The sequence below is a fragment of the Salvia miltiorrhiza genome, chromosome 2 (assembly GCF_028751815.1).
Source record: "Salvia miltiorrhiza cultivar Shanhuang (shh) chromosome 2, IMPLAD_Smil_shh, whole genome shotgun sequence".
Taxonomy (NCBI): domain Eukaryota; kingdom Viridiplantae; phylum Streptophyta; class Magnoliopsida; order Lamiales; family Lamiaceae; genus Salvia; species Salvia miltiorrhiza.
This window is the reverse complement of record NC_080388.1, coordinates 63,183,521-63,244,468: the sequence shown is the minus strand read 5'-3', so window position 1 is coordinate 63,244,468 and position 60,948 is coordinate 63,183,521. Positions and strand designations below refer to the sequence as shown.

Genomic DNA, 60,948 nt, shown 5'->3' with positions numbered 1-60,948 from the left:
ATTTGACCGTAATCTGGTCTCATATCTACGAGAGTTAAAAAAAAGTAGTATATCTTAATATTTTAGATATTGTATCAACTAATTGCTTTTTTCTTTTCTATATTTTACCTAACAATGTTATTTTTGTATTTTGAACAACAACAAAAAACTACAGGGTAAGCCTATTGGGTCCAACACATTGACCTACTTATCTAAGCCTGTTTTGATTAATGGTTTTTAAATTTCATAAGGAATTATATGAGTAAGGTTTTCTTGAAAGAATAATGAATGTTTGTTATTAATTAAGTTAATTGTTTATTGAATCACTTATTTTTATTGATTATATTGTAGGATTTATAATGCATCTGGAGTCTAGAATGAAGATTCATGTGCTTTAAGAGAGCATGTTGAAGTTTAGGCTTACTCTTATTTAGCTTTATCAGTATTGATCATTATATAATCTCATATTACATTGCATTATGGTGATGCATAACTCTAAAAGAATCTATGCAAAAAAAAAAAGTCCACATAATAGACATTTATATTTTGTTCTTTTTTATTAAGTTCTAGGATCTTTTTGTTGTTAAACTCAGTTATGTGGATCTATGCCCTATTCAATGGTCTATTTGAGGGATGAAGTATATTTTCAATAATAATATTTTCTATTTTAGAGATGATATTTATGTGATACCTTCTTCTACCGAATAAGTAATGATCTTTTTGTTGTTGAACTCAGTTATGTGGATCTATGTCCTATTCAATGAAAGCTTCTAAGGAACTTCGTAATGCTTCATATTAAGAAAAATGCTATCAAATATTCATTATGCATCTTGTAGTGGGTTCTCAACTCACAAAATACATGTAGCATTTCAAATCGTAGTGTATAAAGCAAATTATAAGGATTTTCAGAACTGGAGATCGAACAACTTTATTACTATTTCGTGATCTAATTCTTGAATTATGTGATTGCTTGAATATATGCACTTGCCTCTTGTGAATCTCTAAAATATTTCAAGTGAAAGTAGAGTCTACTGAACTTCAAAGCACAATTTGGAGAGGATGAGAGAAATGTGAGTGTTGCATAATAACTAAACCTGGAACCCACCAATCAGATCGATGAAAAGATATAGCAATTATATAATTCATGAATTAAAATATGAAACAGTAAGAAAGTTGCTCAATTCTTCAGTTCTGCAATGTTAGCATTCATAAGAGCGGCAATCACAACTATTCCTAGACTTATGCATCTCACCTTAGTGTAATGTAATATGAGACCATATAATGGTCAATAACCTGCTCTCTTAAAATACATGAATCTTCCCACTTCTCTGTTGACACAAGCCAACCTCTTTTGCAAAAATTCAATAAGCTAAGCATATACGACTATGCGAGGTTTGGTTTTGCTAGGTAAATTGGGTAGAATTTCGCCATAAACATTCAAACAACATTATGCGATAAGTTGAACGCCAGTTCAATATAACAAGTACATTTCAAATGGGTAAATACATAACACACACAAAAATAGTAATTAAAAAAAACATTAATAAAATGGAAAGCAACGAAAAGACATAGACTAACAATCATAAAATCATTCCAACGGGATCAAATTAACCACGACAAACAATTATGTTCATATAAAGAATTAAACTTTCATTCAAAGCGGGGAAAGAAACTTGTGAGTGATGCTTCCATTTCACCTTTCTGAAAGTCTCATCGTATACTCACTCCATCATGCTTCCAATTCACGAGTAATTAAAAACTAACAAAAATGTATCGGACATAATTTTTGTCATAGAAGAGCTGACATGGCTTTGCTCGATCGGCGTCAGCATGGATTTTAAATAAATAAATCACGGGGTGGCAACGAAATAGTGTTGTTTTAATTTGATTCCAAAATAGCAAAAGAGGTGACTCAATTTAGCTTTTCCTCTCCCGAAATTGACATTCCTTATTAATTTATAACTAGCATTTGTATCACGTGCAATGTACAGAAAAATATATATTTTTTATTTATATAAAAATTAATACTAATTTAATTATCATACTCATAAATATAATAAAAATTAGTCTTAACTAAATATATTTGAATTGAATATTAAAAAAAATAAAAAATAAAAAGAATTTATAATTATAAAATTTGATATTAAGAAAAGCAAAAAAAAATTAAAAAATAAAAAAGAATTAAAAATATATTTTTTTTCAAAAAGATGAGAGAGGAGAGAGAAATTTATAAAATTTTAATATTTAAACAAATTTAATTTGTACATTTTAAATCAAATAATTACATAAAATATATCAAATCAAAGCTCTTATCATGATCTTTAATTTTATATGCATATTAAATATTTTATAAATAATCGAATTTCACAATTATGGAAAGAAATAAAACAACAAATAAGAAGTTAAAGAAATGAAAAATAAAAAGAAAAATATAGTTTAAACATAAACCTTCAATTTTATTATAACTACAAAATTGCTACTCAATTTTGAAATTCATTTCGAATTGGAATCTACCTTTTTAATGTAGTATGGATTCTGTGATAATTTGTATATTTAATTATAACTATCAATAATTCAAAATAAATATATTATTGATTACATAAATATAAAGTGCAATTTACCCTTTAATAAAATATCAGATATTGAGCGAGCCATGTGTGAGCCAAGTAGACTTTTGGGTATCAGGCCCATATATATTATTAAATTGAGGTTTATTATAAAGTGAAAAAGAAAAAACATCCCTTGAAAGCACAAGATGCAGACTAAGGGCACAGAACTTAAAAAGCGAAGGATAACAACTCAAAAAGGAAAGTCAGGATCATTATCCAAATCATCCGACCAACGCCTATGGACGACATTATTCATTGCAATCATACTAGGCCTATTGGTGACATCAACCACAAACTCCCTCGGCTTGTTACCCATTTCTTCCGCATTCCTGAGACGACGTTTAATACAACCTTCCGAAATTGCATGTATATGCTCTCGTCCCTTTACCGAACCCTTTGGACGACCACGTCCGCGCTTCTGCTCCGAGAGCAACTGCATCCCCTGATTAACTTGCTCCTCTAACCTAATAATACGACTCGCCATGTCATCCGGAGAAGAAATTGATTTATTTTCAAAATCAACTTCCTTAATCGGCGAATTAACCCGCTGGCTCGCTGAATCTTCTGCCCCAACTACCGCTTGTTGCTCTACCACAGCTCCACTATTCGTTTCAGAATCCAACTCCAAAGTTCCCTCTACATTCGAGCCCTCCTTATTACTAGTCTTGTCCGTGTGAGGCGACCCATCATTTTCTTCCTCATGTAAAGGCTCTGCTTCATAATTGGAGTCCGCAATGATAGTCTCCTCCACTTCCTCCTCCTCATCCTCATCTAGCGCTTGATATCGGTTAGCATCCCCCGCCAGAGGGAGATCATTTTTCTTAAAAGGTACTGTAGCCGCGTCTAGAAGATCAGGACCTGATAGAGGTTTAAGAATATCAACTTTGGGCTGCCATGCAGGAGTCGGACCCTCTCCCTTATCAAGATTCTTCACAACCACAGCAGGAGGCTCAGTGATCTTTTGCTTGCTCGTGGCCCTATCAGCTCTCCGGCATTTATCCGTTGAATGACCTGTAAGTTTACAACGCGAGCAAAAAAAGGGCATAGATTCAAAACCAAACTCAATGTAGAATGATCTATCGCCGTCATCAATGTACATCGAGTTGAGAATAGGCAAAGCCATGTCAAGTTCCACCAAAACCCGCGCAAAGTGTCCCACATGACCAGTTGCGGAGGCATTATCAATTCGCATAGGATGACCAAGCACACGACCTATACCAGCAATAATCACCGGAGTCCATAACTCCACAGGGAGATAATATATCCGAACCCATACCTGAGCCAGAGACGACACTTCCTTATACGGATCGAAATACCTAGTCCATTCACGGAAGCGTACGTGGCCGAGTGACAGTTGGAGAAAAGAACTCCCCTTAGCTTTCTTTTTCGCTTCCATCGTCAAAAATTTAACAACGAAGAATCCCTTAGCCATGGGCACCAGTTGACAGTCGGCGCAATGCCATATGGTTCGAAGTTCATGAGAGAGGTCGGCGAACGTGCGTGGCTTATCCCCTTTACGTTGGATAAGTCTACCGATTAGTGCAAATTGAAACTCTTCCAACTTTGTTTGATATTCCGATTTGGGCACTGAGAGGGTGACAACCTCTCCTTCTCGCTGTATTTGAAGGCCTCGGAGGCCATACGCTGCAACATCCGGCTTCTTAAGGGATTTGGGTTGGACTTTATCAGCTACTTTGGCAGCGAAAGAAACAGCCGGAGCAGTACCCGTCACCTGCGCTACTGAAGTAACAACAGACGGCAGCGGCTGTATCAAACCAGGGATGGCCTGGTTAGGATCACCGATCAAACTCTGCGCCGGTGAAAAACTCGACGAGCGCTGCCCAACAGCCACTGCGCCGGAAGAATAACCCGGCTTTACGAGAGGCGGGTGCTGAGACGGAACATTGGCAGGGGACTTAGATCGAGACCTGTCAAAATTGGAAGAGACCAGGGGAAGATTCAGGCCCCCCTTGTCACGATGGATTTCCGGCGAACTCGAATCCATCACCGGTAGGAGAACGGCAGGTCGCGGCCGGCCGGAGAAGAGTCCTCGCGGTGGGGAGTCTGGATCGGCAGTCGCGGCGTGCTTTCAGCACACAATCAGCGCCGCCGACCGGTTCGAGGTCAGACCGTCAAAAACTCGTGTAAGCAGCAGAACCTTGAGCGCCGGTGGATCGGCAACTGGACGCCTGGAGTCGCGGCTTGCTCTCGGCGTCTGGTCGGGTGCCTGTGAACGGGGAGAGGCGCGACGGCAAGCGGCGTGGTGGCGCAGCTGAAATCTCAGAGGGAGAATGCTCACAGAGCACGTCGGCGGAGGCGCTGAGGCCCGAGAGGAGTGCAGCTGGCGGAGGCTGCTGCCGACGTGCCGTGGTGTGATGCCGGAGGAGGAGGGGCGGGGCGCCTCGGGCGGCGGCTAGCGCGGCTGCGTGCAGATCCCCTTTTTGGCTCCTCCGTATGGGCGCGGCGAAGATGGCTGCAAAGTCACTCACGCCTCCTTTCTTTCTCAAAAGTCACGCACGCATGGAGAGAGAAAAAGCAAAGCAGGTCCCATCGTGTCTACCAAAATCATATTCAAGTCATCTTCACGCCCATATATATATATTCGAAAAGGGTAATTTTATATAGCCCACATTTTACTCACTATAGCCTGTTATTTAAAAAAATAATAAAAATAATAATATTTTTACTATTTTACCCTTTATAACCCCTAAATTAATTATTAATAAAATAAATATCCAACATTTCGTAATCCTCTTCTACCTTCAATATTCCTTAATCCTTAATCAAACGAAAAAATATATATCCATCACTCCGTCGCCCCCCATTAGTCCTTAATCTTCTTCTAATTTCAATGTTTGCAGCTCAGCAATTGACAAATCCCTTTCATCCATCTCCTCCGCTACTGATTTGGCATCTGCTATTCTTTTCATATATTTTAACCATAGCAGCAGATACCCATAAGCTTCAGCAAGTAACTTAATTTCCTTAATTCCAAAATTTTGAGAAAATAAACACGTTAAAAAATATAGCCCACGACATGAAGTATAGCAACAAAAACTCTGAAACCGATGCTCATCACAAGAACGACGTTGGGAGAAATCTTAAGCCCCGGTGCATCATCTATATAAAATTGGAGCGTGGTTCCACCTCCATATGTTCTTCTCCTACGAAGATTAACCGCAGCAGCAGCAATTCCTCGTTTGGACGCAGCTCCACCTGCAATTTCTTTTGCAAGTTGAAGACGAAGAAATAGTCGAATTGGGGTTTCTCTATAGGGCTTGCAATTAAATTGTATGCATATATTCTCATGAAACAAAATCAAAAATTTAATTAGTTGATTGCCAGAGTAATCAATCTTTACAGAATCAATTTTGTTAAATTTATCAAAATAATGCATTGCAAAATTTGTTTCCACGCCATGGCTCCCATTGAAATCCATAAACATTTTAAACTTAGCGTAAACTCTACAATTTGGGGGCTATGCATATAATTTATTATTAGAAAATTATTTTGAGAGCTATAGGGGTAAATATGAATATTTATAATTATTTTAATTAAATTTTTAAATAAGAGGCTATAAAGAGTAAAATGGGGATGTGTTTAAAATTACCCATTTAAAAATATTGGGCCTATAGAGGAGAACTGTTTTTGAAGCCCAATCAAATATTTGCCGACATCAAATGCATAAAATTTTACGATTTTTATGCCTTTCCAAATTATACGGGTAACCTTTTCTTCTCACAAAATAACGATAATAAGCTTTTTGCCGACATCTAATGCTTCAATTTTTAGTGATTAACGAAGTATTTTCCTTTTATTCAAAACAAACCAACTCTTGATTCTACAACGAAAGTCAATAGAACAATAAAAAAAAATCTAATGATTTGCACAATTTTCGGCAATTTTGATTTCTCGAAATACGTCTCAACTACACATAGTCTCGATAGTAATTTATCATTTAATTAATTATATATATATATATATATATATTTTAAAACCATATACAAAATTATCACTTATAATTGTATATGTAATCGTACATTTACAATTTTGGGGAATAAATGCCTTGAAGCGATCGGTAAGTTCGTCCATTTCATCAAGTAGAACATTTAAAAATATTAAGAAAAAAATAATTATTATTTTGTCGTGCAACATCAATGGTTTTGATCAAACTGCCTAATGAAAACCTATAAATGGTGAATTCAGGTGGTCCGAAAATATTAAGAAACAATATATGTAATAATTGGGTCAACGTTCCATACTTAAATAGTTAAATTATTCTTTTAAAAAAATAAAGTTAAATTATTAAAAGAATTTTTTAATTTTAAAAAAATAGAAAGACATCCCAACTGTCTCGCAAGCACTTTATCTATGGTGCTAAGAAAACTCCAGAACCTCCAACTGTCCAACTGATGCAAATTTGTGTCTATAAATTAGGTGTCAAACAAACTTCGTTTTTGGTCACACACTCTATCATTTTGTTATTACTCATTTTTTTCCCAATCTCGCTTGCTTTAGCGGCTTCTAGAAATTTAATTAATTTCAATGAATGTTCTGGAATTACTTTTTACTGTCTATACTGTCGTCACTATTTTTATTTTATTTATTTATTTATTTTAATTATCAAATGAGAATGTGAATCCGTAACGTTAAATTTTAAATTATATGATTCACATTTATTTAAATTTTTAAAAAAGAAAAGTATGGTGCTTGGTATATTTTGTCGAGCGTTGTAAAACTAAAGGAGGATTAATAATACTAAACATATCGATATAATAAAATATTTTAATAATGATATAATTTCTGGAATTAACTTGATTGTTTGGAGTTCGATGAGCAATTCAAAGGCACTGTTGGAAATTTCTTGATGATAGTTCTCTAATGATACACATCCTGGTGGATTTTGGTCACCAAAAGTGATAGAAAAAAATAAGTTTCATGACATCAGTTTTCATGCAATTTTCGACCATTGTTATTTACCAAAATCCAACATTATAAGTATCATTAGAAATATAATTTCAATGGCTTTCTAATAGTACTTTCAGATTGTCCATCGAATTTCAAACAATCAAGTGATTATTAATCAACGGATTTTGGGTTCAAGTCAAATTCTTAAAAAAAAGTAAAAATTAATAATAATTTTTTATTAGAAAAATAAATTTAATTAACAATTAAAATTTAAATATAATTCATGTATTCATAGCAGTTAACCCAAAATAAATCATGTTAGCATCACTCTTTTCTAAACCCCTCATGCAACGGACATCGTATAATGTGTATGGAGTCGAAATTCACGTAAACTGCGTGAAGAAAAATATAGTATGCTTTCAATTACACATGTTTATACACAATTATTGCATTTTTTCCATAAATAGGTAACATGATTTGGAAAATGATGATCAGGTACATTAAATAAAATAAATATTTTTGTGTACTTATTAATTGGGACCACATTATTATGAAATGAGATATGTCTATATTTTTATACTTGTTCGAAACTGTATTTTCGTGAAATTGGACCACGAATCTACCTACCTAAGGCCAGTTTCATAGAGATTATTAGGGTATATATTTATGATTACAATATCTTTTTTTTTTTGACGAATGATATTATAATATCTTATTTGCTTTAAAATTTAAAATCGTTATAAAGCAGGGGTATTATTGATTACTATTTTACTAATAATAAAAACCGAACTTGCAACGTGTGTTAGTTTAGCGGTAGATGATTAAAGCCCAAAGCTTGAGATTTTGGGTTCGAATCCACTATTGCACGATCTTTAATTTTTTTATTTATTTATGTAATTTGTACAAAAAAAAAAATTGCAACTAATTTTCAATATTGAATTTCAGTCAATCCTCAAGTTAAAAACTTAAGTCTTTATATGCTTTCAATATACTTTTTTAATTAATGAAATACGAACAACTATTTAATATAGAATGTGATTGAATCTAATCTTAAATTCATTAAAATTCTATTACAAAATTAATACTTCCAAGTAATTTTAAATCTATTTAGTTTTAAATAATCTTAGATTAACGGTATAAATTTATTTTTTAGGGTGTTTTTTTTAAAAATAAATTTATCATGATTTCTCCTTTTCACTTGAAACTTAAAAGATGAATAATATTATCACATAAGAAATGGAGCGATATTATATTAATAATATACTTTTTTTAGAGTGAAAAGAAGGAATGAGAAAGAGAGGAAAATTAGAGTAAAGAAAGGATGAAATTTAAAGAGAATTTTTTTTTAATACCCTTTTATTTTTAAGAGTTAAGGTACAAATCCACCCCTGAAGTGGACACCCCTAAAGCGTATCACTCCTCATTCTCGACGTTGGTCCAAATAAATCCCCCTAAAGCCCATGAAAATGGTACATTTAAACCTAGTCACTGAACGGAGGATTAACGTTGTTTACTTAAATTTTATTTTTTTGTAATTTTCGACTGGCGCACACCACATTCTTCCTTGTCGAAGCCACCCCCTTTCTCCGAGGGATAAACCTTCGCTCTCGTCGGTAACTGCAACGCAAGAGTGAAAAGAACTAGTGTTTTACCCGTGCGATGCACGGGATTATACATATGTTGTTAAAGTTTTATTATAACATTCTCGAAGATATTTTTGTATAATCTCTAAAATAAATGAGTTTTAAAAATATTTTATTATACAATTGTTATACCAATTATATTACTACTAAAATATATTTAAGACTATCATTTTTAATTACATAAAAATCAATGTAAAAATAATAATACATGAAAATACAATTGGAAACTTCTCATCTTATTATTATAAATTTTGGAAAACTTCTTTATATACAACATTTGTAGTAGGCGAACATTCTACTTTGTCTTCATTACATATCAAGATTTCAGACCCCATCAACTTGTCTTCCATCATTGCAAAGTACAGTTTTGACTACTTTGTGATAAACCACACCAATTACATCTACATATATAAATGCATACCAATAATGTAGATATATCAAAATGTTGAGTTTATAAAAATAAGAATTTTGAGATTATCAATTGAATATGCATGTATAAGGAAATAATGAAATAAACACATTACCAAATAGCACATTGTCATTGATAATATCAATGGAGGCAACTTCTTCAAAACTTTTAAAGTTAAATAGTTGGCGTGGAAAACCTTCTTCATAAATTTCAACTATATGATTACTATTAATAAATTTAATATAGTAGACATTTTTCGTTGTTTTATACTTTTTGTTGGAATCATGCATCACCAAAAATTTTTTTATGGCATGAACACTGTCTTCTTTCAAGATATGTTTGAACTTGGGGATCAACGTGTGATCAAGTGTAGCATGGATGCGGTCACCCTATATTAAAAAAATAACTAAATTAGAAAAACATAATAATGTTGCAAAAATGCTTAAATACATAATAGTTTAGTGAATAGAGAATTTTTACCTCACGATCATGAAAAATACACTCATAGCTGATAACATTGTTGGTGCTTTGAGATGAGCGGTTGTATGCACGCACAAGTCTCATTTTAATTGTAGATCTGACATTATTTGGTTGCAAGTTTTTTACTAAAGACCACATGGTCGGTATGCTTGTGATTAGAGAAATGATGAATATCAAAATGAGAAGGGAGTGTAAGTAAAAGTTTAACACGAAAAGTTAGTTTTTATAGGCCATGGGGATGCACATTTCATGGGAGATATATATGAAACTTATATATTTAATATATTATATTAAATGAGATGCTTTGACAATGGAGTTGATTTCGGTTTGATATAATAAAAAGTTGCTACATTTTTGGAGATATATAAGGAATGTTGTCAAATTACACATTTCACTCTATCACCCTTTCTATCTCTCTCTCTCTCTCCCACAAATTTGACGTCATGCATACCTTGAGATAAGGCTTCTTCATCGTCTATTTAGCTGTGAAGATCATACAAAAAATCCCATTGTAATTGTTTATCAGATGCAAAATTCATACTTGTAATTGTTTATCAGTTGCATCAATTTTAGTGGTGTATACTTATAATTGTTTTAAGGTATCTATGCACGTCAATTGTTTAAACGAATCAAAATAACTATACGAGACATACACGGTAGGGGACACAATAACTTACACAGTTGACTACACAGTACCATACACGATTGCACACACAATTATATTTGCACTAATCTTACTTCGATTTCATAATCCCCAATTGATTTCCCACTAATCTTACTTCGATTTCAAAACCCCCAATTGATCTCCAACTAATCTTTACTATAATTTAGTAATCTTCAATTGATTTCCCAATAATCGAACTTTGATTTCATAAACTCCAATTGCATTTGCACTAATCTTATTTCGGTTTCAAAATCCCACTTGCATTCCCACTAATCTTATTTTAAAGTATGATTCTCATATTATATAACTTAGAATTAAGATGAATTAACTTTGTAGATGTCACATGACCGTGTAACTAACTGTGTAGATGTCACATGACCGTGTAACTAACTGTGTAGATGTCACATGACCGTGTAGTCAACTGTGTAACTGCTGCTGAAATAGAAATTTTATTAAAAGGAATAAAAAATAAAGACAAGGTTCAAAACAAAAGCAGGCGTAAGCACCTGCGAGAAACCACGGGTAAACGAAAAACAAACAAACCAAACTATGAGAAAATATTTAGAGATTCGTCCTCATCCAAAGAGTCGTCGTCGTCCAACATATCTCCCCATCTTTTAGAAACCACCGCCGACATAGCTCGAGCAGCGTCGGAAGAAGAATGAATCACAAAGTTTTGCAGCGTCGCACCTCCATCCTGAGCATGCTGTACTTTATTCAAGAACTCCACCGGCGGCGAAGGGATAATAACTGCTCCTGCGCCCTGCAAAACGGCGCCATCCGCACGACTCTTACTCATCTCCATACCATTCTTGATTATACGCCGGAGCCGGTGCTTTATAGAGGAATCGGAAACCCTCCCCTTCTTGGTAGTACCCTTTGGACGGCCACGGCCGCGAGGTATGGGAGAATCCTCCATCATCGCCGTTCCTGGCTGGCCCGTCAAAGCTAGATCAACCGCCGGAAGCGTCCCATCCGAGGGCTCATGCTGATCAGGAGAAGACCCAGGTTGGGCCTCGGGGAGGACCTGATGGAGAATCACCGCAGAAGAGGGAGATGGTTGCCAAGGTGAAAGGGACTCCGAGGGGTGAGCATGATCCTCAAACGGCAACTTCGGCAAAGGCTGCGTGTCATGTCGCTCTGGAACAATATTCGGGTCATTTACCAGTGAATCAGCAATATTCAAATCATCCAAAATCGCAAAAGGATTTGAGTGGGTGTCCCTCTGCGGAAGAGAAACACGAGCATCCTTATCATTAGGGGCGTGAGTGCCCCCTTCCTTCTGCTTATGTTGCCCAACCTGTCTCCAATCTGATTTTTCCACTGGGTCCGGCCCCGCGTTGTCTTTGTTAGATTCAGACGACCTGCAATTGTTAGTAGCATGTCCAACCACATTGCAAGTATGACAGAAGTATGGAAGATCCTCGTAACCAAATTCAAGCTCAAAAACACGGTCACCACATCTCACATCCATAAAATCAGGAATGGCACCAGAAACATCCATCTCAACCAAAACTCTAGCAAAATGACCAACGGATGCATGCGCAGATAAACCATCAACAATAATAGGAGCACCAACTTGCCTAGCAATGCCGGAGAGCACTTCCGGGTGCCAATATTTAGATGAAACTAAGAACACCAACCTTTAGAGTTCTTTATAAAAAAGAATTTTAGATGAAATATTCAATACACACCTTAGACCATGTTAATCAATATGTTGGAAGTTGTAATTTTACCACTTAATTATATTTCATGTTCTAACAAATCAATAATTAACGATTATTTGAAGTTGTAAGTATCTGAAAGAATTATATTGTTTCAAGAAATATCTTCAATATATTAGTGGAGACATAGGTAATAGCCTAATTATTAATAGGTGATGCAAAATTCATACTTGTAATTGTTTATCAGAATAATCAAATTTACTGATGTATACTTATTATTGTTTTAGTGTATCCATATGCACGTCAATTGTATAAACGAATCAAACAGCTATACGAGACATACACAGTAGGGGACACAGTAATTTACATAGTTGACTATACAGTACCATACACAATTGACTGCACAGTAAGATCATACAAAAAATCCCATTGATCATGCATACCAATCCCTTTGTTTAGCGTGTAAATCCGTAAGAATTAATACGAGATATTGCCAGAGTTCGTAAATAATTTTTTATTCTCTTGAATTGAAAAACAATCTATAGTAAAAAATTGCGTGTAAATGAAAAATAATATTCACTTTTGCAAATGACTACAAGATCCCATGCAATTTATATGTATTTATATTATGAATTTAAATATTGGATGTTTTTCACCAAAGATTTAATTGAAATTGATAATTTTTCACAAAGCTATAAATTTATATTGGATATTTCAATATAAATTTATCTAAAAATATATAAATTCACAAGAAAAGGATATTTTTCAAAAAAATATAAATTCATAAATTTACTACTGGTGATTTTAAATTTTAAATATTGGATATTTAAATTCACAATATATATATATATATATGTCAAAATTTATATAAATTCACACTGAAAAATATTGGCGACTTTAAATTTAAATATTGGATATATATATATATAGGGAGAGGTTCAAGAAAGAACCATAAATAAAAAAAGAACGGAGAACCATTTTCAGCCATTCGATCATCAAGATTTACGGTGGATGCATCATCTTGTTGGATGAATATAGAACATGGGTTCGAATCCTGAAGGGAGCATTTTTTTTAAATTTTTTTAGTGCATTAATTTTAACAGCGAATGCATTAATTTTTACAGTGGATGCATTAGATTTACGTTCTCACAGATAATATAGTTCTCTCTAGAACCACACCCTATATATATATATATATAGAGCATATAGATCGATAGAGAGATTTTTAATAATTTTTTATTTGTTATAAGATTTAGCAAATATATTAGTTATTGATTCATCTTCGTCTTCTTTTTAATAAAATTGATTCATCTCCTTTAATATTTTAGCACATATAATATATATTAGAATAAAGTAGTAATTTATTATTAAAATAATTAAGAAATTAGATTTAAATAAATATTTAGGAATTTCAATAATACGACTAAATTTCAATGAGGTAGTTAACAAATTATCGAACTTAAAGTTAGTGGTGCTCAACTTAATTTGACTCGAGCTCTAATTTTATACTAACTATTTTGTAGTATATAAATTAATTAATATTGAAACTTTAACAATTTATTGTAGTAAAACATTGACATAATGATATTCTGCTATACATGTCTATATATATACATATATGTATATATATGTGTGTGTTTTATAAGTTTATTATAAAATATAAGCTCTATTTTAATTATAAGTTTATTAGAAAATATAATATTATGATACACAACATACTATAATATGTAATACAATAATGAAATAATTATATTGTGAAACCATTTCATATTATCAAAATAGGGTGAACCGTGCAGCCGTGAAGCGTGCATCCGTGTATACTGTTACAATTGAATGTCGGGTGAAGCGTGCGGCGATTGTGGGGTGAATCGGAGGTCGCCGGGAATTGAAGAGAGAACCGAGGAAGGTTGAAGACTTCTTCGTAGATCTAGTCCAGGCGGCGCGGCCGCCAATAATTCTGAGCAACAGTGACCGGAGCTGAGAATCCAGACGGAGACGCCAACAACGTCGTCGCCACGTGTGTAGCGGCGGCGTTTGGCCATGGTTGCGGCGGGTTGCCTCTGCGGCGTCGTCTGGCCGTGGTTCCTCCTTCTCTATTTGAATTCGAATATTAGCTTCCAATTTCAAAGATTGATGAAATCGAAAATTGGCTTCCAATTTCAAAGATAGGTGAATTCGATTGTTGATTTTGCTGGTAGTTGGTGGGATTTGAAGGTTTCTGGAATTGGGGAAGGAAGACCGGCGGTCATGAAGGGAAAAAAAAACCGACGACTGTTGTTGGTGGAGGAAGACCGGCGACGACGATTGTAGGAGAAGGAGGATCGACGAAGGAGGGTTCTCTGGTCGTGGTAGAGATTGGTGGTGGTGGGGGGGAGAGATAGAGGTAGACGATGGGTTTTCTGGTTCTGGTGGTGGTAGGGATGGGAGAGGGAGGGGACGGGCTTGGGGTTTAATTTTTATTTTTTTTCAGATTTAATTACTTTAAATTTTATATTAAAAAATAATGTAATTAAAAATCATGTAAATAAAAAACACAAAATTAAACACAAAAAATATGAAAATGAGAACAAAGAAATAAAATAAAAAATGTGGATGTGGGGATAATGGAAATCAGTTTTTTTTAATTATTATTATAGTATCAATTTAAATACTATAACATTTAAAAAAATATATTTGTTATGATTTATTCATCAAATTAAATATCATGTTATGATTTTTAATTTAAGATGCATATTAAATATTTTCTATGAATTAAATTTATTATCTTTTTAATAGTCTTAAATTAGAATAAATGAGATGAGACAGAATTTTAGCACCAAAAAAATTGTTTTAAAAATTGTGTTATAATGAAACACGCCAAAATATAATATTAAAAATTGTTTTAAAAATTGTGTTATATTGAACTCAATATACCTTATGCATACGTTAAAAATTTAGATGAGCATTAAAAGATATAAACAAATGACTATAATTTGAATTGAAATTCTCAATTTCGAATTATACACGGTCACACGGCTACACGCTTCGCGCTATTTTCATATACACGATATTATAATTCTTTACAAGTTATAATAGACCGTGCACGATTTCTATATAACCGTGATAGATATCTAACCGTGTGCCCTAAACCCTAACCGTGACTTGTTAGGGAATGACCATTGATTTAATATTTTGACAATTTTATAGCATTTGCGTAATGGATTTTGACTAAAATATGTGATAACTTTATTGTAATGAAGGATTTTTAACTAATAGTCATTTGTTATTCATCACATAACTTGATTACTCTTTATTAGGTTGAACTATTAAGTAGTGCTTACTACTAAGTACAACTGTGTTTTTCAATCAATTGGTGCAATTTGATCCATAGATGACACTGTAGCAATCATTCATACCGAATATTGAGTCAATATGTATTTAGGGAAACTAATAAAACATAATAGTGATGATATATTTCAAATCTAATTAAACAAATATTTAAAAAAAACTAATATTTTAATTTACAATACACGATTACACGACTGCACGACACACGTTATGCTCATCCAACCACAGGTACACGGCCAGGTTGCTTAATTTTTGGAATCAAAACCATTGTACTCAATATTAGGTTGCTTAATTAAAATATTAACACAATCCGTTATAGCAGCTTAATTAAAATATGCATACACGTTATATTAAACTCAATATTAGATTGCTTAATTAAAATATCAACACAATCCGCTACACGCTGCACGACTGCTTATATTGGGTTGCCTAATATTAGGTTGCTTTTAATATTAGGTTGCCTAATATTAAAATATTAGGTCGCTTATATTGAACAAAAAATTAAAATACTAATTAAATTTAATATAAACCACAATATAACATTTACGGCTGCACGCTACACGGCTGCACGCTTCACTCTATTTTGATAATATGAAATGGTTTCACAATATAATTATTTCATTATTGTATTACATATTATAGTATGTTGTGTATCATAATATTAAATAGAACCAAAATGTAAATAAATGCAAAATATATTTCAATAAATAAATAAAAATTTCATATACTTAACATAAACAAAAAGTTGTAAAAAAACTAGAGAGAAAACATAATATATTTTAAATTTTGAAATTTATTTGTTTTAATTTCATTTTTGATGATTTTTTTATACCATATTAAAGATCTTTTCACACGAACTTAAATTTAAGATGAGTATTAGATATTTTATCGTGAATAAAATCTAAGGATATTTAGTAAAAAATTAATAAAAGAGCAGCGAGAAAATTTATAGAGAACGGAGAAAAAATTGGTGGAAGAAAAGAGAGAGAAAAAAAGAAAAAAGAAAGAAATAGAGGGAAAACTCCTCTCTTTCATATATATATATATATATATATATATATATATATATTCATATATTATATATAGATTAAACAAACAAAAAAAATAAAACCAATGCATTTAATGCACAACCACGGTACACCGCCGCATATAGCGTGTACCGTGCACGATTTCTTTTTCAGCGTGGCCGATGAACTCCCCATCGTGTGCCCTAAACCCTAAGCGTGAGCCCTAACCGTGACTTGTTAGGGAATTGACATTTATTTAGTGATTTTATAATTTTGTTTGATATGCCTAATGCAGTATGACGAAAAAATGTGATAAGCTTATTGTTATGAATGTTTTTTAGCTAATAATGGTTCGTTAGTAATCACATATGTTGATGGTTCCTTATTAGCTTCCACTATTAAGTCTAGGTTTCCACCTAATTTTGACTAAGATTTTCAATCAATGGCTGCAATTAGATGCCAAGATGTCACCATAGTAATCGTTCCACCGCATAGACGAGTCAATCTGTACCTTGGGAAACTAGTAAACTACATCAATGATGATAAATTTAAAATCTAATTAATCAAAACTTAAAAGGAAGCTATGCATTTAATGTGAACACGGTTACACGATTGCACGGCACTCTTCACGTTCATCCGCACACGGCCCACGATCGCCTGTAGCGTGTACCGTGCTTGAATTACGTACTTAGCCAAATTATATATATGAAATTCCATATGAGAATAGATAGTAGATTTTTTTGCATATGAATAATAAATTAATAGTAATTCTTATTAGGTTGCTTAATTAAAATATTAACACAATCCGTGTGACCGTGTATAATTCGAAATTGAGAATTTCAATTCAAATTATAGTCATTTGTTTATATCTTTTAATGCTCATCTAAATTTCACTATTTTTTTACTAATTAAATTTAATATAAACCACAATATAACATTCACGGCTGCACGCTACACGCTACACGGCTGCACGCTTCACGGCTGCACGCTTCACTCTATTTTGATAATATGAAATGGTTTCACAATATAATTATTTCATTATTGTATTACATATTATAGTATGTTGTGTATCATAATATTATATTTTCTAATAAACTTATAATTAAAATAGAGCTTATATTTTATAATAAACTTATAAAACACACACATATATATACATATATATATATATATAGGGTGTGGTTCTAGAGAGAACTACATTATTTGTGAGAACGTGAGAACCATCAAATCTAATGCATTCATTGTAAAAAATTAATGCATTCGCTGTTAAAATTAATGCACTCAAACAAATAAAAAAAATTGCTCCCTTCAGGATTCGAACCCAGGATCTGCATTCATCCAACAAGATGATGCATCCACCGTAGATCTTGATGATCGAATGGCTGAAAATGGTTCTCCGGTCTTCTTTTATTTATCTGCAATCATAAACAGTATTATTATTTCAAGGGCATTACTTATTTTTGTTACAAAAAAGATAGCTACGGAAACACTTTTTATTAGGGGGTTTTGGCCGGATAAGATCACAAACTATTTTTAAATTGTAATTTTAATGTGACTTTTACAATGTAGTGACTCTATCTTTTTAATTTTTGTAATTTCATCCTTCTAATTTTTTTCAAGTGAGGGCCGATCCAAATTAATGTGAGTATGCTGAAGAATAACATGTCAAAACTGTCAATGAAAAGGTCACAACAAAATATATGTAAAATTGCATGTCCTTGACAAGACTCCGGCAGCCAAAAAAATATTGAGGGGACATAATTGCAAAAAATTTTAAAATGGTGATTTAATTCGCCACATTTCAAAAGTCACGTTAAAATTACAATTTTAAAATATATAATTTGTGATTTTATTTGTCAAAATCTCTTTTTATTATAATAATTGTAAAAGCATTTTTGTCATCCAACTTTAATTAGTATCATGCATTACCAATTTTTATTTTTATTTTTTAAGATGAAAAGGAAAATCGAAACGTACAGTATCAAAAAGGCATAACGACAAGTTTGACGTCAAAATCATTAATTCCAGAAAGATTTGTTAACGTATGAGGGTGCGTTCTCTTTGGTTGTAAATTTATCATAAGAAAATGAGGGATAAACAAAATTTAACCCTTTAAATCGTTCATTTCTTTTCCCACATTTCCTACTTGACCCTTACTCATTCCTCATTTACACTACAAATGAGGGATAATATTATCCCTCCAAAAATGGTGTGATAATATTATCCCTCTTTTGTAGTGTAAATGAAAAGAAATGAAGGATTTAAAAGATTAAATTTTGTTTATCCTTTATTTTCCCATGATAAATTTCTAATCAAAGAGTGCGTTCTCTTTGGTTGTAAATTTATCATGAGAAAATGTGTGATAATTAAAATCTCACCCTTTAAATCATTATTTTCTTTTCTCTCATTTCCTACAAAATAGAATTTGACCCTTACTCATTCCTCCTTTTCACTACAAAGGAGGGATAATATTATCATACCAAAAATGGATGAATAATATTATCCCTCCTTTATAGTGAAAAGGAAGAATGAGTAAGGGTTAATTTTTATTTTGTAGGAAATGATGGAAAATAAATGAAAAAATTAAAGGGTGAAATTTTATTTATCCCTTCTTTTCTCATGATAAATTTACAATCAAAGATAACACGCCCTGAGTAGTTGCATGATGAAAACTCAAAACCTTATGCATGCATGTCTTGCATGTTCTAAATTTTCCCAAAAATTAGCCTAACCACGCAACTCCGAAAGTTTTTAGAATTGGGATGGAATATCCTATCCCTATGCATGTAGCGGCCTCCACCTATTTTTTGTGTTATCTACTTATATTTAAGTGCCGCCGCCGCCGCCGCCTCTGTTCACCTGGAAAAAAAGAACATTGTAAATTCACAATTTTATTAATATTCGAATCAAATCTTCTGTCTCATAATTTATTGTGTCTCATTCTATTTCATTCTTAATTTTTTTAATTAATTCTTTTATATTTATTTGAATTAATAACGGCTAATAATTCAAAGTTATGATGTATATTTTCTTAAAATTTTAATTTTTAGTGATGAATACTAATTAGAATTTATTAAATAATAATATATTTTATTTTATAATAAATAATTATAAAATTAAAAAATTGAGAGTGAGACATTATGGAACACATTAAATTATGGGATATAGGATCTCATTATTCTCATCCGTTTAATATCTTGTCTATAGATAAAAAAAAGTACCATAGTAATTTAATTGTCTTTAAATTCACTATATACTTATTTGCGTTACAGAGAAAATTAAGAAATGACTATATATAATTCGTTGAACTAGTGATTTAATGCATAATATAATTTTTTAGGCCTAAGCTACTTTTGTCATCAGTTAAAAGAAATTCATTAATCTCAATTCGTTGAACTAGTGATTTGATGCATAATACTTGTATATCTCAAATCAAAAGAAAGCCGCCAATTAGACCAACTTCACGGGTTGAAACAAGAAATATTAGTTCAATATTATGAAAAGAATTCCGAGTAATATATCATACTCTCTCCGTCCCATTTTAATTGACACTTTTACTTTGGACACGTAAGAATAAATGGTTGGGTGTGTAAAGTGGGTGGCTATGTTGCATAGGTACGGAGGTGCGGATGCGGGGGCGATACGATACGAGTACGAGGATACAGATTTTTAAAAATTATAGGGTGCGATTCGGCAAGGATACATCTAATTATTAAAATTTTATGATATATAATTCTTATAAACTATATACAATTTAATTTTTCTTAAATTAATTCTATGTAATTTACATTTTATTTTACCCAAAAGTTAAGCATTTTCAATTATATAAGTTAATTGAGCAACAATATAACGATTCAAATATTATTAGTCCAATATATAAGTCATAACTGAAAATAAATTATCAAAATAACCTTGTGCCTTTCGTGCACGAGATACGTGAATTTCGCCTATGAAATTTGCAAATCCGGTTTATTTTTATAAATTGTTTTAAAAGATACGCCACGTGGCGAATCGGGTGCGAATCCGACGAGAATCCGAGAGAATCGCACCCTAAAAGAATCCGATTCGCCGTACATGCTGATTTTTGAAGAATCCGTGCATCATAGGAGGGTGGGGACCATTTGTTTAATGTGTGTAGAGTTATTTTTGAAACAATAAATCTATGCAGCCACATTGTGGCCATCCACACACACTAGTATAATAAGAAAAAATTTGATTTATTTAATTTATTTTTTAAAATAAAAATAGGATTTAGTTATTTTGCTATATTATCTACATTGTACTTATTTATTTATTTATTTTATTTTATTTGCATTTTTTATTTTAATTTATTTTTTAATAAAAATAAAAAAGTTACCAAAAAATAATTACAATGTAGAGAATATGATAAAGTAATTAAATCTTATTTTTATTTTAAAAATAAGTTAAATAAATTAAATTATTTTTTATTTAGATAAATTGTGGGTGGCCACAATGTGCCTATTTAGCATTACTCTTTTTGAAAAGTGTCAATTGAAGTGGGACAAACAAAAAGACAAGTGTGCCAATTGAAGTGAGACGGAGGGAGTAATTCATAAACGTGACATTTTTTTATTTTTTTGATAAACATAAACGTGAAATTTAGAAATACATATATATAGCCCGGGTTTACACGGAAAAAATAAAGTACAACCTATTTGATAGGTTTTCTTTAATGCAGCAGCATTTATCATCGCGAGTCACCTGTCCATAAAGGGAAATGCAAGTTTTTTTGTTATATTTTATTTTTTGAAGAAGGATAGAAATGCATTCCAGTTTGACTTTTATTTGTTTAATATAATCCCCGATATACATCTCGATTAAAATATCTTTTTTACTGTTTATATATAAAATCTCAAGTTATATATACTCCTATTTAATTATCGAATTAATGGAAATATTTATGCTATTTTTTTGAGAAAAAAACGTTGTTGAGTTTGGAATGGGTAAATATCATTTTTTGTCTCATAGTTTTAACGAATTCTCAAAAATATCTCAACCTAAAAGTATTATCAAAACGATACTCAACCTACCAAAAAATATTGCTTGTGTCCTATTAAAATTTTCCGACTCCTAAAAATTGACGTGGATTGCCGGATATCCAGCGTGCATGTTAAAAAATAAAATAAGAAAAACGGACACCTAATTCTAAACGACGTCACTGCATATATCTTCTTCATCAGCATTGACCATGGAGAAAAATGGTATGCGTCCTACATGGAAATGGAGGGCAGAGGTCTGTGACGAGCTTCGGCAGCAAACAAAAAACAAGTTGAAGGCACAGTTGAAGGCAGCTTTAATAGCCTCGGCATGCAAGCAGTAGTTGTGATGCGGTGTATGAGAAGTTGACGAGCAGGTGATGCGGCGCCAAAGGCGCGGCGTGAAACAGAAGATTCGCGGTTGAAGATAGCAGCGGCTGAAGGCGGCTGAGCGATGCTTAAGCCAGAGAGAAGGTAGGTGGCGCGGTTTGTGGTGGTGGTCGACATCTGAGGAGGTGATCGGCGCGCTGGCTGAAAGAGGCGGTGGTTGGTGAAGTGGGGCGACGAGCGAGAGAGAAGAGAGATTAAGGTTTTCAAATTTTTTTTATTCTAAAAAATAAGGTTAGGATGAAGAATAATTCCATCTAAACTAATAAATCCACGTAGGCAAGTCATGCCGGATAGCCGGCAATCCATGTTGATTTTCGAGAGTCGGAAAAATTTAATAGGACACAAACAATATTTTTTTGATAGGTTGGATTCGTTTTAATAATATTTTAGGTTGTGATATTTTTAAGAATTTGTTAAAACAATGGGACAGAAAATGACCTTTATGTGTTTGAAATTATTTGAATCGTTATTTAGGCAGAAAATGAAACTGCAAATATTCATACTTTTATTAGTTTTATCTAGTAGTGAAACTGCAATAGACAAAATTAATATTAATTTTCATTAATTCCATAAAATGTCGAAATAATATATTTTGGTATGAGAATTTGAAGCAATACGCATAGCAACAAAAAGACAAAACAAAACCATTTTCATTAAATTTTTAACTGTAATTAAAAGTGAACCGTATCAGGAAAATAATAAATGATAATCACTATTTGCACCTGCTGGGCATATCTATTTTATCTCATTAATAAAATTGGTGCATATGATTTGTTTATCATCCAATACTGATGGGAATAGTATACTCTAAATACGATTATGTTTACTTAAATGATTTGAGGATAAAGATTGGGATATACTTTAAATACGATTATGTTTACTTAAATGATTTGAGGAGAAGTTCCCAAGGGGACACCAAGCGGTCTGATTTCTTGTGTGTAAACAGTGATCAGGTCTCAGGTTCAAACCTCACTGATCCCCCTCCTCAATTCCCCAAGTCAAAAAAGAAATGATTTGAGGAGAAAGATTAATTTTGACCTAAAAAAAAGGTTGTAGTGTTAATTATAGTTGTATAAAAAAAATATTTATATTTTTATTTTTGAGGGAAAATTGTGACGTTAATTTTAATATCAAATGCAATGGAGTTTGGACCAACCGAATAAAATTGTGAACATTTTATATTACTAACTCAAGTTGAAATAAAATGTTCACCTTTACCTAAAAAGGACATAAGACTAGGACACTGCAATTTCTAGGAAACATAAAATAATTCATCATTAATTTCACCAAACTTGTGAAATTGTATACCTTTGCCGAATCCAAACAAACTCATACACACATTTCAAACAAAATTATTCACCAAAAATCAATAAACTGTTTTTCTTTTCTTTTTTTATAAGCAATCAATATACTAAATTATACGTACATAATTATTGGAATGACAAAATTATTAATACTTATAGGGCAAATTTATTTAATTTTGACATCTGTCTGGTCTTATCAACAAATATTATTTGGAAATGACTACGGATGATGAAAGAGAAAAGGTACAATATGTCAATATTATATACATATAGGGTAGGTTTCAATGAGAATATGAATGAAACATGAAATTGTGCTACTAATGAATAAGGTATTATATAGTGTTAAATAACGATATTTAAAAAAATTAGTAAAATTTTTGTTTCCTCTAAAATTTGAACTCAGCTAAAAAATTTCCATCTCTAAATACATATCAGTTATTGAATATATTAAAATCAATCGTTACAAATCAATCTAAAATTTCATCACTTAAATCAATACTTAAAATCAATACTTATAAATTAATTTAAGATTTCACCACACACGGGGATCTCACCGTTATTACTTATGAACCATATAAAATCTCACAATTTTAAGATGTAACATTTGCATTTATAAAAGGAGTACAAGATATTACAATATTGGAAATTTCGAATTCATGATTTCGTTCAATTCAGCATCAAATTGACTGTTTTAAAATAGCGTTATTATTAAGAAAGTAGCTCGATTTTTGACAAAATTATGACTTTAGCTTAAATATGTATAGCTTGAACATATTTTTTTTGGTTCAATCTATTGTTTGAGCCAATTGAGAGGTATTGTATTTGTGGCTCATCAAAAGCTTATTTTAACAATTAAAAAAGATAGATTTTTTTTTTAATTTTACATCAGCTCTTAAACGTTAGATTTTACATCAAATTAAAATTTAAATTCTTTTTAAATGAATTGAAATTTTTTTAATCTATTTCTAAATGACATAAGCAAGAAGTTCATTTTGTACTAATTGTACATTCCAATAAATTTTTGAATCATAAAACATTGCGTGATTTGTCAGATGACATTCAGTTAGTCATGTTAATTTTTTGGATCTGAAGAATGAATGGATAATTGAATTGATATAAAATTCAGAATTCATAATTAACGAAATATAATTATAATGCAAAAATAATTAAAAATTTAAATTGAGATGTTATTATGAATATATAGATAGGAAAAATATATGTAGTAGAGCGCAAGAAGAGGAGAAGCAAGGAAACAAACAAAAAGGGGATGCCAGCGCATAATTTGAATATTTGAGGCTCTCCACTATAAAGAAACCAACTCCCGACACCATCGCTGCTCCGCCCCTTCTTTCTTTCTCTCTCTCTTCACTCCTCTCCGCGCCGCCGCCGCCGCCGTCGCCGCCCTGGTTATGGATATCCGCCGGAGGCCAGCCCGACCTCCTCCTCCGCCCTCCGCCTCCACCTCCACATCCTCCGCAGTGGATCACCAACCCTCCTCCCCTAAAGCCTCTGATGCGCTCCCGCTCCCGCTCTACCTCACCAACGGCATTTTCTTCACGCTCTTCTTCTCCGTCGCCTACTTCCTCCTTCACCGCTGGCGCGATAAGATCCGCAATTCGACGCCGCTCCACATCCTCACGCTCTCCGAGCTCGCCGGAATTCTCTGCCTCATCGCTTCGTTTATCTACCTGCTAGGGTTTTTCGGCATCGATTTCGTGCAGTCGTTCATCTCGAAGCCGGAGAGCGACGAGGACCACCAGCGGTTTATCCTCCACGAAGATCGGAAGATTCACTGCGGCTTGCCGCCGCCGGCGCCGGTGGTGGCCAAGGCGAAGGCGGCCGTGGAGCTGCCGCAGGACGATGAGGAAGTCGTTGACCGCGTCGTTTCCGGGGAAATCCCGTCGTATTCTCTGGAATCGAGGCTCGGGGACTGCCTTAGGGCGGCGAAGATACGCCGTGAGGCGGTGCAGCGGCTGACGGGGAGAGGCGTCGACGGGCTGCCTCTGGAGGGGTTCGATTACGACTCGATTTTGGGGCAATGCTGCGAGATGCCGGTAGGGTATGTGCAGATTCCGGTGGGGATTGCAGGGCCGCTGCTGCTGAATGGGTGCGAGTACTCGGTGCCGATGGCGACGACAGAAGGGTGCCTCGTTGCTAGCACGAACAGAGGCTGCAAGGCAATCTATGCTTCCGGAGGTGCAACGTGCGTGTTGCTACGAGACGCGATGACTAGAGCTCCTGTTGTGAGGTTCTCGTCGGCGAAGAGGGCGACAGAGTTGAAGTTCTTCCTCGAAGATCCTCTCAATTTCGATACGCTGTCGGTCGTTTTCAATAAGTAAGTGAGCCTTTTAGTATTTTTTTTTGTCTGCATGCTGTTGAGTTATGGATGGAATGCAGCTGTAATATGATCTATTGTGTTTTCTTTTTTTAATTGGTCGAAATTGACTGAAGTATGGAGCTATGGCCCTTTTGTTTTTTTAGGATTTCAGCAATTCTGATGTGATTGGTGTTTGATGTTGCATCTTCTGAAATTAGGGGTTCAGAATGTTCATGTCAATTTTAAGAGGTGGGTGGAATGGTGAGGATAGGGAATTTTCAGAAACAGACAGATTGTGAGTATTAAAGGGTTGCTGCTCCAATTTTTGGCTTGTATCTTTTCATGGGCTGCAGGGTTATTTTCTTGATATATTAGAGATTCAAAGATCAGATTTTGAGGTTTCCTTTGTATCTTTAGGAATCAGCTATTCTGATGTGTTTGAGTTTGCATCTTCTAATTTTGGGATTGTGATTTTCATGTGAATTGGAAAGGTGGATTTAGAGATGAGAATTAGAATTTTTTAGAAACAGCCTAATTTAACTTTTATCTTTACATGGGTGAATTAGCCTACGGGATGCAGGATAATTTTGTTGATATCTAGAGTTGTAAGATCAAGATTTTGATGTTCTTATCTTATCATTGAAATTAAAGGTATCATCTTGCTAATATCTAAATCGTTGGACAGGTCGAGTAGATTTGCTAGACTCCAAAATGTTCAATGTGCAATTGCTGGGAAGAATCTATACATAAGATTCAGTTGCAGCACTGGCGACGCCATGGGAATGAACATGGTTTCAAAAGGGGTTCAAAATGTTTTGGACTTCCTTCAGAATGATTTCCCAGACATGGATGTCATTGGCATTTCTGGTGAGTGTACTATGATCTCTAATTAGTTTCAATTTTCTTCTGATGTTGCTGCATTGCTTATGATTATGGAATCTTCTAATTATTATGTGGTGCAGCTTTGTTTTTGACAGCCATGAGCCATCTCATGCATCCAATGAGCACTAACTTTTTTTCATTGTTCATCTATGGCTGCCTTAAAAGAACTATTGTTGTCGTATTTCAGTCTGTGCTTGTCAATTTGATTGTGGTGGCTGTATGCTTTGTATTTGAAAAAGTACCATTCTTTTGGGGACCATGTCTTTCATTGGCACTGCCATCTGCCATTTCCACATTACACCCGAATATAATTTGTCTTGTGCGGTGCAGGAAATTACTGTTCCGACAAGAAACCATCTGCAGTCAATTGGATCGAAGGGCGTGGAAAATCAGTTGTATGTGAGGCGGTCATCACCGCTGATGTGGTGTCAAAGGTACTGAAAACAACTGTACCCTCTCTTGTTGAGCTTAACATGCTCAAGAACCTCACAGGCTCTGCTATTGCTGGTGCTCTTGGTGGATTCAATGCGCATGCTGCAAACATCGTCTCTGCAATATTTATCGCCACTGGGCAGGATCCAGCTCAAAACATTGAAAGTTCTCACTGCATTACTATGATGGAGGCCATTAATGATGGCAAGGATCTTCATATTTCAGTGACAATGCCATCCATTGAGGTATACAAGATCTTAATATGCTTATGTTGTAAGATATATATTATAATTTTGAGGGGTTAAAAGTCCAGAACACCCGTTATTCTGTTCTGAAAGCCATTGTTACCGCGTTTTAGGTTGGCACTGTCGGAGGAGGAACTCAACTGGCATCACAATCTGCTTGCCTCAACCTGCTTGGCGTAAAGGGTGCAAACAAAGAGTCTCCTGGATCAAATGCGCGGCTCCTGGCCACCATTGTCGCTGGTGCTGTCTTGGCAGGGGAGCTCTCTCTAATGTCTGCCATTTCAGCTGGTCAGCTCGTTAAGAGCCACATGAAATACAACCGATCAAGCAGGGACATCACGAAGATTGGCTCCTGAAACTGGTTGGTGTCAAGAATTGGAAATGCAGGACAAGAGGGGTGGGGGAAGATTACAGTCATGACGGGCCAGGAGAAGCTGGCCTCGCGGTGCAACATTATGGAACGGATTTGACTTGCCCAACAGGGGCTGGGTTTATATTGTGAAAGATATGGAGTTCTCCTCCATGTGTTTGTATTGCTTCTTTTCCTTTCTCCTCCTCCTCCCCGCCCCCCTCTTCGTGTTTTTTCTTAGTGAATCGAAGTTTTGCTGTTGGCTGTAACGGAGGCCAGTTTGCCTCGTGAAGATCGGTTTATATGTTTGTAATGCAATCTTCTTCTGCTTCTTTTCTTTCGATTCTTCTTCTGTGATTTCTAGTTTGTACAGGATAAGTTCTCTCTCTCTCTGAAATCTAGATCACTGAATGTGGACAAATAAAGTTTGAAGTATGCTTTGTAATTATGTTGTGGCTCATTGGACCTTTTGACGTATGAGAATTGTGCAAAAAGATGAATTGCCTTCTGCTGCAGCAATACACTGAGTCACTGTTTATTTTTTATTTTATTGGAGGAAAGGAACTGTCTCTTTCTATTTGTAACGTATTTGAGCTTTTGAAATGTCATTTTACATTATTGATCTTCATAGGGGAATGAATGCTGGAAAGGTGTTCCTATTTTCACCGCGGCAACACTTGCTTGGTGAAGAATGTTACCTAATTCATACTTAAAAAAGGTTTAGATTAAAGTATTTAAAGTTTGATATTTTTAGTAAAAGAAAATGGTTGTAAATTTTGAGTACTTCAACTCAAGTTGTTTGGTTTTAAAGCTTTGTTTTTTTTTTTTTCATCGTAAATTCGTAATCTAATAAACTAAACATGTAATTTATAAAATTCAATAATAATCTGTTACTACTACTGATGTGCTGTAGAACTATAATTAGGGGTAAATTAAAATCATGTTTAATTAGGAGTATCCGCTTATTTTAAAATCTTAAGGATTGTTTAGTAATTTAATTATATACTTATATGGGTTAATTACGCCAAAACTCACGAACTATACCCCCCATTTCCAACTTTTCCATGAACTTTTATTTTTATAAAAAATTCTCTGAATTTGAGGAGTTGAACAATTTTTCCATGCTTTTTTCTCCGGTGAAGCTCCTAGTTGACCCATCGCCTACATGGTAATATCGAGCTGACATGACGCCTACTTGAACTGAAAAAATGACACATGGAAAATAATTTTTTTTAAAAAATCCATCATTTTCTCTCCCCCTCCTCTAGGTCCGGTAGACCGTCGTCGGAAAAATGACCCCTCCTTAAAATCCACTGTCGCCGCCTTACTCCGGTGATAGGCCGTCGACCGCCCTCTTTCTACGTCTTGAACTCAGACGTATAGGCGGCGAAGCGGCGACGAGGACCACCGCCCTAGTTCCTGACCCAAATTCAAAATCTGACGAAAAAGTCACCATGCCGCCTCCGCCAAAACCCTACCTCCTCCGCCTTCGTCTCCGCCGTCGCCAAAACAGGTGGCTGCTCCTCCACCGCTGCCGTCCACCACAGGCCATTCCAGACGTCGATTTCCTCTTCTTTCCCAGACCTCGCGCCATTCCTGACGTTGTTTCCATGGATCGAGCAATTAGGGTTCTCTAGCTCCTAATTTCTTTCTTTTGGGTTTCTGAAATCAAATTAGGGTTGTTTTCGATCCGGATGGTGTCTTCCGGCGACTCGTGACTAAGGTGGAGGCGGTGAAGATGAATCAACGGTATAGAACGGCAGCGACAGTGAGGATGGTGTAGAAGAAATCGCCGGAGGAATGAATTTTCTCGACTCACGCCACCGCCCTTCCCCACCACCATCATCAGATCCGCCGCCACCAACTGCCCCCAGCAGATCCGCCGCCACCAGCCATGGCATGGTTGGGCTCGCAAGAGCTTGGGCTCGACTTCCCACGACCTCGACCCCCAACTGAGAGAGAGAGAGAGAGAGAGGTTTGAGCTCAAAACGATGTTGTTTTACCCCCAACTAAACGACGTCGTTTTTTTCGCCGACAGCTATGCCATGTCACGTTTCATATCACTTAAAAGGTGTCATGTCAGCACTTAATTTGGGAATTCTTAAAATTCATGGAAAAATTATTCAACACATTAAATTCATGGAATTTTTTATATATAAAAAAAAAGTTCATGAAAAGTTTGGAAATAGACCCAAAGTTCATGATTTTTGGCGTAATTAACTATATTTATATATATTGGCTTAGAGCATCCACAATGCTTGCACCCATAGTGGGTGCAATACCATGGGTCCCACTTCTATTGCACCCACTCCCACAATGGTATTGCACTCACTATGGGTGCAATAGATTTTATTTTATTTTTGAATTAGTTTTATTCTAGTTTTCATTTTACAATAATTAAGAAATTAAAATTTCATTGAATTAAAATTCAAATCCTACATTGTTAGAAATAAAAGAAATACAAGAAATTAAAATCCTAAATTACTTAAATTAAAACAAACATAAAATAAAAAATCCTAAAAATCTACGGGATGTTGTGTCATTTTTTTATCTCCGCCACCTTGCACATGTGAAACGCCAATTCGTCGGGATTCATTTGAGAGGTGTCCCGGCTCATCAACATGTTATCGGCGAGGTCACGTTGAACTTGGGAGTATAGAGGGAGTATAGAAATTACAAAAAAAAAAAAAAAAAAAAAATCATCAACGGAAAAGAAAAAACGGTCGAAAACGGCTACTTTTTTATTTTATTTTTTTTCGGCCGAAAAGGGGCGCGTGTTTTACACGCCCCCTCCATCGCACCCACTATTCACGAGTGCGAACGCACGCCTCCCTCCCATCACACCCGGGTGCGGCATTGCTGGTGGGTGCGATAGGCCGGGTTCGATCCGGCCATCGCACCCACCATTGTGGATGCTCTTATAGTGATAATTTTATCTTAAATAAGAAATGATAATGATAAATAAGTTAAGAGGAGTATAAATATATGGATAAATAGTTTGTAATGCACAAATAGTTGTATTCGGTTAATATGATGAAATTTTACCTCTTTAGAATTCAAACTCAAGTTTGAATGAGTATTTATGTGTTACAAACAATTTATTTGAATATTTATACTGATGCATTATTTTCATTTCAAAATATTAATTCGAGTCAATATTAATCATATGAATTGAATGTATCAGGTTCCAAATTCATTCATTTTTTCACCACATTTGGTCATTCTCACATTTGGATACAGTAAGAATCTTATTTTTCGTCATATATACGATTAACAACAAATGTGGCACATATTAATCATTCATCATATATTATCCGCCAAATTTACATATATATTTTCTTTTCTTTTTCTTTTTCTAAAGTTTTCAATCCCACATTTTGTAAAATTATATCAAATGAAAAATAATATAAAAGGATATTTTTATTATTTCAATAAAAAATTAGCATTTAATTGACAATAGTGATTGAATTGGAATTAATATTATTTCAAATATTGTAACACTAATTTAAATTTAATCAAATTAAATTAATTGGAGAAATAATTTATAGTATAAATATTAATTCCTATGCTATGATAATAAAAATAATATAAAATAATTATAAATAATAATATAAATGATTTCCTTGAAATCAGTAAAAATGGAGTATAAATAATAACGATTCCCAATTTCGACTGGTTATGCTCTAGTTGAATCAATAGTGTGTAACATGGTCGAGAATTAGATCTGTAACTGAAGCTTGTGATCCAATAAATATAGATGACATCTTAAAAATTGGTTTCGAAAAGAATTAATTCGTGATAGTGAGAAGTTCTTAGGAACGTGAATTATTTATTAATTTAGTAGATCAGACAATTAATTTAAAACATGTTGGGTTAATAGTGTGCTCTACTTCGATTTTTCTTAGTTTTTTCTTGATCGGGATATAGGTTTGCAATGGAAGATTAGTTGTCTAATAATTAAACATAGAGGCCTAGCTCAAATGACAAAGTTGAGGCATCAAAAAATTCTTCTTTGTGAGAGGTCTTGGTTCAATCTCGTCTGCGTACAGGTAATTTTCTCACTTTTGTGTGGGTAGTGTTCCGTCTGCGTGTGATTATTTTTTCACTTTTGTATAGCGTAGAAGTTCCACCTGCGTATATTGTTTATATATTAGATGCATCTCGTAATTCTAAAAAAAATTAAACAGACATGTTACATCTCAAAATTGATTTAAAAAAGATAAAATTGTGGGATAGTGGCAAGTTCTTATGATATTGAATAGTGTATTAATTTAGTGGATCCAATAATTAATTTAAAATATGCGATATCATGCTCTCCACCCACATATAGAGCAAAAGCCTGCTCCTTGGTTCCTATTATTATTATTATTATTATGCTGTGTTATTATAATTAGAGGGGCTGTTAATTTATTAATTAAATCTAAAAGATGTTTAATTAATTATAAATATTACATGACCCCAACCTTTGTGAAGCTGGCAATATCTAATCTAATCTCACCATAATAATACAAGCGCAAATTATTGCTGGCATCTCAATTATTAAATAGAGTTTTATATAAAAAGGAAAAAGAAAAAACCCTTGAAGGCACAAGAAAGCAAACTTAGGGCCCGAGACTCGAAAAGAGCTCGTAAAACAAAAACATCAACGCATAGAACAGCTTAAGTCAAAAGACAACACTTGGCAACAAAATCAATAAGGAAAATCCTTGTTGGAATGAAAGTCGTCCAACTCCATTTCATCCGACCAACGGCCGTGCGCGATATTGTTCATAGCATGCATAGCACTATTGTTGCTATGATCAATCACAAAGTCCCTCGGCTTATATCCCTGTTCCTCCGCATTTCTTAGACGACTTTTTATGTAATCTACCGGATTCGGGTTCAGTGGCATGCGCGAACGTTCCATACCCTTTTTAGGACGACCCGGTCCACGCTTAGGTGGAACTTGCTCAACGAGCAATTCCATCCCTTGACTAACCTGCGCCTCGAGCCTGCTAATACGATTAGCAATATCCTCTTGATCCAGAATGATCCCCTGAGACTCCGCCCTATCATTCAAATCAGGAGTAGGGTCCTTATCCCGTTGTGTATTCATGGCAGCTGCTTTCTGAACCTGTAACTCATCAATATCCTCCGACTGCATATTTGGAGAAGTAACAACCTCTTCCCCATGCTGACCTTTGCTACTCCCGAAGTCTTCATCTCCTATGAAAGTCGTAGCTCCCTTACCAGCCGACAAATCATGTCGCTTAGTGATGCAATGATCCTCCTGAAAATCATCAGCCCCATCCGCATTCAGACGCTCTGCACTAACCTCCCCAATTTCATTTAGAGACATATCGGGAGGTTCAACAACAAAGTTTTCGTCCACCCTGTCACTATCTGTTTCGGCCACCTTCTCATCATCTTTATGAAACACGCCGTAACGGTTTTCCAATCCAATCGGCGGAAGATCACTATCCTTGACATTAGGGTAATAAACCTGTTCCTTAGGTTGCCAAGCAGGCTTGGGATCCACCTTAGCATCTCCTTTATGATTCTTCTCAACTTGATCAGCCGCTTCCTCATTCTTCTGCTTGCCTTTTGCTTTCGCAGCTCTTCGGCATTTGTCCGTGGAATGACCAGTGATTTTACAACGAGAACAGAACAACGGCAAAGATTCGAAACCAAATTCAATGTAGAAAGAATTATTACCATCATCGATGTACATTGAATTGAGAAGGGGCAGCGCCATATTGATTTCCACAAGGACCCTGGCGAAGTGCCCCACTTGGCCATTAGCAGAAACGTTGTCAATACGCAACGGATGTCCTAGGGCTCGACCAATATTAGCAATGATAACTGGAGTCCATAATTCCACCGGGAGATAATACACCCTTACCCACACTTGCGCAAGAGATGAGGTTTCTTTATAAGGATCAAAGTATCGGCACCATTCTCGAAGACGTATGTGACCCGTTGAAAGCTGGAGGACCGCATTTCCTTTTGCCTTCTTTTTTGCTTCCAGCGTCTTGAATTTGATAGTAAAGAAACCCTTAGCCATAGGAATGAATTGGCAATCCGAGCACTGCCAGAAACGCTGCAACTCTAGCGTAATATCCGCGAACGTACGCGGCTTGTCGCCTTTGCGAAGGATCATCCTCCCGATCAAAGCAAACTGGAATTCATCAAGACGTTGTTGATACTCTGATTTCGGGATCGATAGAGTAACGACCTCCCCATCACGTTTCGAATGAAGGGTACGAAGACCATAAGCAGGAAAATCCGGCTTCTTGATCATGGTAGGCCGAACTTTCGCGGCATAAGAGATAGGTTCGCTGGACGACGGGATAACCTGTTCTGAGTCATTTAATCCTCCATAAGGCTTTTCTGTATCAGCATGAGGCGTCGATTGCTGCCCAGCAGCCACTGCCACTGCGCCGGAAGAGAGGGGCGGTTGCCGATACATAACAGGGGATTTCGATCGAAACCCGTCAAAGTTAGATGATACCGGGGGAAGGTTGAGGCCCCCCTTTTCACGATTGAAAGCCGGCGAACTCAAGTCCATCACCGGCGGACTCGATTGACAGCCGGCGGCAACTGTGCGGCTGGAGAGCTGCTGCGGTGTGGCGAGTGAAGATCTGGATCGGGCAGATCTCCTTCGATCTTGATCGGGAGCGCCAAGATCTGGATCGGGCAGATCGGGCAGATCTGGATCTGCAGCGCCAAGATCTGGAGGCTGCAGACGGCGTTCTTCCATCACATCTTAGCTACTGCCGACGGAAGGATGTGGTGGTGGCTCCGAGCGAGAAGCGGTCGGCGAACGGCGCGGTGAATCTTCTCTTGCGGCTCCGTCCAGGTCCAGGTCTCAGCAGGAGAAATCTGCTGCTGCTCGGAGGTGCGGGGGTTGCTGCGGCGGCACGATGACTGGAATCTCAGGCTGCTCTCTCGGTCAACTTGGAAAGGACGCGACGGTGGCGGCGAAGCGGCGGCCCGGAAAGGAAGCCTTCCCCGACTTTTCAGTAGTATATATATGTCAACAAAATGAAATGTGAATTAGAATAAAACAAGAGCAACGAGTCCATTCATTGCTGGCATCTCAATGATCCTCCACTTGAACATCAATTAATGAATTAGCCACACAATTAACAATAATAAATCAAATTCTATTACAATCCGCAAATCATGTTACCGTATCTTATGGTATATTTATGTTACAAGGTAAAAATTGAGATAGTCATTACCAATAGTGAAAGTTAAAATCGTTTCAAAAAAAAATAAAAAATTAGTGAAAGTTAAAAGATATTTAATATAATTTAAATAAATTGTAATAATTTTGAAAAATCCTGATATAATTGTTCCTACAGTAAAATGCGATCAATTTGAAACTATTATCGCATCTACCGCATATTAATGCACAGTTTTGGCACAACCAAGTTTCCCGCCTAAGCACACATCTTATAATCCAGTGGATATCTCAAATTTTTTCTATCTGCTGGATAATAGCTTCAGAGGCTTCAGTCATGGCTTTTATCCATTGTACTGCTACTGGTCAATATTCATTGAAATACAACATTATCCATGAAACAAATGCAGATACATACTTTGGCTCCAAGAAATTGAGTAGCATAAATACTGGTCCATCTGATTTCATTTTATGTGAACTTTAACTTTAAAGTACTCCAAGAAATTGATTAGTATAATACCAGTCTATCTCATTAGGGAGTGAGGGCACGGTGTTGCTGTACACCGGAGAAGAAGAAGGCAATTGCGGTTGGTAGAAGCAGGGAAGGAAAGAGAAGGCGGCGATTCTTCGCCGCTACCGTCCGGCTGAGTGAGGGCAGAGGCGGTGGTGCTTGCCAGGAAGGAAAGAGGGCGACTGAGAAGGGAGAAGCAAATTAGGGATTGAGGGGGGAGGGTTTCTAAAATTTGAGGGGAGATTCGGGGTTTCTTTTTCAGTGAAGTGGTGGAAGGCGGGGAGATGGTGATTGCGGCGGCGATGTGGAGACGGAGGCGGCGCTGCATGTGCAGCCTCGCCGTGCGCGGTGAAGGATAATAGAAGGGGGATCGACAATCAGCGAGAGGGGGGAATGCCGGTGGTGGCGGTGGCTGAAGGCGGCGCCCTTCGCCGGAGCAAGAGGCGATGGGAGATGAGTGTGCACTGCCGTGTGCGTGTCTGTGAAATTGAGAGAGCGGGCCGGAGAGATACGAAGAGAGAGGAGATAAACCATAAAAATGGTTTTGCTTTTCAGCCAAAATTTAGTAGTAGTATGGTTGCACATATCAATGCACCGCTTTGAATTGATGTATCAGCTTTTTACTTTTCAAATGCATTAATTGTTCAACAGGAGTACTTAATCAAGTTTCTTCTTTTGCATTTTTTTTCTTCGAATTTTTAACATATATCTAAGCCTCAATTTAAGTAATTAATATCTTTCTTAAATATGGTATGAACATTAGAATGGAGCATAAATACATGAATCAGACTATATATTTATTACTCCATTGGAATGAGCATAGATATATTAATTTAAAAGATAAGTATGATATTTTAATTAATTTTACTCCATTTACCTGTTATTTGTTATTGATATATTTTAAATCTATTCCAAGATTTCTAATTAATATTAAGTTTTAATTATAATATTATCGAATTAGTCGAAACATTAAAAATATAGGTATTTTATAATGTCTGTTATGTACTAATAATATAGAATATATAATATCATTCCACAATAAAATGTTTATCAATTTATATATTATTATATGATATTATAACATTATATTAAAATTATTGGTGTATATACTATAACATCACACAATAATATTGTGGATATAATTTATTTATGTAGTATAATATAGTATCATTTTAATACTAAGTATCATTATTAATAAAAACTAGCATTTGCGCAAAGCACGAGAAATATTCATATATTTTTATATTTAAAATTAATAATAATTCAACTATCATATAAATGAAATAAAAATATAATTTTATTATAATATTTAAATAAAATCTCTCCATGGAGAATTGCATATATTTTGAGAATAAAGAATTGATCCTAGCCTTTCATTTTATTAGATCTAACGGTTTAGGATTCTTCCACCATTTATATGTTTATTTCTTTTAATTATACGGTTAACTATATTTAAGGCTATTTATGTAAATTTATAGTATTTAATCGTAACCGTAGTTTTAATAGTGTCTCGAAATCAAATCTGTTTTAATTCGGTAGGTATCTAATTGATATCTTTGAATCTTTTTTTTATTTTGTCTTCCTTTTATGTTCCTTTTTTTTCCAAAAAATTCTACACATTGTGACATTGATGATAGTATACGTGTGATTCATTTGAAAATATTGTGTTTTTTTTATTTTTGCCCTTGGAACAATTATATATTATAAGTCATTCATGTAGTATACGTGTCATTTATTTGGAAATATTGTGTATTTTCAATTTTGCCTATTATCAATTGTACGCATTTTTTTTATTATATTAATTTATTCATAAAATAAAACTATCAAACTATAACAAATAACTTAACTACTTAAGTATAAATTCATTTTGATCACTAAATAACATACTCCTTCCGTCCTGCCCAAAATGCTACATATTCCTTTTCGGGCCGTCCCAACGAAGATGCTACATTTCTATATTTGGCAAAAATAAGGAATTTTAAACACTTAATTAACACTAATTAAGTAGTATTTCTTTATTACATTCTCTCTCCTACTTTATCACTTTATTACCTTCTCTTTCTTACTTTATCACTTTCTCTCTCCTACTTTATCACTTTATTATTACACACTTAAAACATTAATCTACAACTCCTTAAATACTGTGCCGAAAAGCAAATGTAGCGTCTTGGTCGGGACGGATGGAGTATATAACAGTAATGAATAAAGTAAAAAATTCAATAAATAATCTAAGAATCAGTTTATTTATTACTAAATTGTTATGTATTTTTTTAAAACATGATTTGATTACCGAATAAAATATAGAACAATTATAAACAATTAGTAGTTGGGGCCTAGGTATTTTTCATTGATACGTGTGGCCCAAATAATAAATAGTAGCATAATTTAAATGTGTGTAATTTATTATTCGAAAATTAGTAGTAGTTGTTTTGGAATTTCTTTAAGTGTGGCCCAAATTAAAAAAAAAATACACTTTTATTTAGTGGAGTTCATGGAGTTTGCTCTAATAAATTTATTTTTCTATGTTTTTTCTTCAATTTATTGATTGGACTAATGGTTTTATGTGAGTTGATATGATTGTGAAGTAATTGGTTCGCTATATTCTAAATTATTTAGAACCTGATATTTATATTCTTTATCTCCAATTAAGTTATTGATTGTATTTAACTCATATATAAAAAATGTGTACTTATTTCCGTATTAAAATAGGGAATTTTACATGGTTTAAAATTTTACACTTGGAGTTAAATTATGAACATGTATCCACTTGGATTTAAAAATAAGGAGCTACACACTTGGATTTAAATTAGATATGCTTGCAATTTCACGTTAGCAAAGAATATTAGAATTCTTTATATCAAACTAATCATAGTTTCAAACTTGAGCTCACAATCTATAAATTAATATGGAAGGCCTGGAGATGGTGACCGCGGCGTGGCGACGGAGGTGGCGCTGCATGTGCAGCCTCGCCGTGCGCGGTGAGTGATAGAAGGGGAAGGACAGGGAACGAGAAGCGAAAGGGGGAGATGCCGGTGGTCGCGGTGACCGGGCCGGCGCCCTTCGCCGGAGCAGGAGGCGGTGAGGGATGTTGTACGTGTTTGTAAGATTGAGAGAGATGGAGAGATACGAGGAGAGAGAGAGAGAGAGGACTCCGATTTTCTTTCAAGTGTGGAGATCGATTGTTTTTTTTTTGTTTTTGGAATAGGAGACCGATTGTTGTATGAGAGATAGAGAGTGTGTGTGTGTGTGTTTTAACTTTGGGCTTGATTTTAATTTTTGGATTTGCTTTTATTTAATAAAGTTAGGCCATTTTTTATAATTGATACATGTGAAAAGAACAATGTTGATGAAGAAAAAAAAATGTTTGTTAAATGTAATTAATTTTATAAAATCTTGGATATTGGTTTGTGTAAGTTAGAGCTTCTTTTTATTTGAATAAATAATTTATCATAAATATATCTATATATGTATATATATTTAATATTAACAAAAAAAATCTAAAAGTTCGAAAGATTTAAAAAATCTAAAATGAATCTTTTACAAAAGTTTAAAATTTGTTAAACAAATGAAAACCCTCAAAAACCTCCCCAACCTTAAACAAGAAGATTCTGATAGTAGAAGAATAATCAGATGGAAGATTTTCAGTGAATGAAGTATTCCTTTTAGATTTATGCAATTCTCCCATATTCACATATCCAATAATTCGATAATTATATTGGATTCACAAATAATCATATTTAGCTTTAAAATCCAATCAACTTTTTAGCCATCCAATTGTCAAACTTCATGTAACACAAAGCTCTTCCGAATAAAGGGGAAAAAACTTTAGAATTTCTCTAGCCTTTACTTGGTAGAAACAAAGAAGAAAAAAAAGCCGAACAGAGTTGAACAAAAGCAAAAAAGAAATGAAAAAATTTGAACAGAAAAAAAAAGAAAAAAAGAATAAGAATAGGAGTAGGAGTAGTAGTATTTTTTATATTTTAATTGTGTTTTGCAATTTTATATATATATTTCGAAAATCAATAAAAATAAATGGAAATTAATTGGAAGGGTAGAATTGTCTCTTTTCTATAAAATTAATTATAATTAGTATAATGTAAATACATTTAAATAATTCATATATCCAAGGGAGTTAAAAAAAAGTGAGTTTAGTAGAATAATATTTGTATACTAATATACAATAATTTTATATATTTTTTTTACTAGGAAAAAGGAAATCACTCGGTTGATGATTTGGGAATTCTAAAAAATGTGGATAGATTTATTCTATTTTGGCAATAGTTCCGGCAAGAGTCGGTCGATGGTGTTTAAAATTCAGGATTTTCGACAATAGTTTATTCTTTTTATTTTTTGTTTGTAGAAAAGAAAATGAATTCATTTTTTTAACAATAAGTTGGGTTTTTCCTAAAAAAAATAATAAGTTGGGTTTAATTTAGTTGGGAGTAAATAAAACAGTTAATTCAAATTTATCTCCATATGCAATTATGAATTCTCATCATCATTTCCAATTAAAAAAATGAATTTAATTTTCATCATTTTTGTATATTATTAATTTAATTTTACCAATTACTTTAATATAAGGTTATATCCACAATAGATTACTTAATCTAAATTTTAATCTAAACTATCAAACAACTAATTTATAGTATTTATATTTTAATCTTGGTCTATCAAACACTAAGATATGACATATCTTTAATTTTATCTATCTTGACTTATCTCAACAATTACAAAATAAATAAATAAATTATTTGAATAAAATATTAAAACACCTGTAATTTTCCTTATATATAGCGAATTAGTAATTTGATTACATTTTTAATAATGTAGTTTATGACACTTAGAAAGTAATATAAAATCATTTTTAGAGGTGTTTGACTTGAGTGCTAAGGCATGATTGATACAATAATTCACCTTAATAAAGTGTTTGATTTGCATGATCGGGCCCGTGATTGATGATCTAACCTGCATCTAATCATCTAATTGAGTGATTATTTATCACCCTAAAATTAAGTAAATTATTTAATCACTCCTCAAATCCTATTAATCTTATTAATCATATCTATCTCATCTACCAAACTAAACGTTTCTTTGCTTATTAAACACTTATCATTATGCTTTTCTTACTATGCTAATTACAAAAGAAATATGGACCACGCATCGCGTGGGTATAATACTAGTTTGATCGAAATTTACCATTTTCAAATTTGACCATTTTTGCATTTTAGAAAATATAATATTTAAGTACAAAAATTCTTTTTGAACTTTACTCCTGTTGTGTCGCCACAATCGTTGCTCTGACCATATTTACAATCTATGCATGCCACCTTGTTCGTGCAGCTTAAGTTTCCACTAGATCTATTTCACATTTTATATCTAGTTCAGTTTCTTCAATTTATAGATCTAGATCTAGATTTGTGCAATAGTTGTTGAAATAAATGATTCTAGGGGGGCTTATTCATGTCATTCGTACCAAGTGTTTTTTTTTTATCAGAGAAAAGAAATTTCATTCAAGAAAAGAATCAGAACAAAACGCCAGGTACCAGAGGTACCAAATTACAGACCGAACAAGAAAAAACAAGGAGAAGGGCAAAAGAAGAGAGCCCAACCAAACCAACAACACAAAGGATCTCCAAAGAACGAACTGCCCAATCTCCGAATCCATCTCCAACCCTCAACTGAACCAAAAGCACAGACCAGAGGGAGGTCTAGATCCGACTAGCAGTTCTGCCTCAAGCTTTAGCAGTCCAAACCTCCAACAGCGGCAAACCATCTTCTAAACTCTTGTTCCTGCGTTGGTTGCTTCAAATCCGACCGCCAAGCCCACAATCTCGCCTTAATCTCTGCCATCACTCTTTCTTTGTTCCAACTTCCTTGCTTGAAGATACAGTTGTTTCTAATCTTCCAAATGCTCCAAATCACACACAACCAAACACTAAGGAAGAAGTCGACATCCTTTTTGCTCCCCAAATTCACAAAAGCGTTGAGATGTGCTTTGGAGTTAAAATGAAAAACTGCTTGTTTACCTGTCCATCGAAGGATTTCTTTCCAGATTTCATCTTAATAATGGCAAATGAAAAAGAGATGCTCAATGGTTTCTTCTTTCAACTGACAAAAGGCGCATAATCCAGCCGCCGATTGTGGCACCACTTGTCTCTTCCGAAGGATATCCACCGTTGCGATTCTTCCTTTAAGGACCTTCCATGCAGTGGCGATGACCTTGGCAGGTACTTGAGCTTTCCAGATCATGGCGAACTCCTTTTGACCTCCGCAAGCATTGGCCAAACTCCTGTTTTTAACAAATGTCTCATAAGCTGTCTTTACAGAGAAACACCGCTACCTGCTGCCTTCCATCTCCACGCGTCCATTGTACCTGCATTCAATTGAATCTTGCTAACACAAGACCTCAAAGCCTCAAGCTGCTCTTGATCTCTCTCCCTCAAAGTCCTTTCCCATACAAAATTCCACTCCCAAGTTCCTTCAATCCATTCCCCCATACTACTAACCACACCCTCTTTATTGGAATTAAGATGAAAAAGTCTCGGGAACAAATCCGCCAGAGTTTTCTCCCCCGCCCAAATGTGGGACCAAAACCTCACCGAGTTCCCATCTCCAATCACTCGCTCAAAATTTTCTCTCACCCCTTTACCCACCTCTCCCCTACTCAAGCCCACCACTTTCCTCCACCAAGCCGACTTAATCAATTTATTACCCTCCGCCCTAAAACCCTCTCCAACCCTCTCCAAGTCCCCATGACAAGATTTAAACACCTTCACCCACAACAGATTTTCCTCTGTCAGAAATCTCCAGATCCACTTGACCATAAGGGCCGAGTTAAAACCTCCTAAATCTTTAAAATTGAGCCCCCCATAGTCCAGCCCAGAACAGAGTTCTTCCCATTTCACCCAATGAATCTTCCTCTCTCCTAGACCCCCCCCCCCACAAAAATACTCCCAAACAAGACCGCAACTCAGCTAACACACCTTTTGGAATAAGAGAGAATGAAAGTTGATAAACTGGAATGGAAAAAAAAACAGAACGAATCAGGGTGATTCTTCCAGCAAACGAGAACTTCCATTTTTCCCAACCCTTGATTTTGCTCTTGACATTTTCCACCACGTATTGCCAATCCGATTTCCGAGACATCCTAGTCCCAATCTTGATTCCCAAATATTTAGTGGGTAACCCACCCACTTTACATTTGAGAATACCCGCCAGAACTTCGCTTCTGAAGGCAGGCATCCCCACTCCAATGAGGCAGCTCTTATCGAAATTCACTGTTAATCCCGAAAGAAGTTCAAAAAGCTTCAGCACGTACTTTAAAGTTCTGACATTTTCCTCCTTATTTGTAAAGACGAACATAGTATCATCGGCATACTGAAGATGAGAAATACAAAGATCATCTTTCCCAATCTTGAATGCTTCAAACAGATTCTTTTGGACTGCTCTTTCCACCAGAAGATTCAGGCCTTCAGCCGCGATCAAAAAAAGGAAAGGCGAAATCGGGTCGCCCTGTCTAAGGCCTCTACCAAGTTGAAATTCACCTGAGGGGCTGCCATTGACGAGGACATTAGAAGATGCCGAGGAAAGACATCCTTTAATCCATGACCTCCACCTAACACTGAAATTCATCTTCTGAAGCAAAACATCAAGAAAGTCCCAATCAACAGTATCATAAGCCTTAGCAAAGTCTGCTTTGAAAAGAACCAAGTCTTTTTTCTTTCTCTTGCTTTCATCAATAATCTCATTAAGAATAACAACGCCGTCTAAAATGTATCGCCCCTCAATAAAAGCACTCTGACAATCTGAAATAACAAAATTCAGTACCTGCTTCAATCTGGCTGCCAAAACCTTCGCGATCACCTTATAAAGACAGTTGATAAGGGAGATCGGCCTGAAATCCTTGAGCTCTGTCGCCCCATCCTTCTTTGGAATAAGAACCACGAAAGAAGTATTGCATCCTCTTGCTATTTTCCCAAATTTGTGAAACTCTTTCATTAGTTTGCACAAGTCATCTTTGATAATATCCCAGCACCTTTTCAAGAACTGGAAATTAAATACGTCTGGTCCAGGACTCTTATCTCCATCACACTGCCACACCGCCAATTTGATCTCCTCGTCAGAAAAAAGAGCATCAAGGCTATCTCTGATGTCATCCGGGAGCTTCTTTTGACCAAAATCTTCTGGAAGGAACGGTCTTCTTCTGCAGGATTCCTGGAACTGGTTTTGGAAATGATTTCTAATGGCTTGTTTCACCACCCTCGGTTCGTCCGACCAGCCGTCTTCCACCAAAAGCCCTGAGATACCATTAATGGTTCTTCTAGATTTGATAGCTTTATGAAAAAATTTACTGTTAATATCTCCCTCCTTTGCCCATCTGCTATTCGCCTTTTGAGCCAACAAACTATCCCTATCTTTAAGATGTGACATTAACGAAGCTTCGGCCTCACTTCTTTCAATGATTCCTTCCTCATCGAGACCCAAAGAATCATCAATGAAGTCCCATTGTTGGATTTTATCCTTCAGCGAAGAGATTTTCTCCTCAATTCTACCAAACGAAGATTTATTCCAGCTCTTCAGGTCCACTTTCAACCTTTTCAGTTTTTCTTTAAACACAAAGCAACCCCAACCTGAAATACCTCCCTTGTGCCATGACTCCTTGACAACCTTCTCAAAATCGGGGTGATTTAACCACGCATTAACAAATCGGAACGGCTTTGGACCCCAATCAACTGTCTTTGTCTCCATGATAATCGGGCAATGATCTGAAACTGTTCTTGGCATCCCTCTCGCCGTGGACTGACCCCAATTCGACAACCACTTTTCATTAACCAAAAAACGATCCAATTTAGATTTACAACCCCCTTGTGGTTGATACCACGTGAAGGATCTCCCCTGTAACCGAAGATCTTCCAACGAATTATCCGAAATAAATTTGTCGAACACCCGTAAGTCTCTACCAGAAAATTGAGTCCCTCTGCCACACCTTTATGAGCTAATTCTAATAGAATTAAAATCACCAGCAACACAGATACAAGCATCACTATTCTGATCAATAATAAGACTAACTTGATCCCACAGAATTTCTCTTTCAATAAGGCTCTGCGATGCATAAATATTAATGAAACAACATCTCAAATTACCTGGAGACCAGAACCCATTAACGATCAGAGCACCCGGGAGGTCCCATTGGCTTGAAGAAGAAAACTTCCTTTTGTCCCAGATCGAAAGAATACCCCCAGATCTCCCAACTGCTTGACATTGTGCAAAATCAAAGTCGTCTCCACCCCACATCGATTTCAAATCCAGCTCCCTGATACTCTCCATTTTTGTCTCCTGAAGAAGGCAGAAATCAATCTCAAGCTTACGAATCAACTCCCTCACTTCTCGTTTCTTGACTGAACTCCCAAGACCACGGACATTGAAAGAGAGCACTTTCATTATAAACAATTTTCCTGAATCTCCTCAGCTCCTGTCTTCGATGTTTTCCCCACGATCTGTTCCACCATTTCCACATCATTGAGATCGCTCGAAAGACCAAGTTCCTTCCCGAATTTCCAGATTTTGTTTCCCTCATCGAAATCGTCAAAGCATTCGTCTCTGTGCTCTTTCTCAGGCTGATCCTCTACCTTTTCAACCCTACCTTCTTCGAGTGATTTGCAACACTCAACTGAGTTCCCCGAGATTTCTGATGACTTTCGGTTCTGAAAAACTGCGCCTCTTTTTGAATTAAGGAGAAGAAATCTGTTCTGCCCAACTTTTCAACTCCAAAGGCCCAATTAGTTCCTAAATGGATCTCCAAAAGCAAATACTTGCGAGAACTCCAATCTACTATTCCATCTATCCCATTATTGTCGGCCTATTTCTTTAGGCACGAGTATTTAGAAGAATAAGATTGTACTCTCTCCGTCCCACGAATCTTGACGCGTTTAGTTTCGGCACAGAAATTAAGGAGTTGTAGATTAGTGTCTTAAGTGTATAGCTAATAAAGTATAAAAATAATAAAATAGGAGAGATAATGTAATAAAAGTGATAAAGTTGAAGAGAAAAAATAATAAAAATGATAAAGTAGTTGATAGAATGTAATAATTATTACCTTATTTAGAAATGTGTCAAGATTCGTAGGACGGTCCAAAAAAATATATATATTAAAATTCGTGGGACGGAAGAAGTAGTATAAATGTACAGAGATCATATTGTTTATAGTATAAAATCATTATAAAAAATAGAAACAAGTCAATATTAACGCCACACCTAAAAAAAATAAGTCAACAATATGGACTGAGGGAGTATTATACTAAAATAAAGTTGTCAGTATCCTCAACAAAATGATGGGATTTGCAAATGGGTAAATAACACTTTATGTCCCATCGTTTGGCCGAATTACCGATTATATCTCAACTTATCGATAATATCTAATTGGTACCCAACCTACCAACATTTTTTAATTGTGTCCTGTTAAAATTTTCCGGCGCCCGGAAGATGATGTGGAACGCCGGAAATTAATTTCGTGGACTTATTAATCCACTTGGAATTACTAGCTATATTATACTTAAAAAAAAAAAAGAGCAATGCACCGGTGTCACCCACCTCTTACCCTCCCATTTTCCCTATCTCCCTCGCAATGCACCCACACACAGTGAATACCACCACACCCGCCTCCTTCCAGACTTCCCGGCGACTGCAGCGGTAGTGCCGCCACCTTCGCCCTGAGCCCCCCTCGTCCCTCGCTCTATCCCCCCTCCTCCCCGCTGACAGTTTCACCCTCACGCACACCCCTGAACAGGGGCCGAGCCTTAAATCCCTAGATCTCCAATTTCTAACCCCTTTAACCTTGATTCTCGGCAACCGTGCCCATGCGCCGCCCCCAATCGGCGAAGGTCGCCGCCTTCACCATTTCTCTCTCCTGGTCCGATCAACGACAACTGTGAATAAAAAGCCCAATTGCTGGTGAACTTAGATATGCAAGAAATTGCTGGTGAAGCATGGCGTAAGATTTTCGACTTTTTGATGAAGGTGGTAAGAGTTCAGTTATATATGCCCAATTTAATTTATATGGCTGGCCCTGAGATTTACGAAATCTACCCAGATCTGATTTGGAAAAGTCTCTCCCAATTTTTGTAGAATTTTTTAGATATGGATAAGCAAATCTAACTTGTGATTCAAATAAAATCCCTCCCAAAAAGTGGACATCAGGAAGAGCAACAACCTAAAAGATTCGAATTGAATCCAGAAGCCATAAAGCAAGAATTCCAGAATTTTCCCCGATGAGAAATTAGACCAGATCGGAGATGGTGATCGTGTGACACCGATGCATAATTCTTTTTCTTTTTTTAAAGTATAATATAGCTAGCAATTCCAAGTGGATTAATAAGTCCACGTAATTAATTTCTAGCGTTCCACGTCATCTTTCGGGCGCCGAAAAATTTTAATAGGACATAATTAAAAAAAATTGGTAGGTTAGGTACCAATTAGATATTATCGATAAATTGGGATATAATTGATAATTCGGCCAAACGATATGACATAAAGTGATATTTACCCTTTGCAAATGGTTAATTATAGATTTGATAGAGTGAGGGCATTTCATTTTGTCTCAAGTTTCAAGACTGTGACACACGTGAAATTTTGTGGACCACGGTCCACCAACATGATCACATGGAGTAATTTCTTATATTATACTATGTGAATTGTGTGTGGAGCATCAGATAATGATGTGGTTGCGCATAGATTGTATCGAACATGAGTCTTCAACCATACAAATCAAGGTGGTACGACATTTGGACTTTGCTACCATGTTTTTAGGTCGACAATTGTTTTTATCAATTATATATTTTTGGATACGATTTGTGGCCTCTAATCGATTCACCAGCCTACCCTTACATATGTAATATGCATCATCACTATTTCCCTTTTAATCGTATAAAATTAAGTGGGTGTTGAATTTGATGGATTAAATTGAAATTATCCTCATGATATGTTATTGGATTTAATAGATTTAAATTAATATTGTTTTCAGAATAATATCATGTAAAATTAATCTTATTTTATAAGTTTTGATATCCTCCTATAACAAAATTAATCTCTTTTTAATGGGAAATAGTTATGGAAACCCGAAAGAATTTTTCAATGCTGTTTACACATAATAAAATAAATATTAAAAAGTGGAAATATAGGTCACTTTTTGACCAACTGTTTAAAAAATATATTTATACCAATGTGAAATCAACGTGTTTTTCTGTCGAGACATCGACAAAGTGTGAAGTTTTCTGCGTGGCTTCAATTCAAGACGTGTTTATATTTCGTAATATCATCTTTTTTCCCTGTGAAAAAAGATGTTTATGTTCATATGAATAGCGTCTTAGAAAATCATTAATCTATCCTACATTTTAATGTTAAGATTTTAATTTGAAATTAATTTTAAATTGATTTTAAAATTGAATGGTAATTTTATTGTTATAATAAAAATTGAAAGTTTATTTATAAGTTAAATTTTTTCTTTATCTTCTGACTTTTTTGTGTTATTTTTTTCTATAAAATTTGATTAATTATAAAATATTTAATATGCATATCAAATTAAATATTATTGCAGGGGGTGCAAATATTAGTTACTACTTAGTTTAAACAGTATTTTTTAGGGGAGTTTAAACAGCTAATTAATTACAATCCCATTTGAGTTTATTATCATTCTATATTTCACTCGAATGGGCCCAAGTGTATTCCTTCAAATATGCACTTCTGTAATGGGCTGAAGTGGAGGAGACGAACTATCATTTCTTAATTCCACTAACCCAACTTGAATCCCAAGTGGAAACCAATAAAAAAATCTTAGCTATCTAAAACACTCCCATAAATTCTCTGAAAATAAAATAAAAAACCACCCATAAATTCTCTTATTCATTTTTGTTTTTGTTTCTCTCCTAGTGCTCCAACAAATACATAATTAGTTTCTTAAAAACAATAAACAGGACTACATAATTAGTTTAAGGCCCAAAACGGTCCTAGAGTTGGGCTGATCCCGGGCTGGGCTGCTCACACAAATAAAACTTTTCAACTCCAAAGGCCCAATTAGTTCCTAAATGGATCTCCAAAAGCAAATACTTGCGAGAACTCCAATCTACTATTCCATCTATCCCATTATTGTCGGCCTATTTCTTTAGGCACGAGTATTTAGAAGAATAAGATTGTACTCTTTCCGTCCCACGAATCTTGACACGTTTAGTTTCGGCACAGAAATTAAGGAGTTGTAGATTAGTGTCTTAAGTGTATAGCTAATAAAGTATAAAAATAATAAAATAGGAGAGATAATGTAATAAAAGTGATAAAGTTGAAGAGAAAAAATAATAAAAATGATAAAGTAGTTGATAGAATGTAATAATTATTACCTTATTTAAAAATGTGTCAAGATTCGTAGGACGGTCCAAAAAAATATATATATTAAAATTCGTGGGACGGAAGAAGTAGTATAAATGTACAGAGATCATATTGTTTATAGTATAAAATCATTATAAAAAATAGAAACAAGTCAATATTAACGCCACACCTAAAAAAAATAAGTCAACAATATGGACTGAGGGAGTATTATACTAAAATAAAGTTGTCAGTAGCCACATAAAATCTTTTCCGCCAAAAATTATATAATCTCTCTAGAATTTTCTAGCAAGGACTGTTCAATTTCCCTATATGGGCATGTTTAGCTACAATATTATGTCTATCTTATTTTATTGTATTTTCTGCAAAGATTAAGCTGAAACTAGCCATAATTTTTATTGGAATTTGTTTACAGGGTTTATTCAATAGCATAATTTAGATTTTAAAACAAAGTCATCATTTTGAATTTTGAGATTATAGCTTTATTTTAAATTCAAATTTAATTATTCTCTATCTACAATTGTTTTTTGTTCAAAGTCATGTTTATTATTTTCTTAAACAATACATATTTATACGTTCTAAAATTTACATGAAGTAAACAATTGCTATCAAGAAATTGAGAATGAGATAGTCTTAAGTAGAGAGGAAAATTTTGTTCACATATAAGATGCAATTGCAATTAAAGGAAATAACTTGTAATTATAGATTTGGGATGTCAATTCGGCTGCCATGTTAGCAATGATTTGGGGGTAAAAATTCGTAAGGTGCAAAATCAGAAAGAATACAAAGTTTAGGTATTTACAGACAGATTTTAAAGTTGGGGTACAAAATCAGAAAAATGAAAAAGTTCGAGTATTTACATGCCAATACCCCAAAATTTAATTAGAAATTAATTCCAATTTTTAGACTTTTTACAAGTTAAATGTAACTTTTAATTAAATAAGAGTACCCACTTATTATTCTTAATCCATAATTAGAAATTCCATTAGTTTTCTTTCTTTCCATTTGAATTTAAATATTGTATCATTGACGATAAAATTCCATTATAAAACTGATTTTATTAGGGTCCAAAATTAAGTATTTTGTAACGATAAAATGGCTTTATTTATGAAAATAAATGATATTGCACAAATAGAAACGATAAAAATATTTTGTGAAACAAGGATCTATAAAAAATAATTAAAAGTTAAAATGTCTTTTTAGATTAAATTTCAGCGACAAGTGGAGATCTTGGATTAAAGAGTGTCTTAGGTCTGCAACAACCAACATTCTAGTCAATGGAAGTCCCTCTGGAGAGTTTTAGCTGGGAAGAGGATTGAGGCAAGGGGATCCCCTCTCCCCATTCCTCTTCTTGGTCGTGGCCGAAGGTTTGAACCTTCTTGTGGAAAGAGCAATTCAGAAGGATTTGCTCGAACCAGTCAAGATAGGTAAAGACGACATCAGGATCTCACATCTTCAGTATGCGGACGACACGATGTTCGTTCTTCCAGACAAGGAATCAAACGTCTCTGCTCTTAAGTCCATTCTTAAGTTGTTTGAAATCCTCTCGGGGTTGAAAGTGAATTTTGACAAGAGCTGCCTTATGGGAGTGAAAGTTCCAGTTGGAAGATGCGAGGAGCTGGCAGATATTCTCAAATGCAAAGTGGGTTGCTGCCTACTAAATATTTGGGCATCAAAATCGGAATGCAACTCTCAAGGCTCAAAGAATGGAGTTATTTGGTGGATAAGATCAAGAGCAAAATCAAGGGGTGGAATAACCGTAAGTTCTCTTTTGCTGGCATAATGGTGCTGATTCGATCTGTCTTGTTCTCTATTCCTGTTTACCAACTTTCATTTTCAGTCATCCCCAAACGTGTGTTAATTGAGATCCGTTCTTGCTTGAGTAATTTTCTCTGGGGGGGTAGGAGTGGAGGAAAGGAAGATCCACTGGGTTAAATGGGAAGACCTTTGTGTTAGTCACGAGTGCGGGGGGCTTGGTTTTAAAGACTTTCGCTGTTTCAACATGACTTTAATGGCCAAATGGATTTGGCGTTTTCTAATTGATAAAAATCTTCTGTGGGTTAAGGTGGTTAAATCTTGTCAAGGGGAGCTGCGGTGGGACGGGGAGGGATTTAATGCAGAGGGAAACAGATCAATTAAATCAGGGTGGTGGAAGAAAGTAGTGGGTCTTAGCAGAGGGGAGGAAGGGAAAGGTTTGAGGGATAATTTAGAGTTACAAATCGGGGAAGGGAGTTCAGTAAGATTTTGGCAACATAGTTGGGCGGGAGAAAATAGGCTGGATGAGTTGTTCCCAAGACTCTACCGCCTAAGTAGTTGTAAAGAGAATGGGTTGGGAGAGTGGATATGAGGAAAATGGGAATGGCAGTTAGTCTGGGAAAGGGAGTTGAGGGAAAGGGAACTTGAACAAGTCCAATTGTTAATGACGTATATTAGGAATGTGAGTTTGTCTGCAGGTAAGATCGATAGATGGAGATGGAAAGCTTCTTCAGACGGGATCTTTTCAGTCAAGACAGCATACCAGATTTTCAGCTTGAAATGAAGGCCGGTGAATGAGCGACGTCAAGAGGAAGAATCGGCCCTGATCTGGAAAGCGAAAGCTCCGGCCAAGGTCATCACCACGGCCTGGAAAATTCTTAAAGGAAGACTGCCAACTCTGGATAATCTTCGGAAGAGACAAGTGGTGGTGCCGGTAGACCAGTGCGTTTTGTGTCAAGAGGAAGAAGAATCCATCGAGCATCTTCTTTTCTCTTGCCGGAAAGCAGATGGAATTTGGAAGAAAATTCTGAACTGGATAGGTAAACAATCAGTTCTTCATCACAAAACCAAAGCTCACTTCAATGCTTTTGTGAATATTGGGAGCAAAAATGAGGTTTGCTCTTTCCTTGAAGTGTGGATGTGTGTTACTTGGAACATTTGGAAGAGCCGAAATAACTGCATTTTTAATAACGGGAGCTGGAATTCGGAAAGAATTATGGCAGATATTAAGTCTAGTTTGTGGAGTTGGAGAGTTGCCTCAAAGCGGTCGTTCCAGGAGCAAGATTTTAGAAGTTGGTTCTCGGCAGCACGCTTCCCTGTTTAAGCTTCTTTGCTACTGAGTGTCTGGCTAGAGAGGATTTCCTCCTTTTTTCTCTCTTGTTTTCTTTCTTTTCCTGAGAATTTCCCCAACTTTGTTCTCCATTTTTGGTACCTCTGGTACCTAGTTTTAATAAAAAATTTCTTGCCTGATAAAAAAAAAAGATTAATAGAAACTTGAAAGAAAAAATATCGGTATTTTAGTGAAAATTTTGAAGTAGAGAATAATGTTCATTAGATAAAATTGTGGCAAAATTTAACGACATATTAAATTCATAGAAATTCAGACAAAATTGTCTTTCTTATTTAAATATTAAAAACCTATATAGTCTAATTTATTGGGTGATGAAGCTTGAAGCTTTAGATTGTGTGTTTTATGTTGGCGAGATACAGAATTTTGCAGGACAAGTAATGCAATTTTTTTGAACAATATTCGAGACTTATAATTTTTATCCGAATTTTATATGTGTAGAGGCTCGACTTGGTCTCCATGTGGCCGAGCCTCGCCCTCGACTCTATGCTGCAGAACAGAATACAACAAAAAGTAGCAGTTTGATTCTCCTTAACCAATTGAAAGGTATAGTTTTGAATTCATAATTCCCACACCACCCTTTTAGATAAGATCGTAGTTGATAAATTAGGAAAAATTTCATGTGTTGATTTTGTATTGCGGCAGTTGGTGTATGAAACGGGAGCCACAAGATTTACAGTTGAATTGAAAATCTAGTGTCAAATCTTGATTGTAGGTGTATTATTGGCAAGTTTGAGGTATGATCTTATTCTTATACAAATATGTTTGTAGCATGAGGAGCATCTAAGTATAATAGTAGATGTCTATCAAATTAGTAAACCAGATGTCTCAAGTTTGAGGAAACCCAGGATTTGCTCCAAATTATTAACCAAACCTATCCAAAGAGGTAATCATCTTCTCCACTTGTGAGGGCTTAAATAAATTATGGTAAAGCGTTTCATTTCAGTGAGCTCGGATTTAGGCTCGATTAATAACTCTGAAAAAGTAGTCCATTTTTTGCAGCTTCGAACGTGCCACCCACATTATACTTGTCTCTTTTTTTGTTTTAGGGTCCTAATAATCTTTCCTTGTTCTACTTGAAAAGTTATTCAAACAGGGTAGAGAGCTGAGCTCAGAAAAATTGCAGGGACTTGGATGGAAACATAGGCCATTCATTGAAACAAACTCTTGAGACTTACAAACAATTTGGGCTTCTTAATTCATCACAATGAAGAGACAATGTTGTATTATAACTACACATGCATTCTCGTGTCTACAAACATAGCCTTGTGAATAAATTAAGTTTGAGTGGCTTATGGTGCTGAATTACAGGGGATTTTGACTACATTAATAAAGAATACAAGCTCTGTTATGTGCAAAACTGTAATTAACTACTCATACTTAATGTGTGCTTAACCTTAATCCACTCATCTATATTACTATATGCATATATAACGAGAATCATGGCCTAATATAATGGAGTAACTTATATATTTTCCCATCAAAATTATCGTTCTATTTTTGAAAATAAATATAATTAAGTATTACCCTATTGAATATTATGTATATAATATAAAACATAATATGAGCTTACAAATAAAATTTAATTTTTTTAATCACTAAATTGTTACTATTGTTTATCTTGGTCGAACTTTAGTATTGTGAACTCGCAAGCTAATTCATCATAAAAAATACTAGTATTATTTTTGAATTTTTGCCATAATTTTATCTATTATTTTTAATAATTAAGAAATCTGTATTAGCAAACAAAATTATTATGCAATATATAATAATATACGAGATAATAAATTTATAGGGTTATACTTCTAAATATTCTAACTATTTTCATTCTCACGTTTTACTTTTATACTTTATTTTTCAGTGCACAATGCATGGAGGACAAAAGTTTTGTTGAAAAATAAATTTGATTTGAGTTAGAGAGATTATATAATTCCCTGATTATTTTGTAGTCACATTTCCACCACCAACTAATTAGTAAGAAAATCCCTACCAAGACTTGTGTTAACAATGGCATCCTCGTAAATAAATCCCAACTCGACGCCCGATAATTGACTCATCCCGGTTTAGTTCCGTTACAACTCCCTTGAACCGGCCTTACTCTCCCCTTCAAAAACTCTCTTTCATCTTACTATTATGGGAAACCTGCCGAAAAATGATTCTTGTATATCGATTTTTCTTCATTCCAACTTGAAAAAGACATGAGAAATCAACAAATTTGACTCTTTTTTCTTTTTGGTTTCTTTTCTTGTTGATCATTGACTATGGGTGGAGGAGGCGGAGGAGGGAGGGAGCTCGACACCACCCCGACATGGGCGGTGGCGCTCGTCTGTTTAGTGATCGTTGTCATTTCGATCATATTAGAGAAAACCATTCATAAAACGTCACATGTATTTTTGAATCTCTTTTCTTCTTCCTCTTGATTCTTTTGGTGTATTTTGTAATGTGGTCTTATTTTTAGCTTTGAGAAAAGCCATGATCATATTTTTTTTATGGAAAATGTATTTTCTGATCATGATTGAATGCTTTTTTTTTGGTTGACAATGATTATGAATTATGCAGATAAAACTATGGCAATCTTTTACTTTTCCTGAATTTTTGATATTGCAAGAAACAGATTATTATGATCATTGATCCAATTTTCTTCCACCTTAATTTTTGCCTAATTTTCTGTATTTGTAGGCTTTTGAAAAGAGGAGGAGAATGGCATTGGTTGAAGCTCTTGAGAAAATCAAAGGAGGCAAGACCTCTCTCTCTCTCTCTCTCTTTCACACACACACACACTCTGAGTTTCTTATCTTCCCTTTCTGATGTGCCATTTGCAGAGCTCATGGTGCTCGGATTCATATCCCTTCTCCTCACATTCGGGCAAAACTACATTACTCGAGTCTGCATTCCTGAGAAAATCTCACGGACAATGCTTCCATGTGAGTTCAAGGAGTATCCAGAGGAGGGTGCAGATGCGGAGGCTCCTAGCCAGGATGCGGGCCACCGGAGGAGGCTCCTCTCGTTCGAACGAAGAATGTTGGCAGGTGGTGGTCCATCAAAAGGTTGCGATGAGGTAACAATGGCATCCCTTTCTCACATATAGACTAATGATTTGATAGATTAAGTGATCAAAATAATCATTTGTGTTTTCAATGTGGCAGGGATTTGTGCCTCTGATATCTGTAAATGCACTTCATCAGCTGCACATCTTCATCTTCTTCTTGGCTGTGTTTCATGTCTTCTACAGCGCTATAACTGTGATGCTCGGGAGGCTGAAGGTACGTCTGTGATCAGTGATTAATCTTGCTTGTATCTAACTTTAAGGATGTCTTTGTCATCTCTTCTTATGAAATTTTGGTCTAGATTCGAGGATGGAAAGATTGGGAGAGACAGATTGCAGAGCAAACAGATGGATCTTCTGGTATTTCTATTCTTGTTTATGAAAAAAAAAAGGATCAAATTAGTCCATAAACATGCTGTTTGAACTAAGTTTTTTTCTTGTGTCTTAAGCAGATGCTGCAAGATTCAGGCTTACACATGAAACATCTTTTGTCAGAAGCCATTCAAACGCGTGGATGCAAAATCCCATTATATTTTATATAGTAAGGATAGTTACTAGCTAACTAGGCTGAAGAAATTTGAATCTTTTTTTATCAGCTCCATTGTTGAGTGTGAAACTTATTTGTAGGTCTGCTTTTTTCGACACATACTGTATTCGGTTCAGAAACCGGACTACTCCACTCTGCGTCATGGATTCGTATCAGTGAGTTTTGTTATGAAAATTTGATTAGTTGTGAACATTTTAGGATGATTCTTGAATGAAACATCTGCGTATATAGGTCCATCTGTCTCCTGGGACGAAGTTCGACTTCCAGAAATATATCAAGAGATCGTTGGAAGACGACTTCAAAGTGATTGTAGGAATTCCGTATGGTCTCTTTTTCTCTACTGATACCATTCATGATCCAAAAATTTCACATATAAAGCTACATGAACAAACATGGTGTTGCTTGTTTCAGCCCGTATTTGTGGATGATATCAGTCGTGTATCTGCTGTTGAACGTCAAAGGTGCGCCCTCGTACTTGCTATTCTAGCTCAAATTCACCGTTTCTTGCAAGAAGAAAAACAGGTGTTGATAACACGTTGATCTACCTTGTTTCAGGAGGGCAGGTGATGTTCATGCTGTCGATTTTCCCCCTGCTGGTAATGGCATGCCTTAGAAAACATGCATCATTTTCTCAGATGTAACAGAAGCTGACTAGTTGATTGATTAAGGTAATCTTAGCAGTTGGCACGAAGCTCCAGTCGATCATAACACAGATGGCAATCGAGATCCAAGAGAAACACGCCGTGGTGCAAGGCATCCCACTTGTGCAAGTCTCTGATAGGCATTTCTGGTTCAGCAATCCTAAATTAGTCCTTCATTTAATCCATCTCACTCTATTTCAGGTTTTCACCCTCTTTATTCCATTTTTTACTTTTTTTTACCCTTGTATTCGCCTTTTGCAAACTTCTTGAATCTGTTTCTGTTTCTTGATATGAATTATCAGAATGCATTTGAGATCACATACTTCATTTGGATAACGGTATCCCTCTGTCTCTATCTTATTTTCTCTCTCTCTCTCTCTCTCTCTCTCTCCTCTATCTCTCTCATGAAATGCTAAAACAACCTCTTCTGATGCAGTATGAATTTGGCCTACATTCATGTTTCCACAAATACTTCCTCCTTGCTGTTATCAGAGTTTGCATAGGGTAAAGTCTTCATGCTGCATCACACCCAATCTTTATTTCTTCTTTCTGATAAACGAAGCTCAAAATCTTCGTCTCAGGGTAGGTGTGCAGATTGTCTGCAGCTACATTACTCTTCCCCTCTACGCACTCGTCACACAGGTAACAAACAAAAAAAATTCTCATTCCACCAAATCTTGGCCTAATATGTTCCAAACTTGCAACTTTTAGATGGGATCACACATGAAGAAGTCCATCTTTGATGAGCAAACTTCCAAGGCGCTCATGAGCTGGCACAACAAGGTGAAGAAGAAACACGAGCACGACCACATCCCCATTCGCACAAGGAAGCTAGGAGAGTGCGACTCATCACCCGAGCACTCTCCAAGGCACTCAAGTGCTGGTCTAGCTGCAGGTGCAGCTGCTATTGCTGTTGCTGAGTCGAGCATTGAGATGTCTGATTCGCCTAGAGAACAGATGACGGACATAGATTTGTTAACGGGGCCTTGAGATGGGACGTTGTTGGTGTAGGAAGATTGATGGTTAGGAGATAGAAGTATAGCACAAGAAGGTTAGGACAGGCTTGGAAATCAGTTGTTTTAGTTCATTTTGTGCAGGTGTTAAGTAAGAAGAAAAAACAAATATGCTTTGTGCATGTGTTAAGAAGAAAAAACAAACATGCTTGTTGCAGTTGTTCGTATGTTTGTCCAATTCTTTTAGGTTTTAGGAAATCACACATCCTTTTGTGATTTGTTGCGCAGCAGAAGACACGATACTCCAAGAATCTGTTGGTAATTTAATCGGTTGCATTCTTGTCATTCCTATATATTTTTTTCCATCTTTTTGAATGTAGGAGAAGAGAACGGTATCATAAAATGATTTTGACAATATTTATATTTTATAATTAAATATCAGTTTAAATTGAGTAAAAACAAATATCAATTTAAATCCTAAGTTATTTTTGTTTTTACAAAAATGTCTCAAGTTATTGATAATAATATTAATAAAGGGAGCTTTGCTTTAGTACCCATTTTTTCAAAAGTATATTTGTCAAATACCCACTTTTTATTTTTGCTACAGCCCATACTCATTCCATTTTTTTAATAGTTCATTGGTATCGAAAAGCCGCTGGCTGTCTAGTACAAGTATAATAAAGTAGAATAATGATTGCTAGATTGATTAAACAATTTGGAACTCAGTGTCAAATACCTAAGTTCACGCAATCTCTTTCCCGCAATAATTTTTCTTTTGCATGAATAATATTGATATTAGTGAATTGTCTTGAATTTAATGCAAATTCAAAAAAACTAGCAGAATTTCACGCAATGTTGTGTGAATTGCTTGATATCCATTTTTCACGGACCATATATTCTAAATTGCGCGAAATGTATATATATATATATATATATATATATATATATATATATATATATATATATATTGCGTTAAATTGTATTATTGCGTGAAAATATATTGGTGCATAAGTATTGGTTTTTGCGTGAGTTTTTGCACAAAATTGTATTTATTTTCCTTGAAATAATTTTCTTGCGTAAAAAAAATTGATTTAATTTACGTGATTTTATTTTTTCTTGAAATATATAATTTTTTGCTTGAAAAAGTATTGATGTAGATAATATTCTGTTTTGCGTGAAATTTATGCAACTGAAAATTTTTACGTGAATTATATGCAATTTTGCGTGAATTTGTTTGCATTTTTGGCATGAATTCTTGTGAATGTTGCAATTTAGATCAAAAATTTTATGCAAGTTATATTATATTCATCTTTTCTTGCGTGAATGCAATTTAACACAAATTCATAAATACATAGTAGAGTTTCACACAATGTTGCGTGAATTGCGTGATGTGAATTTTTGGGTGACCGCAAATTCTAAATGGCGTGAAATGTAAATTTTTTGCGTTAAATTGTATTTTTGCGTGAAAATATATAGGTGCAAAAATATTGGTTTTTTGTGCGAAATTTTATGCAGTTAAAATTTATAAAATTTGTGTGAAATTGTTGCGTGGAACATTTTTTATACTACTTTGTTCGTTTCACTTATCTTGACACACTTTCTTTTTTAGTTTGTTCCATTTATAATGACACTTTTTGAAAATGGCACATTCTTTACACACAAATAAGTGGACTCTATCCACTTAACACTAAATCAAAAGTGTCAATATAAGTGAGACAAAGGGAGTATTATTTTATGTAATTTATGTAATTTTGCGTGAATTGAAAAGCTATATATTTATTACGTGAATTGGCATAGACATTGAAAAAGTGGATTCGAATATTTAAACAACTAGTATTCCACCCGTGCATACGCACGGGGGTAAATTGATATAGTTATATATATATATATATATATATATATATATATATATATAAAGAATTAATTATATATTGGTTAATCATGTGTTGTGCTAAAATATAAAAAGATATTGTGTTATATTATATAAAAATACATAATTCTTAATGAACCAAAAAATATTGTGCACATAAATAAGGGGGCTATGATGAAACAATAATAACAAATAAAAAATTAACAATTGTAATATTGACTAAAGCATGGTAATTAATACATATTAGTAAATTTATATTTTTAAGAACTTCTTTATAAACAACATTCATTGTACTTTTTTAAAAAATAACATCCATTATACTTGATATGTTATTATCATTTTTGTCACATGCTAAAATCTTCAACCAATTTAGATTTTTTACTCTCGAAACAATAACGTAGTCGGGTGTGGTTTGAATCTCAATAGCAAATTTAGGAAAAATAATAACAATGAAAAATCTGAAGAGTGTGTTGAATACGTAAAGAACGACTTAATAATTTTACACATGGAAATCATATTAATAGATTACAAAGCAAATATAGCGCTATGGTCAATTAATCGAGGCAATTGAGCCCATGTCTCATTACAACATTTTCTATTTTGGAGTGGACCTTCGAGGTTGGCAGAGCTGAGCCCAAAGGTTAGTGTAGAGTTGACCGCTAAGATTGTGGTAAGGGTAACCGCCAAGGTTGTACGAACCTAAGCTCTAAAGTTAGCGGAGCTGGCCGCCAAGGTTGATGTTTGGCAGAGCTAAAGTGCTAAATTTGATGCAGTACTGAAACTCTTTTTTTGTCTTATTCTTTCGTCTTTGATTGAATTTCATAAGTCTTGGCTTTCTTCTTTGATTATTTCGTCCAAGTTTAATCCTTCGCCTTAATCTGTAATTTTTATCCATTAGGCTTGACCCAAAAAGATGAGCATAATATCATTCACTTAAAGTTGACCATGAAATGATACTATCCTTGACATAGATTGTCATTGGCTCTTGTTGATTGTCATGGCATACGAAATAATAAGAGAAATTTGTCTTCGATCAAACGTGATGTAAATCGTGGATCTAATTTAACATAAACGAAGTAATAATTTATGCACGCACATTTTAGAAATAAATTCTAATTGATTGATTATATATGCTGTTTAATTTTAACTAAGAAAATTTGTGATGATATACAATTAACTAAGAACTGAGTTAGTATTAAAAATAATATATTGGATATATGATATAATATAGTATTTTCTTTATATTATAGATTTTTGTGTATAATATATGAAATTCATTATAATAATTTATGCTATTTTCATACTCTTTTTAGTAATTCAATAGATTTAATATGGTGAAAATAATTAGAATTCACAAATTAAGTAGAAACTTATATATAGTTTAATCACTAAGTTTACATGTAAATAGGTTTTTTTTTTAGAATACATGTAAATAGGTTTTATTTCACAAAAGTTCAGTTCATTAGAGTTTAATAAATTCAGACAGATACATATATACTTGAAATTTTATCCATGTCTTGATCATGTTTAAAATTAAGGCTTAGAATTTTAATTTGAAATAAATTAAATAATAAGTGAAAAAATTCAATATAATATATATAGCTCATATTTTTACGCAATATATACCTAAATACATTTGAAAATGTGGATTCATGTCTTTAATGGATGAATTTATAGTCTAGTGTTCGAATCTTATATATAACGAAAATTTATTTTTTTATTTAATTATTTTCACAACGAATTGATAATATTTCATAACAAATTCATAGTGAACTTATTTTGCATAGGTTCCAAGCAAAAAAGTAACTTTTTCCTATCCGTGCATGTTATTTTTACATATTTAAAAGGAATTGTCTCTAAATACACAAAGTTTCACCAAATTTGGGAATGACACACTACCTTTAAAATTTGCTTCATAATAAATCACCTTTCATTACTTTCTGATTTACAACAACTGATTTCTCCAACCACGAAATTGACGTGGCCACCCGAATGGCCACGTAGACACGTCGGATGACAAAATAAATCAACGTCGTCCTTACTTAATGTAAACGGCGTCATTTTATGAAAATCTAACCTTAATTTTAGTGTTTTTCCCCCAAATATGTTGAATCTCTAATTTCTCCAACTCTCAT

General features: G+C 34.7%; 2 protein-coding genes and 1 pseudogene across 2 annotated transcripts; 2 read left to right on the top strand and 1 right to left on the bottom strand.

Moving 5' to 3' along the window:
- Window positions 1-5,347: 5,347 nt before the first annotated feature.
- On the bottom strand, window positions 5,348-6,045 carry LOC131011023 (uncharacterized; annotated as a pseudogene).
- An 18,557-nt stretch (window positions 6,046-24,602) lies between these two features.
- LOC131011022 (3-hydroxy-3-methylglutaryl coenzyme A reductase 1-like) lies at window positions 24,603-27,943 on the top strand. The gene is made up of 4 exons (XM_057938756.1): window positions 24,603-25,716; window positions 26,384-26,565; window positions 26,911-27,257; window positions 27,371-27,943. The coding sequence occupies exons 1-4, from the start codon at window positions 24,791-24,793 to the stop codon at window positions 27,611-27,613; spliced, it is 1,698 nt and encodes a 565-aa protein (XP_057794739.1). The 5' UTR covers window positions 24,603-24,790; the 3' UTR covers window positions 27,614-27,943.
- A 25,889-nt stretch (window positions 27,944-53,832) lies between these two features.
- Window positions 53,833-57,288, top strand: LOC131011020 (MLO-like protein 9). Its single transcript, XM_057938754.1, has 15 exons — window positions 53,833-54,143; window positions 54,436-54,493; window positions 54,579-54,814; window positions 54,903-55,019; window positions 55,105-55,162; window positions 55,255-55,343; window positions 55,430-55,504; window positions 55,581-55,669; window positions 55,761-55,810; window positions 55,905-55,945; window positions 56,018-56,191; window positions 56,293-56,328; window positions 56,427-56,494; window positions 56,572-56,632; window positions 56,702-57,288. Exons 1-15 carry the CDS (start codon window positions 54,018-54,020, stop codon window positions 56,978-56,980), a joined length of 1,557 nt encoding a protein of 518 aa, XP_057794737.1. The 5' UTR covers window positions 53,833-54,017; the 3' UTR covers window positions 56,981-57,288.
- The last annotated feature ends 3,660 nt before the right edge of the window (window positions 57,289-60,948 follow it).

Bases quoted from the DNA above. Each gene is read 5' to 3' on its own strand.
- LOC131011022 (XM_057938756.1), top strand. From the start codon at position 24,791: ATGGATATCCGCCGGAGGCCAGCCCGACCTCCTCCTCCGCCCTCCGCC. The intron at 25,717-26,383 runs GTAAGTGAGCCT...ATCGTTGGACAG, and splicing joins CTGTCGGTCGTTTTCAATAA to GTCGAGTAGATTTGCTAGAC. The intron at 26,566-26,910 runs GTGAGTGTACTA...TGTGCGGTGCAG, and splicing joins GGATGTCATTGGCATTTCTG to GAAATTACTGTTCCGACAAG.
- LOC131011020 (XM_057938754.1), top strand. From the start codon at position 54,018: ATGGGTGGAGGAGGCGGAGGAGGGAGGGAGCTCGACACCACCCCGACA. The intron at 54,494-54,578 runs GCAAGACCTCTC...TGCCATTTGCAG, and splicing joins TCTTGAGAAAATCAAAGGAG to AGCTCATGGTGCTCGGATTC. The intron at 55,163-55,254 runs GTATTTCTATTC...TGTCTTAAGCAG, and splicing joins GCAAACAGATGGATCTTCTG to ATGCTGCAAGATTCAGGCTT.